The 72,089-nt window shown below is 40.6% G+C and overlaps 1 protein-coding gene across 1 annotated transcript; it reads right to left on the bottom strand.

Moving 5' to 3' along the window:
• Positions 1 to 2,532: 2,532 nt before the first annotated feature.
• On the bottom strand, positions 2,533 to 54,624 carry CDYL2 (chromodomain Y like 2). Its single transcript, XM_065733125.1, has 7 exons — positions 54,340 to 54,624; positions 25,708 to 26,302; positions 18,258 to 18,475; positions 10,645 to 10,817; positions 5,906 to 6,116; positions 5,034 to 5,177; positions 2,533 to 3,307 (listed from the first exon to the last, which is right to left on the bottom strand). The coding sequence occupies exons 1-7, from the start codon at positions 54,361 to 54,363 to the stop codon at positions 3,149 to 3,151; spliced, it is 1,524 nt and encodes a 507-aa protein (XP_065589197.1). The 5' UTR covers positions 54,364 to 54,624; the 3' UTR covers positions 2,533 to 3,148.
• Between the last annotated feature and the right edge of the window lie 17,465 nt (positions 54,625 to 72,089).

A 72,089-nucleotide genomic window follows, 5' to 3' on the forward strand; every position in this document is an offset into this window, starting at 1 on the left:
AACCCGTATTATCCTTTTCACAAGAAAAACTTAAGGCCCTGTACTCTGATTTGCCAACTTTCTTACAGCAATTAGTTGGGGAAGTCCTTAGTACTACATAAACGATTATGTAGCTTTAAAGATTTCTTGTACCTAATGGTAAGGCTTATTCACAAATGCAATACATTTATAAATTACATTTAAAACTTTAAAGGCTGGCAAAATAATAATAATAAAAAAAATCAAAACAAAACAAACCCCAAACAAAATCATTTGTTTATCCCTAACATTAAAGAGCTTTTTTTTTTCTAATTAAAAACTATTGGCACAAAACCTTTATATTATAGATTAAAAGAACAGTTAATAGTAGTGAAAAAGATTGCCTAAAACGCATACCCTAACCTACCACAGAAATATAAAAGTTTATATTCTGAAAATATATATACTGTATTAAAGTTTGTAAGCTTATTCATTTAAACAGAAATGTACTGAAATAGTAAACTGAGCAACACTTATCTACAGCAAAAATATACATGCAGGACAACACAAAATAAATTGCTTACCTTTAATATCTACAAATGCAAAACTGTAGATTTTTAAAGATTGTACAAAACAATTTACACGAGAATAAAATAACATACTTAACAACAAATTGCATTTATAATCTTAAATACTGTGAATATTAGGAAAGGTACCCAGACCAATATGTACAGTACATCGAAATATCCGGATACCTCGCAAGGACAGAGAAAATCGATTCTGATCTTTAAATACTGGAAAAGAAGCTTTTGACATTATTATTCTTTTCTTGAAGGGAAAATAGATTTTGTGAAAACTAGACTGTAACTGTATAGATATGAATAATTAAAAATGCTATGTTAACTATGGTTAGCACTTGCTTTAATGGAAAAATAATTATAGAAAATGTATTTCAACTATTCCTTTGTCGTAAAAAAGGTAAGCTACAGGTATTTGAAAAATCAGATGAAATGATGCAGTTTGAAGGTCTAACAGCTTATCATTCTTCTTCCTTTGAAAATCTCATATAGAAAGCACACCTTCACATTGCTGAGCAATTTCTCTATACTTATCTACAAAAACCAAGCACAGTATCGAAATAAACTTCCTAATATCTTATTAACACGTGGTTAGGAGTTATGGCTCTCTGGACGGGAGTAAAGGAAATAAAGGAAATTGAGGAATCGTGGTATTTTCATTGCTTGCAAAAGCTTTATTATTGTTTTATAATTCTGTAGTCATCCTGATTGTGCAAACACTTGTGCGTGCCAGTGGTTCTCACTTGGGTAGCCCCTCTCGCTCGGCGCGGTGCGCGTGGCTCCGTGCACGCGTTGTGCATCAGGAGGTGCAGGTTTTGAGAGGGCTTTTTGGAAACATGAAAGCAGGCTGATTAGAAGGCAGGTCTTGTCTTTTTAATGAAGTATTTCCATGAGAACATCTGCCTTCAGGGTAATGATTTCCTTAAAATTCAGTGGTACAATTAGGCCATAGAAACAGTGCCTCAAATTATTTGCGGAATGAGAAATGTTATAAAAATGTGTTGAAGGGTTATTGTAATCACCTGTTAGATAACTTTGCAAAGGCTTTGTTGAAACTCTTTGTGGAAAGGCTGCAAGGGAGGAAACCTCCCAGCCTTGTTTGCAGAGGTTTAAACCATGAGCTCAAGGATGGAGAGCAAGTGCACAAACTGCAAAATGAAAAAATGTGCAAAGCTTCTGCTTCAAGAGGCGATAATTTGGGCATGCTAAAATGGCAGCTGGAGTCACAGAGCATGCTTGAGTCATTTCCATATTAATTGCCTTACTAATAAGAAAGAAACGAGATCGATCCAGTGTTCAGAAGTCAGTCAGTGTCACTGAAAAGTACTAGGATCACATTCTAAATGAGCAGGTTGGATTTTTGTTGCTTCGTGAGGACTGCTTTATGGATAGCCGTACATTCTTGGGGCCAGGTGGCGGGGTGGCCAGATGTGGAGGGCCGGGAAACGCAACCCGAAACTTCTCCCTCCGCTTAGTTCAATGCCTAGCACCTTGTATAAACTGCTGGCCCACACCCAAAGGCCTCCAGAGCAGAAATTATCTCACACCTGAGGAATCAGGCAACTAGTCTAAGGCTCATAAGGGTTTGATTCCAGACTTCAGACCGAAAAGGGATGTTTAAACCTGAAGAACAGTAAGGTGCCATGGAGCGGCACCGCTCACCCTGTCACTCACATCCGGCCAACAGGACTGTCGTAAACTTAAATAAAGCTTCTCGTTGGCAAGCCCTGCAGTGCTCCCCCAGAAGGCAGGAAGTGAAGAGGGGCTTAGGGGAGATCTCACTAGTTCAGAATCCACTTTTTTTTTTCCCTCAACCGTGGCAAATGAATTGATTTCATACATTTTTTGTACAATTTTACATGTACAGGAGGATTCACGTGGCTGTTTCTTTTAGTGCCCACAGCATATTGTGTGTTTTCTATATATTCTTTTTCTACGTGCATTGCTGCTAAAAGTGTGTTTGTGTTCCCATGTGATGCCATTAATTCAGTCAAGGGAAGTATGAAAATAAGATCTGTGATCAATAAACAGCTGAATATGAACACAAAATAAATAAGTTAAATAAATTCAACAAAGAAAAAAATCCTAGTAGTTTTGGTAAAACTAACTTTACATATTATACATATAAATTACCAGATTTTTCCATTACACTGTTAGAAAAAAAAATAACAATAAAATATTTCAAAAGTATGGTGTTGGGGTCTACGAAATATTGCGCTGACCCGGTTCTTAGATTGAGCCCTCTGTGTCACACGTGTTGCAAGGGCAAGAATAAGTTAAGGACAGACAAAATAAATCCTTACAGATGGTGGTGCCTTACTGGGCCTCAGTGGTGCTTCTCAGCACATGGAATGTACGTTTTTGTCTGGATGAGCATGTGAAAGATGCAGCCCTCTGTAGGGAATATGTGCACTGAAGAAGCCTGCCTACGTCTCGGTGACACGAAATCAAACCAGCTACAAGCAGCGTGTAGCTCACAAGGAAATCGACACAACCATATGCAGTAGGATACACTGTCACAAACTCCTCAATGACGCATTGCCTCTGCTTTCAAACACAGGTAATGTTTGACTCTGTTCACAACTGGAGCGCTTGCTGCTTAAGTTCGGCCATCAGACTTCATAAATCTTGTCTTGCAAGTAGCTGAATAATGAATCCAGTCCTTTGGAAGAACTCCACAGCTGTTTTAACATCTGACACTCTTTCTCATTCACATCTTCAAGTCCGGATTTCAGGAAGCTCCTCATGAGGCATTTGGATTCTTCCAATACCTAAAGCCAAAACATCACTCAGTATTTACGACGAATCTGACGAAGGCATTTCGGATAATGGTGTAAACAGCATTTTTTACTACGGACACCATTGTACAATCTAAACAATAATAGTAACTCATTTGGGCACAGAAATCAGAGCTGATTTCCAGCCCTACCTCCACTTGCAAATAGTGTCTCTAAGAATTAAAGACTTCTGAGGTTTATGCATTAATACCAACGTTTTTAGCGAGGGATTCTGAAGTACCTTAGTTTATTGAAGGTCTGCCATGAAGTGATACTAGAAGGAGTGGAATACTTTCCTTTGGAAATGGGACCCCATGAAATTAAGACATTTTCTGTAAAACAATCTTTAAGGTTATGGAGGCTGGAAAACCAAACATGGATGTCCAACTTAAGCAGCTGGTCCACATGTGGAATTTCATTATCAGAAGAGAAATGAATAGAAATGGGCCTCTACTGCACATACTTTAAAGATTGCTTTCTTCAGTGCTTATACAAGTAAAATACTTAATAACAGAAGGGTGTTAAGTGAAAAAGCACTCCCTGACTGTGTTCTGGAGGTAAATTTGCTTAGCATAATGTAAGGAGTCATGTGAAGTAGTATTTCTATAATTCATGTAAATGGCACTAATTGCAAATAGTGGGGCCTGCACATATTTTCTCTGTGAACAAGTATCCACAGCGAGTTCGGATGAGCTCATCACGTTCACTATTTTTTTTTTTACTTCAGCCTGATTTGCATTGGGGTTCTCAGAGAATAGTTTGACAGTTCTTTGACAATTCTTTGACCGTTTTAACTCTCATGCTTGTCTGCAGGTTCACTCCAGCCATTCCAGCAGGACTCAGGAGTGGATTTCATTGGCAGTTGGTAATGGTGAAGGAAGGAAGATTTCACAGTAAGGCCTAGAGGTTTTCTCAACTCATAATGCATGTTACAGCTGCTTGATCAAATAAGCTTATGCTGCATTTCCAGAGTTTCATTCTGAATGTCTTTGGTGAGATCTAATCTACGTTTCATTTAATTAAAAATCTCCCTTGTCTCTACCTTCTCTTTCATATGTTTATATCATTTATATGGAGCAGAGGGATATTGAAACAGTTTAAGGCACAGGAAGTACAAAAAGACACTAGCAATCTGCACTTGAGTTAGTATAATTTTGCTGCAGCCTGTATCACCTTGTCATGATACTCTGTGACCAGACTGAGGTCAAACCCCTCTGTGTCTGAATCTCCTTCACAGTAGTTGTTAGCTGGCACCATGCTGCCCTCCTGGTGCACTGTAGATAGGACATTTTGCAGAATCAGGAGCTATGCAGGTGCAGAAAAGAAGGCAGAGTCAGCTGAAACAGTAGGCCAGGACAACGCAAAAGGCAAATTTATTTTCTTACTGGCACTGCAGAGATTTCCTAGTATAAGTGCACAGCTTCAGACTGTTCTGCCTTCATTAAAGAAACCTTTGCTGAAATTCCTTTTCAAAATCTGTGGCAGAATGGTTCCACTCATTGACTGAATGTGGAGATGGGAAAGTGAAACAACCCTCCTTGCTCTGGAAAATGGGAAACTCCAGGAGTTTGCTGTTACCTATCCAGGTTTTCTGTTGCTAGCCCTGTTTTGAAGGCAAGGCTGTGCAAGCTGAGGACCTATTTTCTCATGTGATGAGCCTCAGGAGCACACCTGACCTCTGCAAAGTGCCATTCAGTCACAAAGCAGTGTGATCCCTTACCACTGCACTGCAGGATGCCATTTCCTTCACTCGGAGCATCACTTCTTGGCTAAATGTTGTCGGCCAAAATACTTGTGACACCAGTCCTCTACTGCAGGCTTCTTGTGCTGTCAGCTTTCTTCCACAGAACAACATCTCATTTGCCTGTGAAACCAAAAGATTACTTGAGATCATAATAGGTCATAATTCTCCTGATCTTTTTTTTCTCCATACTTGCCTGCTATTTTCAAAATTAAATTTACAAATGGTCTACTGTATCTTTCCATATTGCAAAATACTTAAAAAGGAGTTTTGGTAGCTATTTAAGGATTGTGCAGGTGGCCAGAGCACAGCATGGGTTTCACTTGAGAGAAATGTGCTGGCATGCGTGATGAGTCTGTATTGCTGATTTTACAAGAGCAACTGTCAATAATGCAGTGTTAGTGTGCCAAGAGTATGAAATACATTGTGGAGCAAATTCTGCTTTGTTATCCTGGTAAAAACCAAGCAACTTGACTGGGATTACTGTGGATTACCTTTAGAAAAGTAGAGAACAGCATCTAGCTGTGTTACTGCACAGTCTTAACACAAAATACAACACAGACAAGAACTCTACAGCATCATTCTGCTAAAGCATTTCTTCCCTTTTCTACCATGATCTTGAAAATCTTTGCTTTTCCAACCTCTGTAAGTCTATCCTGAATATAGCAGGTGGAATTTACTGAATTCAGAGAAATGAGAGATTGGTAGGAATTAGATCAACTTTCAGTGGATTACGTTTCCATTTATGACAGTTTAGAGAAACAGTAGTTTTGTGGTTTACATTTTAAAGAGAGAAAGAAGAGCATGAATTTAACAAAGGTTCTTCAGCAATTTGAAGTGGAAAACCTTACCAGTGCAACACCCAGAATTTGTGGGAATGTGTATGATGAACAGCCAGCTGGAGTGAGTCGGATTGTTGCATATGGTGTCTGAAACCATGCCTTCTCACTTGCCCAAACGATATCACATAGTGGTAAAATTGAAGCTCCTAACCCAAGAGCAGGGCCGTTGATAGCAACCACAATTGGCTTCTTAAATTGAATAAAAGCTTTTACAAAATCCCTAAAATAAAAAATAAAAGAAAGACCTTGAATACAGAAGCAACCCTTAGAAAAAATCCCAAGCTTAAAAGTATTTAATCCGAAAACAAATCAGAACCACAGGTGAACTCAATAAATGCCATGGCCCAGTTTTATGAGGTGAGAATTGAAAGATATTTTCTATTTTACACATACAATTTTTCTCTCCTATTTAATTATTTAATCTTTAATAGTTCCTAGGATATTAAAAAATTTTGCATGTGTTGTATGTGAACTGAATAATTGGAATGCACCGATTATTATACTTTTTGCAGAATGGTTTGGTTAGGTTTAGTTTTACTTGTGGTCCAGTAACTCACTTGTTGGTACACATGGTGCTTCTCAGATGGTTCCAGAATGGCTAGTGTGGATTCTGATGATCTGGTTTGGCTAACTGGATGTACAAAATATAGTGTGAAAGACGGGAGGCTCATGGGTGTATTGTTGGGTACTTATGCTTTCAAAAAGTTCTCTTAAGGTCTTATGTGAAAGGTTTCTGCAAGTCCCATCAGTGGGCTGGGAGACAGCGACTGCTCGTGGCATACCAGCAAGAAGAACAAGATCCACAAAGGGGAATCAGAGAGAAATAGAGATGTTTGGGCAGGATAAGAATTAGGCTGGTGATCTGTTGGGTTTTTTGTTGCAAATGACTTAGGCAAAGATGTAACAAATAGCTACCCTTTGCCTGCCTCCAACGGAAAGCATGGAGCAATGGGAAGTTATGGGGAAGTAGATGTGATTTGATTCAACTGGGTGAATGAACTGGAACACATTAAATTCAGTTCACTGAGGAGATATTTTAAATAAGTCACCTTCCAAGAACTGTGTGAAGACATCTGTTGAATGGAATAGCCCACACACTACTTAGGAAAAAGCATGAGTATAACTGTGGGCAAAATATGGACTCCAGCAGCTCAGTGTACAGCAGGTTTATGAAGGCAAATCAGATGCTCAAATACTTCAGAAAAGAGACATATATAAATGATGTTCAAAACAAGAGAGGTGATTCTGTTCCAGCCCTGGGTATTTATTAGATCCATAGTGCACTGACTGATTTTAGGAAAGAACATGATTTCATTTTGTCAAATGTGCCTTTCAATGAGTAGCAAATCTCTCACTGAGGTCATGAAGACCTAGACTTGTACATCTGAGAACAGGAGGTGTGCCTGCAGGTTAGAGTGCTGATTTAGCAAACAGTAAAAAACATGCTGAAGATAAGTATTTTGTCAGACTGAAGTGCAAGGACATTGGCTGTATTTTAAATGGAAACAATGAGTCTGAAGTCACTCAGTACTGTGGTGTTCAGAGAACAAGTTCAGTTTTCCAGGCTGTCTAGCAAGGAGTTGATTTTTGACTATGAGAAAACAGAAAGGAATGGGAGTAAAACAGAAGATCAGAAGCAAGACAAATGAAGTGAAATAAGGAACACTGTATTTATGTGTTCAAAACAATTCACGAGGATGGCAGAGTGAAGGAGAGTTGCGGTCCATTTTTGTTTGCAGAAACAATGCTGTTCCTTTGTCTCATCATTTCTTGTTTACAGGCTTGTTTGTGCTTGGGTAACAGCCACTGCACCTGATTAATTCCAGAATTTTGCGAACCTTCGTAGTAAACTTTGCAAATAGGACTGAGTACAACTGGGAAAAAGGGATGTGATGGTAGGCAAAAATAAGAAACAGTGTGGATAAGTAAGGGCAGTCGATCTCAGGACCAGATGGAAGCAGAAGAAAGCTTGTGCAAGAAAAGCAGGAAGCATGTGGGATAAGACAGACTTGAAAGTGAATATGGAAGAGCAGTTAGTAGAGTGGAGAGGAAATGGTAGTTGATGGGTAGGAGAAACAAAGCAGAATGCATTCATGAAGGGAAAAGAATGAAGAAATGTGAAATCTTCACATAAGTGAGCAAGGAAGGAAGGGCAGGACACAGGAAGAAAATGTAACAGAACATTGAGAAGACATTGAGCCATTGTCATACAAGGGGAGGCTGAGAAACAGTACGGCACAATGGGAGGGCATGGGGTGGAAGGCTAAAATATTGGCAGGGGGAACAAATGCCTGAATTTGATCTGCAGTGTCCAATACTCCACTTATCTGTGCTCCCTGTTTAGTATGCTGCATGCTTCAGTGAATTTTCTGTCCCCAGAACGTGCCGTGTTCCCACATCTCCAAAGCACACATTCATACATGTTGTTGCAGGGCTGGAAGATCCTTCTTTCAATTCAAGGCAGTCTTTGAAAAGAACTAAAGTTGTAATTCTTGTTTGACAGCAGAAGGTAGGTTTGAAGGCAGGAATAAGTATCATGTACAGAAGGTTTCTGCTTTTTCTAGAGAAGATCTGGAAAGCAAACCATCAAGCATGCTCTGGGATACACTGGTGTGGTTGCAGTGCTGCACTTAGAACTTACAGGAACATCAAAGGCTGTAAAGAAGTTGGGCAAGTAAAGTCACTCTTCCTTTTCTTCTGACTGCACGCAGAATTTTATGTATCAGGTCACACAGTGATGCTTGACTGGTGGTGCAACAAGGGAGGCTGCTGCTGGAAATGCCTTCCTGCAAGTCTTGTGGGTGCAGGGCTCCCTGGCCACACATGCATGCTGCAGTGCAGTCCATCTGTCGGTCTGTCTTGCCCCTAGTGCAGGTGTGCAGTGCCTGGCTGGTGCATTACACAGAGAAGCTGCAGTCCTGACATCATGAGCTGAAAGCTCAAAGGTGGAGGATGAGGACAGGGCCCAAATAAATCACTCGTGAGATGAGATCTAGTGGGTATTTAAACTTTAGTTTTAACCTGTGATCGGTACGTGAGATCTGTAGTTTAGCAAGTGGAAACACGTGGTAATGAAGATTTTAACTTGATTTTGCTAGAAGTGTACTGGTCTAATTCAACATAGAGCAGTGGAGCCGGAGATGCATTAATGTGTTTGAGGACATCCTAACCACTGAGAAAGCAAAGTGTACATTTTTATCCTCTGATTATGGTATATTTTCCATGAGTTCAGTCCTTTGTTCATAGAAAGCACAGAGAGTGCTGAATGGAAAAAGCAGTGCATTGTTTCCAGAGGTACAATAAAAACCTGTTTCCAGTGGGCCTGAAGCTGCCATTCTTGATGAGAAGAGCATTGTACAAATAGTTCCAGAGCATTTGGTGAGCCCAAGGGTGGAAAAAAAGTCTTGTAGTTTGGATTATAGTCATTAAAATGTAGAACTGGTAGTATGCCCGTATATCAAATGTGTGCAGATAAGTGTATAGGTATATAACAATACCTATCTACATAATATTTACATAAATAATATTAAATGTGTATATTTTCAGGGAGTGTGTGTCTGTGTTATCAAACAAGAAGAGCAATTTTCTTCCCTCACGTTGCTTTTTTTTTCTTCCTCTTTTGCTTCTGCATTTTCAAAAATCCCTCACATTTAAGAAAATCCCTTCAAAGAGATTTTTCTTATCACTGAGTGATATTCAGGCATAGCTAGAGTCTTAAAAGCAGGGCGTGATTTCTTATATTTTAAGAAGTACGTTTTAATTCTTTCAAACTTTTTGCTACTGTGTGAATTTCAGAAGCATTAAATGGAGAATCCAAACCGATCTGCATTGGTTGTAACCAAGACAGTTGGCAGTTAACACATGTCATGTAACAAATGTACTTAATCTTCTGTTATACGTCCAAAATACAGGGCCGTTGTAAAACAAGCTCTTCAGAATTCCTTCATAGAACTGATAGAATCTGGTGCTTAAAATCATAAAGCTCTCAGAATAACAGTATTTCCAGGGAGTGAAAAACAGAAGCACCAACCCCTCGGCTGGTATAGACCGGTGGAATGCCATTGATTTCAGTGGAGTAATGTTGATTTATTCTGGAGGATCTGCCAAAAATGTATACAGTACACCTTGTGGATAATGTAAATAGTTGGTGATGTATTGTGCAGATTGATTTGTAGACTGCATGTCACACACTCTGAATTTCTATTGAGGTAATGTGATATGTATATAAGTCACATTTTAGTTATGAAAATAAAACTACATTTGCATATATATTAAGTAATTTAAGAAAAAGAATGGAGACCCTTCTAATAAGGTTCTGAAATACAGTGGAAGACTGTTGTTTCAACAGAATGTCACTAAGCCATGGATTCCCATTTGTACTGAAATTCATTAAAATGATGAACAATAAACAAGTAAAATATCTGCCTTTCAGGAACCACTTAACAAAATGAAACAATAGTGAATTTGGAAAAACAACAACAAAGTTGTATTTGAATTTGGAGGATTAATTTCAAGTATTAAATACAGAGAAGTGGAATAAAATAAATCCCTATAGATAGTTAGCACTGGAATAAATGTGCTTTCTTTTGTAATAAGGAAAGGTCCAAGGTTTTCACTAAACAAATTTGCAGGACTATAATTAGAATGCAATCAACACTTAAATAAACAACATTTTTGGACCCGATAAATATCTTTATAATCACACACTGCATTTCATAATTTAGAGATCATAGGTAAGCTTGGGTCACCTTATAGCTTCTGCAATCCTAGTGCTTTCCTTTCTTCTGTCATTGGATAACCTGCCAATTAAATATGAGTAATCTAGGCCACTACAGAATACACTTCCCACTGCGCTGAGAAGTAAGAGTTTACTGTCATCAGCTGATGCATTGCACAATGCTCTCCGAACTTCCTTCATGATCTGTGGATAAAGAAAAGTAAACAATTCGACATGCATGCCGTTGCAATACCATTTCCCTAGTTTTACAAACCTTACTGATTTTGAGAGATTAAATTTTGGGCACTAGTAATGCTTACATCAATTATATATATATGTATATATTTGTATAATTTTAATAGAATGATAACACTAAGAGTTTACAAAATATTTTATCTTTGGAAGTCCTTTGTAGATGCTTACTAATTCAAAGAGATTTTTGAATTTGGCTATTCTCTGCTTGTCCTATGGGAAATTCTAGCTAACTTATGGTATTTGATTGCAATTTCATCATTTCAAATACCACTTTTTTGTTTTCATAATTTCATTTCAATAGTTTATATTCAGTGAACATCACTGTAACATGATTACCACAACAACAGTCTATAAACCTCAACCAATAGTTAGGTAAATAAGATCTGTAAAACCCCATACTTTTAGTTTTTCACCTGCTTTGTTTTTTATGGCATGAATCAGAGCAAGGTAGGACAAGAGGACATCGTATACATTGACGTGACAAATATATTATTCATTTTTGTGTGGTCAATGATACTGTTACAGTCTACAAACGTTAAAGCAAAAGAGACTCTAGGGAGAGAGACATTTTTACACTCTGATTTAGAGCTGGATCGAGCTATTAATCGCATCATAAATCAAACTAATCAAACTCTGTACAGAATTGAGCTGCTGGTATGATAAGGAAATAGCCCTTCATCTGAGTACAACTGTTTTCCTAATGATTTTTAAAAGGAAATATTATTTCATAAAGGTCTGGTGGGTAACTTCTTGTCACAGTGCAGTACAGTTTGGAAGCTGTAATCAATTTAAGCAACCTGAGCATCCCCTCTTCAGTGATTTGCTCTTAACACTCGAGTAGGGCCATCGTTTCACCTGGTGATGCTTCCTGTCCTTACCCGTACTCATGTGTTAAAGTACTTCCTTTACACAGAGCCCAGCTGAGTCAGTCTTTTCTCATTTGTGCTGAAAGTTCTGCTCAGGGTAAATTTTGGTAAAAGACAGCAAAATGTGGCTGGGGGACCAAATATGGTTTCTATATGAGAGAGAAAAATAAGGCTGTTTGCTTGTGTTTATTTCTGTTCACTGATTTCTGTTGCCAAAAAGCTCTTAGATTTCTGAAGTGCTTTCTTCAAAATATGTCCCTAAATCCAGAAGAGGAAGTTCAGGGGAGACACTCCTGATCCTCTCTACCACATAGCGATGTGGGGATTGGCTTCTTCTCTCAGGTAACTACAATAGAATGAGAAGGAATGGCCTGAAGCTGCTCCAGAAGCTCAGGTTGGATATTAGGAAACATTTATTCTCAGAAAGAGCAGTGATGAGTGGCACAGACTGCACGGGGATGCAGGGGAGTCATCGTCCCTGGTGCTATTCACTGTATGTGGGGATGTGGCTCTGAGGGATGTGGGCAGTGGGCAGGTGGGCTGCTGGTTGGACTAGGTGATGTTAATGGTCTTTTCCAACCTTAATGACTCCATGATTTTACAATTCTATAACTAGGTAAGCTTCTTCAGGGACTCCTGTGGCTTCTGAGAACAAGTTTGAGTTTCTGTGGTCAAACCATGGAGAGCAATTCTGCCTGGCTGTTTTCTATCTGTCTGCATAAAACCCTCTAGCTGTTACTGGCTGCTGAGTCTGGCATGTGGGAGAGCTGGTGGTGGACTTCTGCTTGCTTTGGTTTATAGATGTACTTCAGAACTTCTGTATCAAGTATGTGACAGCACAGGGAACTGAAACAATTCAATGCGTGGATTTGGAAGTGCATTTGAAATTCTTGTGCAGGTACAAAAATGCCAGCAGCAGTGTTACGAGCACTGCTTATTCACAGAATCTCAGAGGCTAGCTGAGCCCTCACGTGATAGAAATACAGGCAAAACTACACAGTTTGTAAAGGGCAAATGAAGGGGAAAAAAAAGTAACAACAAAAAACTTCTGTCCAAAATTGAAAAAGAAACTTCAGAAGGTGGTAAATGTTAGATATAAAAAAAAAACAACACGCATGTTTTTCTAGTTTCATGTGAATGCAAGATTACCCTCTTTAAATGTCCTCAAAATCTGCTCTTTCTTAGGGAAGATGTATAAATAATATCAGAGAATAACAGTCAAACATTTTCATATACAATTAGGAGTTTTGCTTTAAATATGATGCCATGAAATGGGACTCCATTCAGCACGTTTCTCTTCTGTTCCCCTTCTCCCAGTGACATTTGCTTATGTAGCATCTCTTTGATGTTATTACGGCTATCCTTCAAGCACATCATTACCATGGCAAACCTGTCTCTTTTTGATCTTACTCCTCATTGATTTGGATGGCAAAAGCCATCTAAAAGTTCACCTGTCAACATTAGGAGCAGAGGTTATACAACTTGTAGGAAGAACCAATATTCTGCTATAGCTGTTTTTTTCAGTGTTTTGGAGAATTATATTAGTGGTCTGTTATTAGGAACTGATTTCTGGGATATAGTGAAAAATGGGAAAGTTTAGATGTTATCCTGGGTAATGTTGTTGAGCAGGAATGGAAATTTATTTCCACTGCTCTACTAGTTTCTAGCAAAAGAAAAAAGCTTGAGAAAACAGAAAAAAAACCAAAACCGAATGTAGCAGTGTTTTAGATCTCCAAAAGGGTGGGTTTTTTTGGCAAATGTCTGTAAACTTGTTAACTTCTTTATTAAAAGGTATTCAGAAGCTCACAGAAATATAGCAACTCCCTTGTTCCTTTGCCTGTGCGGTCCAAAGTTCACTTGGTTATGTTGTCACTCAGCCTATTTACATCCACCCTGCTGTCTACTGTGGCTCCAAATGCCTTCAGCATTGCTATTCAGTAGTGTATGCATGGATATTTCCCTACAGGTATTTATATGATTATAGCAAAGCTATTAACAATAAAATAAGACAAAATAGATAGTTGTTTTTTGGGGTTACAGAACTGTGTACTGAACTGCATTATTCAATATATAATTTTGGTTCAGAACCCGCTGTCTGTTTAAGTATGAATTTCCACATAATGCAGTAAGGAATTCAGTTTACACATACAGAGGCACTGTGTGGCTTTGGTCACATTTATCAGATCTCATATGCTTTTTGCCATGGTTCTTAAACCTTCCTTCTTTTTGGTATAATTACAGCATTTGTCTCATTTACTTTTACTTTAAGTAACAGACAGGATCTGAAAATACTATTTGCAGGGCTACACAGTGGTATTCTCAAGTATTAAAGTCATTAATATAAACATGATTATTAATAATTACATTATTTATATTTATGATCAGGGTAAAATAATTATAATTATTTATATTATTCAAAAGATTCTTCTTTACATTACATCAATACATGAATAGTTCTTAATATGAATCATAAATTATTCTAAAGCTACTTTTAATTAGCTTTTTTTAAATGGTCTTTTAGGTGATTTTCAGTTATGGGGGCAGTATTTTTATTTGCATTTATTTTAGTAAGGTTTCTGAAGAGGCGTTTAGAAAACAATATGGGCCAAAATCTATCAAGTTCTGAACTCAGACCAGCCCTAACGCTTCACTTACTGTTTTATTGGAACCCAAGTATACAATAAAATTATCACTTCCTTAAAAGTTGCTTGTTTTTTCTAATCCCGTCAAGAAAACAAGTTGATTAGTTCTTTAATAGGACCTTGTACTGCAAAATAAACATGATGCTTAAAGATATCATTAAACTCCCCAAAGCTTATTTCAGTGCCTTTTGCAGGACAGAGGAAGTTTTAAAAGGTGTTTGGTGCCCTTTCCATTCCATATTGCTTACATCTGGGGAAATGAGGAAGCTGGGAACTTAGCACCTTCATTACACAAAGTATCTTGAACAGAAGTCTCTTGTTCGTACAGATAGGAATGCAAGCTTAAGAGGTTAACTTCTCTGAATCTCTTGGGATTTACTACTGATTTCTTTCAAGGTAAATATTTTGTAAATATTGTAGTAAAGCAAAATTTGAAAGCCATTCAGTTGTCCTGGAGCCACCACCTTTGTGCCTTTTTACACATAGACGCCTTTTGTTACTTACAGGCTCTTTATGCAAACAGATCCGAGTCTGTTCTGTTTGACAAAGGGCTATGAACCTGCAAGGCCAGCGTGGGGCGTAAGGACCGGCCAATGAAATCATCTCTCTGTGTAGGAGAGGACAAAAATGCAGAGAACAGCCACATTTTTCCTTTTTTTCCTTAGGTTGTATATAAGGAGAAGTGAAGGCAAGCCAGCGCTCCAAAATGCACCTGGTAGAACTTTCAGCCCTTTAAATGTGATGGCTGGAAACTTGAAACCTGACTGTTCTGTGTGAAGTGTGCTTGCAGTACTTACATCAGGCTTGGAATTGCTGCTAGGATATGTTTCGCTGTGGAGTGTTAACTCCAAATTAAAAGTATAAGGTAAAAAAATAGCGGGTGGATCCGTTTAATGTTAAGTCTGAAACAGAACTTGGATCCTCACAATGCACTGTGTTACAGCATCAATGGAGAATGCACTTCTGAAGCAGCAAAAGACCTCTGAAAACGGTAATGATGGAATGTGTTGTGTATCTCTTCTAGAAATGAATGTTAAAAGTAGCAAGCCACTGCAAGAGAAAAGAAGCTATGCCATTTCGTGACACCGGCCTCAAAGTGTTAGTGTAAAATGTAAGGAAGGATTTCTGTAGTCCCTGAACATTTGGTAGATAGAGCTCAGTTCCTGCAGTGGCACTGAGCCAACTTCAGTCACTGCAAATACTGCTGGAAGAGCATCGGCACGTTTTGTGCTGCAGTCACCTGCACGCAGCCCACAATTGTGCTGTGGTGTCCAAAACGTGCAATGAGCATGCAGGCAGCCTTTTCTAAGCTGTGTTTGATTCTGTCGTGTGAATAAGTGCCATAAGTGCAAGCCATAAATTCATCATGTAGGAGAAGGTCTGATTTTGAGTCAGCTTTGACATGCAGAACACTGTGCCACAATCCTAAATTTGTTATTTTAATTAAATTGGCATAAGTGCTAGAGGCCAGGGAATGAGCAGAACTACTAGATTTCATCGGAAGATTAAAATAAAACACAATGGGGAGCAGGGGTGTTTGAGAGTGAGAGTAATTTTGTATGAGGTTAATTTTACAATGACTGTGGGCAGAGCACACCTTTTTTTTCCAGCCATGGATGGCTGAGAACTGCCAGCCCATGGTGTTAACCACACCAAGGAAACCTGCTCTCAGTTAATTAACCATTTTGGATTTGGAAACATAATGCACTGAATGTCTGATCAAACTTCAATTGTTTCTCTTGGCAAAATGAAACACTTCCTTACATCTTGTGGGGGTTTCGTGTTTGTGCCTTTTTTTATTATTCAGGGTTCACAAAAGGTATCAAAACTGAAATCGTTGTCAGCTTCCTTGAACTACTGTCAGTTTGTCTTAACTGTGGCTGTGGGCTGCAGTCTGTAGGACAGGGCACTCAACAGATCCCTCCCATCAGTGCCTTGATTTTTTGCTTCAATTGCCAGTGTCGGAGGTGCTGGATTTCATGGTGTGAGTGCTCATGGGCTGCTCTCTGGAGAGAGGCCAAAGGAGCAGTCTGAGACTGTTTGCCAGCAAGCGGCCGTCAGAGGGGAACAACTTCCAGTTGCTCTCAGCCTGGATGGGTTTTAAACAGACAATCTAAATGTGGAGAGCTCATTAGCTTGATTAATTCCTGACCATCCAGCTTCTGGTCAGTAATGTGGCTTTCTGAAATGTATTTTCTCTTTTCCAAATGAACTTCCATGAAGATTCTAGAAATAGTCAAATGTGGTGACGCAAGAAGACGGCTATTACGTGCTAATCATTTATCCTCATACAGAGGTAGGCTGCTGGCATACTGCATGCTGTCAAAAGATGAAACAGATTGGTTTGGCAGACCTGAAGAGCTTGAGTTCATTCACTGGTTAGTGCATCTGAACACTGCTGATGTGGAACAGCACAGCCAGCAATGTGAAGTTATGTCTGTTCAGCCTGAGCAGAGCAAGACCTTGATTTCGTGCCTTTTCTCAGGCCCTAGGGCTCTTAGCTTAAATTACCTGCAGTGTTAATTAGTGGCAATTAATAAAGGGATGGAATGATGGATTTGATGCAATCATCTAGTGTGTTTTAAGGAACTAGTATTAAAAGCAGATGTTTAGTGTTTTGGGTTAATTACAGATAGGCTTTTTAAACATCGAATAGTTCAAAAACTAGGAGTGATAAATGTACGTACCAACAGTTTAAACTATTTAGTATAATTCTATGTATTAATGCCCATGTGTTTGTGTCTGTTTGGGAAGGTGGAGTCAAATACAGGGCCCATTGTGCCTGCCAGTGGTTTTATCTGAAGCTCACTGTAAGTAAATGCATTTAAAATTTACTGTTTCTTACTGAAGAAAATAATTCCTAACAGTTCCTAAGTCTGTGTTTGCTTCAAATGGTGTTCACACTGATAGCCTTAATGTGAAGATGCTGCACTGGGGTGTCTGGTGGTCAGAAAAGGGCAGCTCAGGGAGGAGTTCTGCAGAGGAGCTCTGCAGAATGCTTGGACAGCCAAACTGGTGGTGGGAGGGAGGTCCTGTGGCTTCTCCTTGGATGTATGGCAACTCTTTTCCATCAGGCCATTACTGCCTGCATGGAACAGAGATCGAGTATGTTGACTGCTCTCCAAGACATGCGTCCTGGTGCAGGCATTTCTTTACACTCTTTTTGTTCTGATACAAAAAGTGCATACCAAGACATCACTGCCCACTGAGCAGGGATCATGAGGAATGAGGGGAATAGCTCCTCAGCCCTTCCTGTGACTTTTGTATGTACTTGAGTAGTACAAGCTACAAGTACATGTCTGACCCTAAGTGTGTCATGTTGTAAAACTAGGGAATTAATTAGTACCGTTTATATACTGAACATTTTTATGCAATTCAGTTGGGAATAGAGCCCTTAATTTGCAAAGATTTCATAAATAGAGATTCATAAAATGATTTAGAAAATAAGAAATTAGGGAATCAAGGTATATTTTTACAATTGCTGTCTCAGGATATAGCCTCAAATACCTCCATATGCATCAACTGGAGCACTATTTAAATTAAAATGATAGAGACTAGATTGCACTAAGATGGCATATATGAATAACTTCAGCATGGGAACAACTGCTTCATATGACTCCATGCTGGAAATGCAGACTGTCTCTCCTTTCTTTGGCTCTACTTTTCAGTTTCAGGCATGTTAATTCAAAAATAATTTCCACTGCATTCTTTTTAATAGAAATCCCAAGCATGGAAAAGTTAGATATACCTGAACTCCATACTTTCTTTTCTAAGATAATCAATTAGGATAAAAGTACTTAAAATATAGTTCAGGTGCAGTGATTCCAAGATAACCCACACATTAGGATGGCTTTCTTTGGCTTTTATGGCTATATGCTTACCTCTGGGGTCAGTGCATTGTTATCTGAAGTCTGACTCGACAGCAAAATATGTGTGAAACCATCTTCTTTCCGCACCACAATGTCCCTGAACCGGCAGTTACTTTCATTTTGACGCACGCTGTATCTGAGTCTCTTATCGAAGACATAATCTTTCTCCCCATCTAGTTTCCTTTTCACAGTGCTGTGTAGATTCAAGCTTCCATTGGCCAGAGAAGAACCTTTCAGATGGAAATAATCAAAACATAATTACGCCTGTACCTTCAAACTCATACTTTTCATTAGCTTAAACATAACGTGGCATTTTACCCTGGCCTCTATGTGACAAATATGGTAAATCAGAAGTACGCCTTGTCTCGTCAAATGTGGGCTCGAGCCATTCTTATTCCATAGAGCTTTACATTCCAACTTCTCTTCCTTTCTTTTTTTTTTTTTTGACCAGAGAAGCTCTAGCTCAAGTGAATTATAGCATGTAGGACTGGTGCTCTATATGGCATTCAGTTCTGCTTTGAAGATGAAAGCAGTTATATCACGGCCCTTCCTATCACTTTGGGATGATCACTGAATTTTGTACAAAATTCTAATTCAGCCTTGGAGAAAACTCGACAAGTTTTGTCCATATCCCATCTTTCAAAGTTACATTTTCTTCCTTTCTTGGTGGCCAAAAAGTCACTGTGAAATGGTAATTTTGACACAAGTTGTACCTCACCTGGCATTCTTTTCCCCACCCATTTGGTTAGCATTAGAAGTTGCAGTTAGCCATCACTGCTGTGATCTCAGGCTTCTTATTACATTTCACAATGGCAGTAAGCTGACTTTCAGCTAACAGATATGATGTTTATACTGGACTTTGTACACTGAAAGGATTAATGCTAATGCTGGGAAGGTATCCAGCATCAGGGAAAAAATGGAACCATGAAAAGAAAGAAAAAGCTCCTCCTTCAACACAAATGAGAGCAATAGCAGTTTATTCTGTCAAAGCAGTTTATTCTGTCTTACACTTTGTGTGACCTATATAGTATTATCTCGCTCATCTTTACAGTTCTGTTGTTATAAGCAATATATTGGAATGCTAAGAATATCCTTACAAGATGTTTATGCAAGATTCCTTTTCTAATTACAGATGTTTCACACTATTGCTATTAAAAGGAAAGCAGGGACAGGTTGTTAAGGAACCTGGATTAAAGCCACTCTGTTCATCGAGCTAGTTTCTTAATATTTTTGTTTGTTTGTTTGAGTATGTAGACATAAACCCTCAGTACTTCCCACTTAGGAAAGTCTGTGAGAGAACTGAGTGCCAACACCTTTGCTGGCTCCCTGCTCGCCTCTTGCCAATGCTGACCCATTCCAGATTCTGGGATGAAACAGCTGAGGATTTTTAAAGGTGAGATGACAGGAGTTTAAATTTACAACTTAAATTGCCACTCTCCAATTAAAAATGCTCTGCTGGGGTAGAATTGAACAGTAAATTAATATCAGATTACTCTCTAAAGCAAAACCAGTTACCTTCATTTGATATTGGCTTTGTTTCAACTTGGTGATTGCCCAGGTGACTGGACATTTGCAGTGGACTGTGGCATCACTCATAGTATGTGAAATGCCCATATATACACTGCAGTTATATACACTGTGATTATATTTATGCTAAAAATACATAGAGTGCTATTAGTATTCAACTGCTACATCATTTGGCCTCTTCACATACTGAGCATGCACGTGTGCACACATTCATCTACATGTAGAAATGCACCTTTGTTAAAAAGTCTGCTACTTCTGACTTCACGAATCTCTTCATACCTATGTGAAGAGATCCCATCCAAAATATTGCCCAATTATTTTAAATAGGGGATTTAAATGGTAAAGAAGTTAAAGAAGTCAGAGGCACGAGTGAACACAAAATGGACGATGTGTCAGAATAACTGTAGTGATAGTCTACCTTGTGTTGAAGGTTAAGCCACACCTATTTCAAGTACAGATGCTAATGAATGGTACAAGATTAATTCACACAGATGACCCAGCTCAACCAAAAACCTCAAAGAATATTTTCTTTCATATTTTTATGTTCTTCTTTGCTTGAGTAATGTATTCCGTTTGTAAATTAAATATATGATGTGAGAAATTATACATTTTATCATAGCATTTTAACTGTCTGAATGCCAGCTGACAAAAATGTAACCAGGGTAACATAAGATCTAAATTAAATATGAGAGAAACATAAATGGAGAAGTGTCATTTTCAAGGATGGATGATTAATAGAACAACATACAGCAAGTAAATGTCTCAGTGGATACAGTGCATCCCTGTAATCTTGCTTAATCTGATAAACTGCACAAAATGATCAGCAAAATCAGACAAAAATCAAGTGAAATCAGGCCCACTTAGAAGGTCTGTTGCATGGATGTGATGGAGCTTCTGAAGGCTTGCTCCAAGGCATCCAACTGTCTCTGTGAGAGGTTTAATAGTTAGCACCTGCTGAATGCACACAAAAGTAAAGAGTACCTTCACATGCCAAGATGAAAAATGACAGTGACAAAGGAAAAAAGAGGCCGTCACCGAGTAATCCGTCATGCATGTGAAATTAATTAAAGGTATCACAAATTAACTAAGGAAGCTTCAGATACTTCTAAATGTGGTTTACCAGCTTAGGAGGGACTGTATGATGCTCAGTCTAAGTACAAACAGAAAGCAGAAAATAATCCTTCCTTTAGTGGGAGTTTAATTATTTCCCTGTTTCTAACCGCTGGTGTGACTTGGGAAGGTATCTAAACACTTATTTAGAGGAAATTTCAATATCTTTTAAGGGAAAGTAAGATATTCCCAGACCACTGGTGCCATTTCCAAGAATGGCAATAACGGATGCTATTTAAGGAGACATCCCAGGCTTGGCCATTTTCTGCAGTCCTTTCCCCTGGTATCATCCCTACATGTCATACAGGAATATGCCAAGATTCATCCTTCCTGTTTCCTCCGGTATTTGCTCGTGGACCTTTTCATGGATTTCTCTAATCCCTTTTTGAGCCTGTTGATGCTGTCTGTCTCCACAGCCTCCTGTGGTCTGAGTTTGAGAAGTTTAGTAACCACTGCAGAGAGAAGAATTCTCTTTCATCTGTGCTTTTATCTGTTGATCCTCCAGTTTCAGTAAGTGGCCCCTAGTTCTGCTGTTGAGGGATTTAGGAAATGACAGTTCTGCATTTATTTTACTGGACGCCTTGATGATTTTGTAAACTTTGATCACATCCCATCTCAGCCTGCCACTCCCCACACTGAAAACTCTTTTAGTCCTGTAATCCACTTCACCACTTCAGTCGCCTGTCCCCGTGCCTTGCCTAGCGTTCCACTGCCATCAAAGGAGAGAAAATGTAGTGATATTACTGTTGTTGCTGTTGGTACTAGAAGGAGCCTGAAGGCTCTGGACTGAGTGTGGGCCTCTGTTGTACTAGGGACTGCAGAAGACAGATTCGAAATGTATAATCTGAGAAGATAAAGTAGGCAAAGAGTACAAAAGGAGAGAGCTGGTTCACCTTGTAGACCCAAGAGTACTAAAACTGGTGCCAGAGAAGGGATGGGAATAATGATGCCATGGGCTGTACTGCTCCTATTATTAGCAGCATTTATGTTAAATGAAAAGGAGCTGTATGCTTCATTTTTTTGTAGGTGAAATGTTACAAGTCCCTTTATGCTCACTGGTAGAAGAGCTTGGTATTACTCAGTCAGCCCAACAGCTTCTCTGTCCCTTTCCTGTCTTTCTTGTGGGTAACAGTTAATACTGTACATACTTAAAAACTGTTCTGGTGATAATTTACTAATAATGTCAGACTTCTCCAGCTAAGGGAGCATCTGTAAGATATCTAAAAGCAAAGAGTTTTTATCCAAACTGAGAAAGCAAGCATATTTGGCTGTCTCTTACTGCCAGTACTTCTCCAGAATAAATAAAACTGAACAAGCTAAAAAAAACAAGAGGGAGCAATAACTAAGTTCATAGAGAATATTTAAATGAGGGGCACCATGAGACTACAAAAAATTTGTAATGGAGAAAAACAGTGGTTAGTGATACATGACAAGCAAAAATTCTTCAGCAGATGGTACAGAAATAGAGCAATGTAGAAAGGGAAAGAGAAAATTAAAAGGGGATGTTTCTTGATGCTGTCAAGAAACCTGACAAAACAATCACTCGCAATTACAATGTATGGAGAGAAACAGCAGTGTGATAGCAGAAGACAACAAATGTCATCAGAAAGAATGCTTTTGTGAGCTCCTGGGAGCATCAGTGGATGTTCTCCTGCAGGAGGTTTCAGCATTTTCCAATTTGCAGAGCCTTAAGTAACTGCCAATAAAGATGACACTGCTCTCCTTATGGAGGGAAGTCTGGATGTTAGGAGAGAGGTTTTGATATAAAAGGTCTCTCTCAACTCCAACGTGTGAGAGTGCCTGCTCTCTGCGGTGCTGTATACAGAATTCTGTGCATACATCTGTACACATGTGCTCGTCTCTCTGGGGTAAAATGCTTGTTTGTGACAGTTTTATCTATGGCTGAGCAGCAAACAATTACACATACCCACGTGGATGGATATACATACCAAAAACTTAATTTCTAGAACAACTAAAAATTTCTCAATACATTTTCAGTGCGTTCATACACTTAGCCGTGAGAGGAGGCTGACGTTCATTTGGGCTTCACATAGGCAAGCTGAAAACAGACACAGATGTCTGCTTGGTAGGATGCTGCCCGGGGCTGCCCAGGAGCTGCAGATTCCAGGAGCCAAACCCAGGCCCTCCCGGCTCCGGCTCCGCACTGCACATAGCACCGCGAGCCCCGCGAGCGCTGGTGGGACACGCTGGGCTTTTCACTTCAGACTGTGGCAGACAGCCCGAAACCTCTGGCACAGCTGGCTGCCTCCGAGCTCGAGGTGGGAGCCCCGCCAAGCAGACGGCCACAGAACTGCAGGTCTCGGGGGACAGAGCGTGGGGACCTTGGCTCGGATCTGGTGAAAGTTTTGAAACCCAAGATGTCTGGAAGAAAACTTCTGTTATTCAACAAATGGGCTTTTTTTTTCTCTGACTTTCTTCATTTGTAATTTGTAAAACTTCAGTCTAGTTTTAGTGTGGCGCCTGCCCTGCTTAAAATGAGGCAGTGATACTCACTGGGCATGTGGCAGTCATACCAGCATCTGCTGGGAGTGTGAGTACTGGGGGAGGTCAGTAAATAGTGGTGAGTGCTGAAGAGTACTGCCAGATTCTGTGACTTGAGATTTCAAATGATGCAAAATCCCGTATCAGAAAACATGACTTCTCAAGCTTGTAGGGCAGCATTAAGAAAATAGGCTGATATTTTTCTTTAGAGCCTTTTTCACTAGTTGCTGCTTGCTCTGCCTTTGGTAGTCTCATCTCTCCTCTTTTTAATTTTCCCCACTAGGCATGTGCTGGGGATCACAGAGCAAGGCTGGAGGGATTTCCGACTGTGGTGTTCCTTCTGGGTATGGTTTAGAGGACAGGGTTGGGAGTCACAGATCTCCTGCCTTCCAGGGAGGACAGCAATGCAAGAGCTGCGTACATCAGCACGGCCAAACATGGGGGCACACCACTCCTACTTTCCATGGGGACAGCCAACAGCTCGTCTGACCTTAGAGTTCTTCAGTCCTTTGTCAAGAACAAGAAATCTACATATGGGGATCAGTGCATTGTAAAGATGCATTTTGTAACAGAACTTCCTCATAATAACGTAAAACATCTGTGGTTAGATACTAAGTCTTTTTAGAGAAGCACAAAACTTTTTAAGCAGGCTCACGTGAGCTCAAACTGAAGTGACAATCTGAAGCATTGCTGGCATCATCTGGCCTACTTATGCATTTATAGCTGACTGTATATGCCAGTGTATATTTCAGGAGATAGCTGATGTCTGCACTGCAAGACCCCAGCACTTCTAAGATGTAACTAGTAAGACTGGGCAAGGCAGCTCTGCTTCCCAAAGCAAGAAGTGTTTTCTAGGTTGCTGCTAGAGTGAAAAATGGGAAGCTGGGTGACATAATTTATGTTGACTTTTGAAAAGTTTTTGGCAGGGCGATTCACAAGAAGCTGTTAAGGAAATGAGCGCTATCATGGGCTATGGAAAGTGGCTAATAAAAATAAATAATTGGAACAAATGGTTACTTTTCATCATGTCAAATGATTAGTAGTGGCTGCCCCAAGGACCTGCAGAAGGATTAATTTATTTAATGTACGTATTAATGAACTGAGAAGTATGAGAGGAAATTTTGAAGAGAATACCAAATAAGTGGAGTAAATACTATGAAAGATTTTGAAGAGCTTCAGTGAGTCATAACAAAAAGGTGAATTGGCAGCAGTAAAGCAGATTAAATTCATAATGAAAGGAATCATACATATAGCTGTGCTCTAAATTAACTGCAACTGGAAAGGAAAAATAACTAAGAGCAACTGTGTATCACTCAATGAAAACCTTTATGCAGTGTGTAAGAGTAGAAAAAAGTAATACTCAAAAGATTGTTTTGCCACTCTATCAGTAAGCAGTAGGAAATCATTTGGAACAGCTCCTGCTGTTTTTAAAAGGTATTCAAAAAACCACACACCAAAAGCAAAGGTCAAAAAATAAGCCCATAAAAGCAACAAAATAAAGAAATACAACCAAACAGTCAAAAAGTTGATCTAACAAGATGTCGTGTAGAAGTTTGGGCTACAGAGCATCATTGATGCTGTGAGTTTGATAGGCTGAAGATAGGACATACCTAGATAATGAGAAGCTATACAGCCTCATTGAACTGCAGTACTTCACAAAGAACACAGATTGACATTCGCTAGTAGTTTATTACTTGAGGATTAAGCCAGGCTGTAACTACGGGGATTAGAAATAAACTTTTCCTATAGTCTGTATCTTCCACTAAAGAATGTAATGCAAGTTCTGATATTTCTAGTCAGTGCCAAAGATGAGGGTCTGGAAAAGCTAAGTATTCTTCAGTACTGAAGAGCATTAATCCTGAAGAACTTGAATGTAACTCAGACACACTTATCAGGATATGTTAGTGACAGTGGTATTAATTATGTTCTGAAATGATTCTGATCTTTGTAGACCGTTGGTTCTGTGCACATACAACTGATAAGTGACTTGGCACTTGATAATATAGACAAACATAGTTCCAGTGTTATGCATACCTCAGCTATCATTGCTACTACATGCCTCGTCATCATGTCCCCACAAGAACTTTACACTGCAGTGCCATGCAATAAACCACACACTGCTTTGCCTCACTCCGTGGAAATGAGGAGGAGAGAAGCCAGCTGAGAAAAATGCCACGAGGAATTGGTAAAGAATGTGAAACTTATGCTCTTCTCACCATATCTCTGGTGTAGCATGACAATCATTATTCCAGGAGTGGATTTTGCAGTTTCTGCAATTAACCCCCCCCCAAAACAAAGGACTGTAGTCGTGGAAATCACTTACCAATTCCGTTCACAACAGGTGATTCATTATTAACTTCCAACACGCTGGGCAAATTTTGTTCTCCTTCATGATCATTTATATCCACGTTTTGCTGTTGTGAGCCATTCCCAAAATGTCTGGAATCCTTTTCGTGACTGCCATCTCCATTCTGCAGACCATTCTGTGGCTTTTTCAGTGGCATGATCTGTAAACCGCTGGGAGTAGTTCGGTAAGTTACAGTTTTAGCAGCCCTGTCATTAGCAGATGCTGGCTTTGCTGCATATCCTCGTTTCTGTTTTTGAAGAGAAGGATTAATTCTCTTCCTTTTGTGTGCTGACCCTTTTGCCTTCCCAGATTCAGAAGGTCTATGAGATATTTTCTCAAGAGATGACCCTCGGCTTTCCCGTAAAAATTTTGTAGTACTGGTCTGTTTCCCATGTCTTGAACGTTTTTCTCTGGTAACATGTAGTCCATTGAACTCGTCAATAAATTCCTCACAATGTAGGAGATGATGTTCAGGTTCCCAAGTATCTTCATTGCTTCCATAACCTTTCCATCTGATGAGATATTCCCATTTGCCCTTCTTGTTCTTTCTTTTGTCTACAATCCTCTCCACCTGAAAGAAAAAAACAAAGAAGTATCATATTAGACAGAAAAACACTTTGGTTGTGAGAAATGCATTCTCCATTTGCGGTTACGAAGGCCTCCTTGACATTGTGAAGCAGCTTTAGTATTCATGAGATTCAGGCCCTGCAATACAATGCCTAAAATCTGAAATGACTCTGACACTGAAAGCCTACCCAAGCTGGCCAAAATGCAGCAGCCTATTTTACTGATTAAAACTTATCTTAATTTCATAGGATGCAGTCCAACACTATATTCCCACTGGATCCTATATAGAGCATGCTGACTGTTGATGAGAGTCTAATTGGTGTGTGTATAAACCACTTGACATAGCATTTAGGAATTGGAGTTACATGTCTCTGTTTGACGAGGAATTCTTATAAGCAGACCTGGCAATACATGAGAGGAACGCATAGCCCCAGCGGTATTTTGACAGCAAAGCCATTCTCCCTTCTAGACATGTTAAGAAAAGATGTAAAATGCCCTATCGTGTCTGATCTGGGAACCCGCAATAGCCAAAGTGAAAAAAACAAAAACAAGGGAGAGCCTGAAAATCAGTGATGAAGGCATGATTTCTTTGAAAATTGGTTTATAGTATGAGTCTACTTTTTTGGCTACCTCTTATTTGAAAGAGCTAGCCAAGGCTTCTTCTACCATACTGTTACTTCCTGATCAATCTCCCGAATCCACACATGGATTATGTACCTATCAGAGCCTTGTTCATCTCTTGAAACCATCCTGAGCAGAGAGCTGATTAGACAAAATTACCTGCTTTTACATTCCTGCACAAAAGGGATATGGGACTACACTGGTCTGCCATCTGAGCACACATTAATGGTGTCACATTGTGGAAAAGGGACCATACAGCTGAAGGAATCTTTCTGCTGTCTCAGCTCTGGCAACATCTCAAGTAGAGGGAGAGTGCATATGGAAACCCAAGCACGGTTAGTGATCTGTGCTGACTTGTGAAAGAAACTGGAAGAGATTCATTTACTTCAGAGAAGAGGGGAAACGTAACAAAATTGGGGTATGATTAGAAAACCTTTTGTAGTCTCTCCCAGGTTTTGTTGTCTGATGAGATTTTTTTTACTTTTTGAAAATGTGGCTTATGGGGGATAAGGATGCCACCAGTGTTAAAAAGTCATTATTGTTAAATAGAAGCACTGTTGTTAACTTAGAAAAAATAAGCACATGGATAGCTACTGCAATATTTTTCATCACCTGTCAAAGAAAAAATCATCTCATATAAAGAACAACAGTGGAATCTGTATGGAGAATTTAACCTTGAAGAAGGGCAATCACAGTGGTGTATGTAATTGTTCACTTAGCTCCCCTGTTGTAGCAAACCAACAGAATAATCCTGTCTGTTCACTGGCTGGAACTGTACATTCATAGAAATCACGGTGGGTTCCCCAAAGGAGCCTAAATGTAATCAGCAACTAAACATTACACTTCTATCTCAGTTCATTTTCATGGGAGCAGCACTAACATATCTATGCTTGAGTCAGAGCGGACAGCTTTCCTCCATCTCCAGGGCACTCAGCTGCAGCACCTGAACAGCTCATCCCTGTGCTCTGCTTTGTCAAGTATCTGCACAGAGCCTCTTCAGAAGCAAAGCAAGGAGTCATCTTTGCTCTGAATTTAGCACGGACCCCTTCAGGATTGCTCAGTGTGGCAAAACAATTAACCGAAGGCAAGTCTGAGATGATTTGTTTGAAAAGAAGAAGAGTACTCAGAAAGAAATGAACTGGCACTTTTCTGTTCTCGTTCTGGGACTTTCAGTTGTCAAAGTGATAGACTTAGGATCTTGTTGGCTTTATAGTGAGCAGCTGTCCAAATGCCCTGCCTTTAAAATACTTCTTGTCCTCCTGTCTAACTGGTGAGACCCTGCATCAAACTGCGGAGCTCCTCGGTGGCCAGTGGTCGTCTGTGGATTTGTTACTTTAATTACTGCAGCTCAGTATAACAAGGAGCAAAACACACACATGTACATAAATATATCCTGGGGAAAAAATTAAATTGCTGCAAAACTCAGTAGACCACAGCTATTGCTGCTGCAGAGAATTCGGCTTAGCACTCCTCGATCTGCAAGAGCTGCGCAATGCAGGAACTCCCCTCCACTTTTATTGGGGAGCTTGCACTTGGGAACAAACTGCATCAGGTTAATCCTAACTCAGAGCAACTCCGGACTCTGCATTCCCCCACTTGCTCAACAAAGGAAGAACCTCAGGAAGGTTGCACAGATAACTTGCCATTTTCAGAAATGCATATAAAAACAGCTCTTGAAGCTCACCTCTCTTCCCTCGTGGACATATGGTTAAGTTATTCACACTCTTTACTCATTTTCACATAGTTGCACTAGTACAACGAGGGAAAGGGAAGGGGGGAGCTTCCTTGGAAAATGCTTTTTCCTTTGGAAAGCACTGAACTATTTTGGTGATGAGGCATTATGAATTTAAATTAAGAGGATGAAAGGAGGAAAAACATGAGTAGTCTTTGTTTCTGGAAACAAAATACTGGCAATGGAGAATGTGATTAACCAGTTCAATACAACACATCATGAGGGGAGAGGTATTTATGAAATTGGGTCAAATTTAATAAATGGTTTCAGAAGAATTATCCAGTAAGCAAATATATTTGGGAAAGACTTTTCTGACTTCATCAGAACAGAGGTATGAGGCTTTCACTTCAAACTTAACTCATCAAAACTAAAATCAAAAGGTTAAAGAGGTGCCAAGTGAAATACATACAGAATGTTTTGTTTCTGATCAACCACACATCTGTAAGGAGTTCGGTTCTCCCCAGCAAAAACACTCTGGTCCAGAATTTGGTTTTGTCCAGCCACCATAAACACTGGCTTGACTAATGGTGCACACTCAGTCTGAGCAGGTATTTGTCTTGTCCTCACCATGGTCTTAGTGCTTGTTAATAGATGCACTTGAGGGTGGCATCAAGCGTACCTGACCTCTCACCATGGTCTCTTTTTTTTTCTCAGGGCTTTAAGTTCTCCATCAATTTTTATCACTGTAAGAGTGCCACTGTGTTCTTTCGCTGCATGCAGTGAAGTGCTTCAGTGTAAGCATAAATATCAGTTTGTTACCCACACCTGGTGCAGTCTGCCCCATTTTCCTTACAGTCATGGTCAACAGTAATAATAAACATAACTGAAAAAATTAAAGATGTGTATTTATTTTAACAGATTATATATAAACTAATAACTTTTCTGCAATGGCTTCAGGTTACACAAGTTCATATGAGTTTTCTTAATGAGAAATAATTCTGTGACAGCTAGTGATTAATAGAAATAATTTCATTCCCTTCCTAGAACAAACGATGCTCAGTCTTGGGAATATGCAGAAAACACCCATGGCTTCACTGTCTGATTTTCCATTTTCCCCTCAGTTCTATCTTTAATGAGAACTCAATAAAGTCTTCCTAAAAGTGACCTTGGTAGTTACAGTTGGCCAAATCTCTAAATTCAATATATTTGGGTTGGAAAACCAAGTAGTTACATCTAATAAAACTGAATTGAGTGCAGACAAAGTGTAATGGAAGGGCATCAAAGTTAAGAGAGTGCTAGAACTCACATCTACCATTACTTGCCTGGAATCTCCATCTCTGTCTCTACTAATTCTGGAGACTGAATATTGGGGTGCTGATATGTTACTATAAGAGTATGTTTAAAGAGAACAAATAGAACAAGACCATAGAGTCTGTGTAAGTGCACTTGCAACATACTCTTTAGCTTCCAAGTAAACATAGCAGCATGCACAATGGGAGAAACGAAGACAAACTCGTGAATGAACTCCTTTTGTTTAAAAAATGGGCATTCTAAACTTAATGTGAAATTAAAAATCTCTCAATTGATTACAGTGCAAATATGAGGAATTTCATGAACTTTATGATATAATCTAGTGATCAAGAGCTTGTGCATGCTGAGTGTAATATACAGTCTCCTCCTTCACAAAAGGCTCAGGGTCAAACTCAGCCACTGAACCGCACAGCGTTATTGTCAACTTAAAGGAAAATGTAGGCCAAGTTAAAAAGGTAATTCCTCCTGAAGTATTTCTGTAGATAGAAGTGTAAAATCAGAGCACACTATAATCATCTCACAGTTCACAGGAGCTCTACAGAGCATCCATGAAGAGTCTTTAAGCTCACAGAAAATACCTTCCAGGAGATCAGCAACTTCCAGGAAGGTTTAGAAGACCACATCTTCTTAGTCATTTCCAAAACAATTGCATGTCACTCCTTTGTGCATATCTATATGACCAGTTCAAACTGCAATCGGTGGTGCTCAGATGGTCTCTTTTAGTGCACAGTACAGAGCAGCAGACTGGTTTCAAGACACACTAGAAAAACTGCTTTTCATTACTCTAAATTACAGCACTCATACTGTTTTATATGTTGTTTTTTTTTCTTCGGAGGTCTTTGTCCCATGTTGTGCCTCAGGCTGTTGGAAGGCATGTAGATGGGTATTTGAAGAAGTTGCCAAGAAAGGCAGTAAGACTTCTGAGAGAAATAAATGCCATCGGATTCAACATGTTTGTTTTCTAAATATTCATCACCCTACTTCCTTTTTCTTATCTCCTCTTCAAAAAATAATCTATCCATTAGTTCTGAATCTCTTGCTTGCTTGTGTATGTGACATGTGTTTCTCTTGTAGTTTTATTTATTTTCTCAAAACTTGCTAATCAGAGCATTTGTTCCAGATGTCTGAATAATATGGGAACGTATCTCCTGAAAGGGTCAGTCAGGAAAATAACGGTGGAATTAATGTTTTCACTGAAAAAAGCCCATGAGCCTCAGGTTAAACATGGTTGGAAACCACACATCCTGCAACACAGACACATGCAGACTTAAGATGGACCAAGTACACGGCTGCTCAAAGAACCTGCAGCTCCTGCCTGCAGCTCTGCATCTTGGATCTTCCTGCTCCGAGATCTGAGATCTTCCTGCTGTGGGATTTGATGTTTCAGGCTTGTGGAGAAGAGCAGAATTGCACTGCAAGGTGTGTTTTACAGCAATTAGAAATTACTACTAAAAGTGCTGTTTTCACTTTCCTAAGACTTTAAATATCCATTCGAATATTATAAAGAATTGGAAGCATATGCCTACCTGTGTGCTTATGTAAGCAACATGGCTTTGTGCAAGAGTAGAAGCTCATCTTTAGTACCAGTTTAGATCCCATAAAGCCCTGGCTGACAGCATGCAGAGGAACAACCAACCACAGCTTCCATGCAAACCCATATCCTTGTGACTTTACACCATTTTTTCTTCAAAGTCCTGCATTTCTCTGAAATTCAGTCTCACTGAAACAGAAATTCTGGTCTCTTGGTTATTCATTTCCCGTCAGTTCTACATTGTTTCTTTTGGAAACTGCCCTGGTGCCATATCTCAGCTCCAAACAAGGTCTGTGTTTTCCCATTTCATGTCATTGTTAACTCTTCCTAACTCTTCTAGCAAAACCCCTTGTCATGCCCTTGTCTTCTTGTTTCATTCCTTGCAGCCTTCTCCTGTTTAGAATTTATAGTCCACATACCCAGTCTGTAAAAGCCATTCTCATCTCCCACTGTACCTTTAAGGCTACCACCTAAATCACTGTCTTTATTAGGATACTTAGGTACATGTGCAAACAGTACCTGTTGTGGAAGTGCCAGAATCATGGTGGGTTTTTGAGCAGATAGGAATGGTAATACACACAAGAATGGAGATTTTGGTATGGACCAATACTACCCCTTGGGAAAGGACTAGAAAATTAAAAACTGATGTGGGGACCCGGGAGGGCCTCCCTGGTCAACATGTGTAGTCCCCGTCTTTGTAGACAATTACATCACATAAACCTTCTCATGTTGGATACGTTAACAATGCAGAACATATTTCTGCCCTGGGCTTGTTGTTGATAGGCTGTGTAGCAAACAGCTGGTACTTCTTAAGTGTAATCATTTTGTAAAATATACTGAAAGATTCCATTTGAAAATCAAATCAGTTTTCTAAGGTACAAGAGGATCCTAAAACATAGAGATGCTCTTCAGCAGTAGGCTGTGGTAATCTTGACAATGCTCTTTATGTATCAGAGGAGCAGTACTATTCCTTTGGAGCCCAACTGTGCATCCGTGCCATCAAAATAATTGTTGATGCAAAGTGCCCGTTAGGTCTGCTCCTCGGTAAATGGTTTAAATCCCTTTCACTTACAAATGTTAATCAACACATGCAACATGTGGAAATTCGAAGACCATTGCATTTTCTCTTTATTTTAAAGCATAATGATGCACTGCATTTATCAAATCACTGCTTTCTTTTCTACAATAAATCGGTTCCTGATTTGTTTTCAGGGTTCATGTTTCTTACGGAAAGGAAAGCAAGAAGTATGGCATAGCAAATGTCCTCTGTGTTCAAAATTAAAGTCAGTTACGATCTAATGCCCTCTGCAAATGTGATAGTGCAGTTGCTTTCAAAAGGAACCTGTTAGAGTCCTATTTAGAACATTTCAATTTGATAAGGAATGCTTTCATTTCTGTGGTAAAGTGCAGCTGGTGACTTCTACTATAGTGCTAAATTTGCTTTGTATGTTACAGCACACACTTTAAATGCAGAAATACCAGTTTTTTTCTTGGGGTGTAGACCAACAAAGGGAAAAGTAATGTTGTTCCTATTTACTATTATTGAGATGTTAAAATAGAGTTAGTGTACTCTAACTGAGATGTGGATGAATTTTACTTTAAGCAGGACCATTCCTGTAAGAACATCGATCTGCAGCAAGCACATATGACTAAAAGATGAATGAGAAATCTAAGTGCACAAGACAAAATATTTTGCTAGGTCCACAAAGAGCTGGCTGTTTTGTGCACGTGTATGGCTCTCAGCTATGCTTATGTCATCAGCTGTTTCTCTGCTGAACTCAATGGGATTCACCAATTTTCTCACACCCGGGAGTTTGTGTGCGGGAAGGGTGTGCCCGACTGAAAAGAAGAATTCAGCACAAGCACAGCCTAGTGGGGCCTGATTCTGCCTATGCTTATTTACAGGGTGTCAGCACAACTATTCCCGGTTTATTTAAATGCAATAAAATCAAAGCAGGACTCCTTGGGACTTAAACCATGAGAGTTTTTATTTTTGTCTGAAAGCAGTTTCTGGGTACAGGACTCGAACGCACTCTAAGCAGTGTTATGTGAACACAGAACTGTTCCTTCAGGAGAACTGGCTGCAATGCATTAAAATACGTGGGTTTTTAAACAGATATGGAAACGTGTGAGCAGATGCTAAAAGTAAGAAATTCAAGAATTGTCCATTTATGTAAAAGCTGCACCTGAATCGGTTTGATAAGTTAGTGCTGTTTTCTCTTAGGTTCATTTGCAGTTTGTTCTCCTGTTACCTTGTTCAGTCCCAGCTTATTTTCACGTTCTCTTGTACCATTTGCTCAGTCTTTTTCTGTACCATATGGCCTCCATTCAAATTCATCTCAAGGCCTGGTCTTCAGTTCAGCATGTTTACATGCATCCCAAACCTCAGCCAGAAGTGAAGATTCCACACACAAAAAAATACAAAGGTTCAGCTATAGTACCGTATAAATAAATATTTGAACTGCTCTGCTGTACTATCACTCAGTGACTCATTGCTTTATAAATACTGCTGGTAAGGCTGTCATAAAAGAAACCACATGTTCTTGTGTGGTAGGTAGAAAAATATTTTCTTATCCCTTTTACAGAAGAGTGGTAGACATGAGCCCAAAGTGGTGCTCAGTTCTGGAGGAGCTGCTGGTCTCGTAGGGGTTTCCATAGGTGCTGAGGACATGATTTCCATTCTAGTAGGGGCTTCAGGTGCTCAGGCCTCACCAACTCCATGCAGTGTGACTTCTGAGAGTTGTTCAAATTGCAAAGCTTTGATGATGCAGAAGATGAGGGACAAGGAGAGAGTGCAGAGTATGGTGGGGCAGGGGGCTTAGGAGGTAACACTGGGCAGTCCAGGTAGCTGTTATACAAAACCTGCTCCTTTCTAAAGCTGCACTGCAGAACTGAAGTCTGTGGTGGTCTTGAAAGAGGACAAAATAACAGCTTAGCAGGTATTTCCAAGGAACTTGCCCCGTACTGCAATGATATATTGGGAAAAAGGAAAGCTGTTTGTTGGAAGACATGTTGAATGGACAATGAAGAGTAGGTAGTAACTCCAAAGTAAAAGCAGGTTCTTTTGGGGTGAGCTGTGCAAAGTGGCAGCATGTGTTCTCTAGCTAGTGTAATACAGGGATATTCAATACGTATTTGCCACAGCAGCAAGCACAAAAGAATTCCCAACCTACAGGCCTGAATATGAGCAAGGATGGTATTTGTGACTGAGCCAGGAGGGAGAGGACAATGAAGAGTGCTGTCCAAGTGCATTAATGGCTGGACAGGGGTGAGGAGATGCCAGATAAATCACATCTCCATTTCGTGCTTTCTATCCAAATTAGAATAGGAGGCAACTGACTTGGAGCATCCATATAGCAAAGGTAGTGACAGCCAAATTTGGCAATACCACGCAGGGATGGGCTTTAGAGGGAAAAGGCTAAAAATAGGAAACTGTACAATATAGAAGGTCGAGGGGAGATTCTTTGAGTAAAAAGCTGCAGTAATGAGAGAAGCAAAGTCATGAAACACAAAGGTTTCTTTCAGAGTTCAGTAGAGTTCTTTATTTTCTTGGTTATACAAATGAAGCTGATGTGATGGTAGAATACAGAACTGAACCCAAAAGAAAGGTAGAGCAGAAGGAGGAATAAAGAAACATGCTTCGGGTGACTATAATGGCATGACAGGAGCACAGAATTTCACAATATCCAGGATACCATTGCAACTTCATAGAAGAATGGCACATACTGTTTCAAAAAATATCCGTGAAAGAGAATTTGTCAAAAAAAGAAGAATATTACACCATTATCCCCCAGAAACAGTATTCAAATGGGGGCCAGCAGACCAAACTGTAGCCTCGATTATTGCATTGATTTTCAATGCAGATATAATTTGTGTTTTAGATTTGGGTTTTGTCCACTGTGAAAGCAACTTGCTACAAGTGCTCCTGTCTCAGGGACAGTAGTTACAAAAGCTGTTAGCATTCATCAAACCGGTGCATTTAAACACATCTCAGTGTGGCTAGTTAGAAACCTGCCATCAGAAAGTGGGGATGGTGCTCTGCATGGGAGACGTAAAGGACTAAAAGCCTACTCACTGATTTAATGTAGCAGTGTGAAGGGCAGCAGCACATCTGTGCTTGTGCAGTGCCTGTGCCTGCAGTGGGTCAGAGTGGCTGCACCTCGTGGGCTACATGCAACATGCCACCTCAAAACCCCTCTGGCAAAGGCAAAGTAGCATTAATTGGTGAGACCCTCATTAATCCTGGTAGGGTACAGCCAAGCAGTGGCTGTACCTCCAGCCACGGGTTGAGACAGAATGCAATCCATTACCCAGTCCAGTGAGATCCCACGTAACCACACTGGGGTTTCTCTGGCAGTGGTACAGATCCTGCTCAGAGTGCCTGTGGGATCACTGTGGGGGTTTCTGAGGAGGGGCAAGCCACCTCTCTGAGCTGACTGTTGCCATCTCTTTCTGTTGATAGATCACACTGATGTGTACTGAGCATCAGGGGCAGACTGGAACTCTGATGGAGCTGAGGAACCATTTAGAAATGTCTGTGCTTGAAGCACTATTGAATATGTAAGTAGTGAATACATTACTGAGGAAATTTTCCATCCATTTGTTAGTCAGATTCCTAACTTGGAGGTTGTCTTAATACCTCAGCTGCTCCTGGGTGCATTTCCAGCAATGGTGAGGGAAAGAGCTTTGTTCCCCTGTGCCTCTGTAGAATGGAGCACTATATTTTTATAAATGTGGGGTTTCCTAGATTTATTCCCCACATTTGTCTCACTAGGATTAGGCCAGTGTATGTTCTCTCTGTGGCACTATGCCAGCCAAAAACCAAAGCTGTGAAGGCTGCAGCTGTCTGCTTACTATTGAGAGTTAGTGCTGGGACCAACACACACTGGTGCTCCAAAACCCATACTGTTTTGCAGATAGTTTATGAACAGAAGCCTTAAATTCACAATCTTAAATTCACCTCTGAGTTACACTTAATATTAGGATTCCACTTGCAAATGGTTTATGAAATTACAAATGGCTAAGAAGTTGTTAGAAACTCTCATGATTCTTGCATCTAATTGATCTTCTAATGAATAGTCTTTGGGTGTTCCCACAGTCATCTCTAACACAAACTACGTGTAGTCCAGTACTGGAACAGGTGCCCAGAGAAACTATGGAATATCCATCCTTGGAGATGCTCAGGACTTGCCTGAACAAGGATCCTGAGTGACCTAATTAAGCTGGTGCTGCTTTGAGCAAAGGGTTGAATCAGATGAGTTCCACAAGTCTGTTCGAATCTAAATTATTTTCTGATTCTGCAATATATAATTTCACCCAAAATATTTACTCATCGTTTACTAATTTATTAATTCATTTCCACTTGGAAAAGCAGATGCATTTGGAAAATTGAGTTCTGTTCAATCTGTGGAAGTGGGTGTATGATGTGCTTCTATTAGGGTGAGTTTAGATTTAGCAGGCTGCTGGAAGGGAGATTCCTGTAAGCAGCACTGAACCTCCTCCCTTCCTTTACCTTGTATCATCAGGGATCGCTGACTTGCAGGTCACACAAGAGCAATTTGCTCTGAGATGGACTGGAGGGAGATGGCTTGGAGGACCAAGGCCAGCTGATCACCAGGTTAAATGGACATTTTCAATACCAAGATAAATTGTGAAGGAATTGTCCCCATTTAAAGTACTTTCACTGTTTGAGCACTCACTGCTTATGGTACGAGCAGAGCAAGCCAATGTGTGGTAAACTGGGGTGTGAACAAGCAACACCCCATGAGAGCAGCTGTATTTCTGCTCTTCATCCAACACGAAGGAAATAAAGACAACAAGAGAGATTAGTTACCATGTATTTACCATAAAGACAGGAGAAATCGTGCTGATGAAAACGTAATTCTCATACTTAACCCAGAATCTTCTGCAGAGATGGCAAAAGAATTCAGAACAGGACGCTTAGGTGCAGCTTGAAAACCCAGGCTTGTGTTTCAAGTCCTCCTGGCCACCTCAACACTACTTCCTTATTTTTTATCTGAAAAGGACCTGCTGTTGAAAATGGCAAAGGAGCTTTGTAATAACTTCCATGAAAAGAATTTCAAAGAAATGAAAAATAAAATGAAGTGGAAGTAGACCTGTTTGGAATCCTAGTAAGTAATGTAAAAATGGGGAAAAAGATTGCTTAACTGACACTGCATTTCTGCATTTAGTGTTTGTGTTAAACCAGGAAGTTCCTAGCATACCTGGGAGGAGTGAGAGATTCATAATGTGGACAATCTTGTTTTTTTTTTTTCCTTGGGAAAGAATATGCCTAGATTTGATGGCTCTGGAATTATGTAAGGAATTAAGGAATTTCTCATCATGCCAACCTTTCCTTTCCTCCAAACAGCAGTTGTGTACAAAGGTGTGCATACAAAAAGTAATGTAGAAATAAACAATAATGCTCACGATGGAGGAGTACTCTTTGACAAGAATACTGACAAACACTGGGGAAAGCATTACTTTTATCATGCTTGCCAGTGGTAACCTAACAAAAGAATGCAGACCTCGTCTTTTTGGAGTATGTTTAGGGACATTAACTGAGCTTGATGAACAGTACCTAAACTTGTCTTTTAGATAAGAAAGAAAAAGTATTTTATGTAGCTGATTTGAATGTTCTAAGAAGCTGTGCACATGGTTAATGTGTTTGGTTTGACTCCAAGGAAACAAGAAACTTTTGGTGGTCATGGAAAAAAGATTTAAACAAACGGATAGTTTATCTTTAAATAATCAGAGAACTTCTCAAGGGAGTAGTGTGGATATAGTAATCTGCCGGATTACTACTCTGAAATATTATTTTCATGACTACAAAGCATGATACAAATCTGTCCTACTACGTGGATACTGATGATCATTACTATTATTTAACAGCATGGCAGCTGGAGCCTGGAGCTGTGAGCACTTCCCTTCAAAATGCAGTGTGCCATAAAGTTGAATTTGTTCTTGAAATTAAATGGTCAGAAGGCTGATCAGAAAATCTCACATGGAGTGTCTGTCAGATCAGTGCTAATGGGTTCTAGTGTGCTCTGAACCCAATGATGTTCGTTCTGCAGTACGAAAATTTGGAGTTATTCTGGAAAAGACCTTGCCCTGGGCTGCTGAATGTCACATGCACAGTGCAGTACAGGACAAATACAAAACATACACTGCTGTATGCTACAAAATCTTCACCATTTCTGCTTTGCTGATTCTATGAATGTTTGCAATTACAGTGAAGATTTTAAAAGGCAATTTCACACCCATGAATTACTTCTGAAGTAATTAAACCTGAGATATTTTACAACACACACAAGGGTACATGCTAGCTAGAGGACAACTGTGGAAAAACTGAATGGAATATCCTTCCATTTCTCTCTGAAGTGCTTCTGAAGGTGACAGTGGGAGAACGAAGCATATGAGTCACCTGTACATCTACTACGTTTTCCTGGAAATACTTCTTACTCACATAGGCACACTTAAGTGTTTAGTAACTTCCCCTGGTGGCTGTATAATATCAAATAATTTTTATTCAAGATAACAGTCAAAAGGACTGAAAATCTCTTGACTTTCAACTGTTCGGTGATGTACTTTCTTGTTCTTTTTTTTCTTTAAACTCTTCTAAATACTATGTGTATTAACAATGGAGAGCCCTGTCCAAGTTAATCAATAGGCCACTTCAGTTTTGCCTGAGGAATGTATACATAATTGCCTATTTTCCTCCATTGGCTTCACTTTTTTTTACAGTAGATATTTACAAAGCAGAGATTTATTAGGTTTCTACTTCTCTTCTACTCCAAAGTTGGTATTTTAGGACCTAGGTTCCTTCCCCTGTCAAATATCTATCTGGTTCCAGGCTTCGTAGTCAGCAGTGTGCCATCTAACTACGTAGGTAATTGTTGGCACTGCTCGATGAATGGCGTCCTGTGATAGTGTACATGTTTCACGCACAGTGTGAAATTTATAATCCTAAAGAATGAGATGCTGAATTAATTAGTGATAGTGTAAAGTAGTGAAGTTACTGCCACGTGGGAGTGATTCGTACTTTATCATATAGTCACAGAAGTGAACTTATCCTTGAGCAGTCGTCATCATGCCTTCCTTAAAACTATGCCTTTAGCCACTGTTTAAAACAAAAAGTCCGTAATGTTCTGTTCATCAGATGTCCCAGTAATAATGGTGAAAGACACCCCACGTTTGAGCTTGAGCTTTCCAGCATTTTAAGCCAGCCAGCATTTCTAGCATAAGCGTACTGTGCAGTACAGGCTAAACTTCAAGCCGTTACAATATGACTTTCCAGAGCCAATGGCATATGATACCACAACGTTTTTTTCTATGTTGCGAATGCTGTCATTTTTTGATAAACAATTGGGCAGTGGCTATAAAACTTCCGGGGATGTAGTGCCGTGATAACGTCTTGAAAAACAGTAGAGCACAGATCTAGAATAAGTTTTATATGCCACAACATAGCAGAAATACCGATACCACTGGAGTGACATTGTTCATTTAAGAGGAACTGTGTTTCTTTGCAGTGATGGCCCAGACTTGATTATTTGTCTGTCATGACATTAGTTACAGCCTCACAGATGCATAGATCTGAAGGCCAGAAGGGACGACTATATCCATCCAGCCTGTCTTGGGCTACACGGGAATGTTTTCAACCCAGCAGTTCTGTTTCAGGTCCCAAATTCTGGTTTAGATAAACCACATCTATTAGAAGATCATCACATCTTAATTTGAAGAGATTCACAGAAAATGCACTTTACTGTTGGTAAATCTTCCTAAGTGCTATAAATAAAACGCTAGAACCTTAATGTTAAAAAGTGTGTCTCGTTTCTAATTTATGTGGGGTAAATTCCCAGCCACTAGCGCCTTTTATATCTCTGTTAGCTAATTTAATTCTCCAAACCTTAAATCCTGCAAAGTAGTTTGCAGCTATCTGCACAGATGGTCTCCATATTTCTTTAAGTTTTGTAAAATTTTGGTGCTAATGTGATGGCTCTGTCTAAAATTCTGTAGCTGCTTTCAGAAGCCATATTGTAAAACTTCCTCACAGACGCTAGGCTTCAGTACCTGTGTTTGAAGTTCAAATTCACATATTTCATATAATTTTGAGGGAGAAAATTTTTAGGATGCACAGGACTACAACGACTGCACTCAGCAGGCCAGTACAAGTCATTTGTGTTCTTTGTTTCATCGCTAGAATAAGAGTGTACCTCTTAAAGATGGGACCATTGTGACTAAAGACAAAGGCAAAGTTAACTAAAAGGATACGTGGTGATCCAGGCTGTGTCCCTGTTTTATTCCTGCTATACTACTTATTGTCTTAAATCTGTACCCATGTGTTCAGTCATATGGACGTGAACAGCTTCCCCCTGTGCTCTGCTGGATTATTGCATACAGCTAAATAATTGCCCACATCTGTCTACAAACTGCTGTACATCCGCATAAATCTGTACCCCTTCCTTCTGAAACAGGACAGGAATATATTCTCATCTGTTTGAGGAAAGCTCAAGTGGTGGATGTTCATCTGAATTTATTGGGTCATAACACCATGTAGGGCAAAACCCTACAAAGAACTCACGTATGAAAATCATACGTGCTGTAAAAATTTAGGAATTGGCCTTCAATAATGAAATCTTCAGTGTTTGATATTTCAAAAACACATGCTATGAATGCAAAGATGCTAATTAAAGCAATTAAGACACATTAGGAGTACACAGACAGCAGGCACATAAAGCACTAATCAAATGTAAGGGAAGAGTTTAAATACTCTGAATTTGCTGGGTTTTATATTATTTTTTTTTAACCACAGTTGAGTACATTAGTCTTGAAAGTAGAAAGGACTGTTATCCTTTGGATACACATTCCTGAAAATAAGAAAGGAGTTGGTCTTGCTGACCTGAGAGATCATTCTTTAGGCACAAGTGATTCACCATAAAACTTGTAGGAAATGAAAAAGTAACAGCATTTTCTTCTCAACTTCAAACTTACTAAATAGTTCAGTGAGACTGTTGTGGAATGTAAAAGAACTGCTGTCACTTCAGAGCAGACAGAACTAAAATTTACATGATTTCCTCAATCGAAATTCATGACTAGTGAATCAATTTCTACTAAAATAACCCAGTTCTGTATTTCAGAGATCAGGGAACTCCGTGGGGTAAATTCAGTCAGTAGTTTGCATTATTGGTACATGAGCTCACTGGTCCAGGGCAGCTGAGTATGAATGAGGTTTTCTTTCGGTGACTAAAATGTCCGTGTTCTTATAATAGTGCTCAGCAACACAAGAGGAGGAGACAGGGTGGGATGGCAAGTGGACAGAGCAGGGCTAAGCACAGGGGAAGAAGGGCCTTTGAGCTTTTAGAGTAGAACAAGTGGTTTGGGATTAGAAATCATCTTGAAATTGCTGTACCTACTGCCTAAATCATGTGTCCTGGCTGGGGAAAAGTGACTGCCTTATCCATATGCCACATGGGAGATCCACTTCTTTCTTGAACAACACACACACACGAAAAAACGAACAGCACAGATCAGATCAATCATAAAGACACAGCAACCCCTGTGTGTTCAAGAGTGTCTTCATTTTCCTGAAAGAGCACCATCACCTCTTAGTCTATAACTGTTCCGGAAAGATGTGAATATTTTTATTTCAGGGTCACGCTCAGAGCTACATTCTGTTTTTAGATACCTGAAAACCTTTTCAAAATGCTTCATAAGAAAAAAAAGCAGAAAGGAAACATGGCTTTATCAAACAGTATTTTTAATGCACCTGTAAATGATGTGTTTCCCTAACACTATTACCTAGCATATCAGACTGTTCCCTAATCATCAGTGTCAAAATCTATAAGCAATATCCTGGTAGAAGTCACAAAGTTTTACACCACCAATAGATTGTGGTGTGCTATTTGAACAGTGCTACGCTCGTAGCAATGCAAAACTGAATCTCTCCAGCACTGCAATGAGCAAGGTCAACTTGGTCAGCTGAAGTTCTGTTTTTTAAATTACTTTTATAAAAATACTTAGCCTGAGGACTTTTAATTTTCTTGGTCTATCTACCATAGTTATCAGCTTTTGGTTTTAAAGCATACTGGAATAATTTTTGGAAAGTCTTTTTTTTTTCCTCATTTTGAGTGTTACAAGCTAGACATTTCACGAATACATAATTTACAATTCATGTCCATTACCAAAGATGTCCTGTAGCCAGAAAACAGGTACGATAATACTTTCCTTTTAAAATGATGCCAGTTCATCACTGTGAGTCATTTTTAGGTTTCTATGGTGAATGTTTTTTCTGCAGAGGAGGCCTTGGAGTTGCTGGCTCACTGAGTCTTTCCTCTAGTGCATTTTCAGTCTTAATCACTCTGGGAGTTAGGTGTTACCAATCCTTTCCAGAAACAACTTTGAAGTTTAGGCTCCAAAGGTGAAAACTTTGCTCATTTTAAGATAAAGTCAGATCCAGATAACCATTTCCCTTGATGTGAAGGTTTATATTATGTGGCTGGTTGTGAAGAAGAATTGGTAGCCATGACCGTAGAATTAATGACTTCTTTCCATCCTGTTATCCCAAGTGCAAGATAAACGGTAGTGCAATCAAGTTTTTCCTTTGAAGGTCAGTGTCTATTCTGCACATGAAATGAATCCTCGCCGTTTGTGTTTTACAAGAACAGTATTAACATTCATGAACATTTCATCTTTAGCCATGTGATGAGCTTGCTTAACAAAAATGCCCACTCCTTATCTTCTGTGGGTACTTCTTTCACAGAACAAATCATTCTGTTTCTACATGAGTAGCTACCTTCTGTACGTCTGTGAACACGATGACCTGGGGCAGTGGAAGCCATTTGCAGTACAATGTCATTGAAGCTCTGTTCAGAGAAGTCTGACCAACTTGATGCTGAAAACAGCTGCTAAAGCAGACTAACTCCTAGGGTAGGGTTGCTAATGTTGCTGACATTGAGGCAGCAGAGAGCTGGTGTGGTTTTTTGGAGCTCAGCTGTGCATAAGGCTCTAAGGTCAGGCTAGGAGCACTGCTTTGAAAGACTGAGGACTCCAAAGAAACTCTCAGTCCTATATAGGATTTAATAAGCTCATTAAAATAACACCCAGTCCTAAATGAGCCACAGCTTTACTTCTTCTCTGTTGTGGCTCTGGAAACTCACAGAGTGTGATTCCCTAGCACAATAGCAGCGAGAAGCCACAGATCAAAAGCAGCTGCCACCATGTCTGAAAAGGGGAACGCTCTCCTAACCGTTTGCAGTTTCTGTCCCAGAAGTGCTGCAGCTACCAGCTTACCCTATTTCAAGATGTCCCTGTTTGAGTCAGAGGCTCACGTAAACTTCTCAGAAATGGAGCTAAAGATTAGTCACTTCAAATACTAAACATCCAGTATATCCCCTTGCTGCCTGTAAGTGTATGCATCTAAATGCACATCCTTTGTGCTTCTCAGTAATACACCACACACTTGGTGTGTAACTTTACACTTTACAAGATCAGCTGCAGCTCACTATTACCAGAGATGCTTGTGCTCTTGGACTGATGATCTCTGGGTGGTAACAGGAGCAACAGCAGCTGGATGTGAAAGATGTAAAGTTCTGTCAGAGCTGCTCTGAACTACATTAAAACCTAGAATTAATATGGGAGTCTAGAAATTGTACAGAAAGGTTATGTTAAGTTAGAAACCATATTGATCACCTAAGGAATTCTGTCTTGTGTCCGAGGGATAAAACAGCACTCAAGAACGTTCTCCTTCGTTTGTGTACTGTGAGCATAATCTTGAGGCAGACTGCAGAAAATCAAAGGGCGCATATGCTAAGATACAAGAGCAATGGAGACTGCATATCCAAAGTAAAAGGGTTACTTGCACATTTTAATTTATCTGCAAACAGAACGTCTTTTCCTGTATACTAACTAAACTGCAAGAACAGCAGTTAATAGCAGAGGAGAAAAACTGCATCGCTCATGGCAAAAAATGAAGGTCCGGTTCACGTTAAAGAAGACCTGTCTTTGGTCTTCTAAGCACAGCAGGTTGTCAGTGGTATTTGATATGAGCAAATGAAGCACAAAAAAATAACAGCAGTGCAGTTGCAGAACTATTTGAATCACAGCCCACAGCAGCCTGTCAGTAAGCAGTAACCATGCACATACTTCAACGTTTGAGACCACTTCCAAGAGTGAGAAGTGCACTACCACCAGCACTCACTGGAAATGCTGTAAGTCACGTCGTGTCAGAAAGCCAAAGCGTGTGATGGTCAAACAATGCAGGAAAAAGAACCAGCATCTCTTGTATGACTCGTGACCAAGCTAGGGGACGCCTATTCAGTTGGTAGAAGCAAGTTCTTGGAAGAAGTCTTCCATCAGTTCTGCTAGCAACTCTTTGAAGCTTTCTGAAACTGTAAGAACAGCAGTCCAGTACTATAAGCCACAACACACAGTCCACAGGTTGAGCCACGAGGTCCTCCAGTGCGTTCTTTCAGGGTAATGAAAGATTGATGACAGAATAATCATGCAAAGATTGCAATGTTTTAAAAAACAAACAAAAAAAGGGTGTCTTCCATGGAGCTTGGAATCCTTGTTATCTTGATAAATGTCATGCACCATACTGTTTGCATAGACTTTAGTCAGCAGGGAGAGATGACAGAGCTACCTTAGCACTCCTGCTTTAATCCCTCATCCAATGCAAATGCATGCCAGTGCACAGAGAGGCAGCAGAAATCATCCACCATGATGGAAGGCAGTGGGAAAGGCAGCAGCAGGAGCGGACAGGTCATTGCTGCAGTGCTGGAAAGGGGCATAAAAGATGGCCAGGGAAGTTACCCTTTGTGTTTTGAAAGGAAACATGAAGGCTTCTGTGGGTGTAAAGTAAAAGGTGCCTGTAGCAGACCTGCTAAGTCACAGCTTGAAGCAGTGATTGAGCATCTGCTGGGAAGGCAGGGCCAACCTGGGGGAGCTCAGCTGCATGTGACTGGAAGGGCTGGAGCCAGAACCCACCCCTTCCCAGCTCTCATTTAAGGGTTGGCACTGGAGGTAAGGGTATCTTGCAGGAGATTCCTACCTACCTGAGGCCTTCTGAGGGTAAGCTGATATTTTATTTTTTTTAATTTTTTTTTAATTCTATCCCCCCCTTTGTTTCTGTGTCCATGGTGGCTGCGTATGATCATATCTTTGCTTGCTGCAGCCTAGGGCTTTGCTACTCCACTGTCATTGCTGTGCTTTCCATTGTGTTATGGCATCACAGTGCCATTTACCCTGTATGTATAAAGCTACATCATCAAACCCAGCTTTCTCTGGGGTACTCCCCAGTCACCTTTTCTGACTGTTACAGTACAATGGCTTTCATATTTTTGCATAGAAGATAATTATCAGCCAGTGGTGAAGTTTAATTACATGAGAGTTGCTTTTTGACTTTTCACATTTTAGGACTGTGGAAAAACAGGTCTGCGTACCCAAATTCTGTTAAAAACAGGTTTGGGTACCCGAATTCTGTTACAGGCTAGTCTGCAGTTACTGCAGCCAAATGGTGGTGTCCCTTATCAGTTGTGAGCACCATTATTTATTCCTTCAAGGACTTCAGGTTATTCCCCTGGACTCACGTGGGAACACTGTAGTACCTAAGCATAACTCTAGTACTTAATTTGTGATCCAGAATATCTGTTTTCTTTCCTATATGGATTTTAATGAGTCACGTTCCTATTTAATTTAAAGCCATACTATTATATCATTCTGTTAATGAATCTAGAAGGTGGCTGCTTCCTCTGCTTATTTAGAGGCATAGTCAACAACTTCTCAGCCAAAGGCATCTTTCTTGTGGTGTATCTTCTAAATCTGTGCATTCATTGCTGTACTGGACTCGATCATTCCTTCCTTAGAGTAATCACCAAAAAACTTTGTGATCAACACATCTGAATTTCAAGTGTCTCAAAACTCATTACTGTGCACCTTGTTTCCATGTGAACTGCATTGAGTAGAAATTCCCCAGCACCTTTCCTGCGCTATAACACCTGATAACCTATTCCAAAAAGGTTTCTGAAAGACAAATCATTGGGCGTATGAACGTGATAATGTCATTTTATATTTTGTCACAGTCCCTTCTCTAAAAAGGAAAAAAACTTTAAAAATATTATTAGTACAAATTTCACCTGCCTAAGATTTCAAGGGAAGTCCATTAGCATAGTCAAGCTGATGTTACTGAAGAGTCTTTTAAAGAAAAACAATATAATGTCAAATTCTATTTTGTAATTCCTTTCTTATTACGAAGAACAATAAGACACATAAGCAATGCTCTCTCCTTTCTCGTTAGCTTGACATCTGTGAACAGCTTAAAATACTGCTGCTCACTGCAGTGAGTGCAAAGTGATGACAAAAAAAGAAGGTTATATTCTTTGAGACATACAAAAATTAACAAGTTGAGCTAGTTCATCAGTTAGAAATTGGACTGTTTCTTTTAGCAATCACCATTGCTGGAAAAACAAACAAACCCAGAACAAACACACCACAGGAGCAACTTCATGTGTCTGTCAGAAGTTAGTGACTTCTAATGTATATTCACACAAGCCCTAAAAGATTGGTAAATGTGTATTAACAATCCTGTATAGCACTGAGGAAGCCTTTGAAGGCCATCCAGAAAGTTTAGATGCTGAACTGCTCTTCATACAGAAATGAAAGCCATTTTTATTAACTACAAGCATTTCATTACATTAATATAACTTTCTCATAATACTGCCTTAAGACATTGCCTTGTCCCATGCATTTACTCCAATGTTTTCTAGTATATCCTTCCCCCTTTTACCCTAGCTATTAGACAGAACTATGGCAGCAAGCCAGAGCTTTGCTTTTATTACATGTGTTTGTTTCGATGTTACTTCATCATCTCCTCCATTCTTCTGGGCTTTTGTTTGCTGCTTCTACCTGTTGCATCTTGTTGGAATTCTGAATGGAGAGGTCCCTGAAGCAGAAGCTGACTTCTATTGCGTTGGACAGTGACCCACTGTTCCAATGTGTCCTTCAGTTTGCAAGGATACTAATTAGCAATGATTAGCAATTAGAATACCAGAATACAACTTGTAAGACATGCATGTTTGTGATCTCTACAGACTGCATCAACGTCTTAATCAATACTTCTGTTTGTTTAACAACTGTGGTATGTACAGAGCTAAGAACTACCATATGAGGTCAGACTGAAAGTCCATCTAGCTCAACATCTAGTATATTCTAATAGAAATCAGTTTTGATGCTTAGGAAAATAAAACCTATAGAGCAAGTGCTGCCCTTGCTTTTCCCTCCTGACCTCAAATAATGATGTACTGAAAGGGATCTATCCTCCTAGATGCTGTTTTCCCGTTCTTTGAAACCATTTGTAGCTTTGACTTCTACAACATTTTAAGACAACGAATTAAGATTTATGTGCTGTGAAGATGTAGTTCTTTGTCTCAGCCATTTGCCTCATCATTTCATTTGTTGTATACTTTTTCTTGCACAATGGGAAACAGCACTGGTCACTGAATTAACTAATCATCCTCCATTTGTTTTTCCTGTAGCATTCATATCTTCCACAGTCACTTCTGCTAGCAAGAAAATCACCAAAAGGTAATTCTGAATGAAAGTCATTCCACCCTTTGCGACCTCCTGCCTGCTTATCTTGAAAGTGGATGCAATGCTGCAGATGTGAAAGTGCAGTGGCATTCTCCAGTGATCATCTGCTTCATACTCGATTGCTTTTCTAGTAATACCTCAAATTCTCTTTGAGGTTTACCTTCTGCTAAGCAGTACTCTCGTCCCATGGATCAGACTCCTGTTAAGAGTTGAAACACCTCTTCTGGTTTAGTTTCACCTGTAGAGACTGTTCTGTGATGCAAACGAGGGTGTGGAAAATGGAGATCATGGAGAGATTCACTTCAAAAGCATGCATGTGATCCAAACTAAAATACTGACATAGCTGCATCCAAAAACCTTCCACAGCGATCCAAAGCTATCTCCTGATCAGGATGGCTTCTTCAGGGCTCATAGTTATGTGTGTATAGTCAGGGTTACTTTTCCTTTCATCGTTAGCTTGCAGTTATAAGCACTGAATTTCAGCTGCTGTCATCCAGCTCCTCACTGTCAACCTTTCCCTTGACAGTGCTAATAATAATTTATAGATTTTCAGCAACACATGTGGTTATTTTCAAATAATTGATGAGTCTGTTGTAAAACATTGGTCCCAGTACTGAGGTTTGGAAGCTCTATAGTAACCACCTATTGCTGCTTCCTCTCTGTGAACATGGCTGGCCAAGAGATGACCAACCCTTCTGGGCCATAGCTTTATTTCATTATCAGAAGCTCCTATGAGTCTTTTTCAAGAGATTTTTTTTTTTAATCCATTCACAGCAGCCATTGCCATTCCCATCCCCATTCATCCGTTCATTGACTCTGAGAGTTCTGTGAGATCTGACTTTCCCTCTAAAAAGTTATGTTGACTGTTCTCCAAATCGTGACACGTTCTCATGTATCTGCTGCTTCCAAGTGGTTTTTATAGTGCTACTACTTTTCTTACAGCAGAGCTCACAGACTGAGTGGTCTGTAGTCCCGTGTTCCTTCTTAATCCATCAGGTGCTGAGCATGTCAGTGAACGCATTTTTACGAGATGATTTCAAATAATACCCTCAAATCTGAATTAGTGAATCCCCTTGTGGAAAAAAACAAACTCAGTCCCTTTTTTTGCCCTTCTGAAGGAATGGGCTGTGCTCTTTGCGGGTGGTTAAGAGAAAGGTAGCGATGCCCAAGTGGGGCAACTGATCTTTTTCAAAGGATGTGTCCTTCTGACAGATGTTTCAATCCTTGTTTTGACTCAGTGCTTTGTTGTAGTCTATTAAGCATGCTGATGTTGCTTACGATACTATGGGAATCGAATTTCTTTGATAAGCCAAAAGGAATATAACAATTTTTCCTACACAAGTCCATCATACCAAATTACTGAGGAAGTTTTGCGACCTAACAGATTTCCAACAATATTTTAATTGTGCCTGATAACGAGACAGTACTGAAATCTATGTTCTCTGTGCAATAGAAGAAGACAGGTTTAAGTGTGTTTTCCTTCAGTTTTGCTATGCTGCCAGTCTGAAATTCTGATAATAAACGAAGAGTGTGATGTTACTGAACAGGACAAAAAAACCTGTTTTCCTTTGGTCAAAAACAGACCTTTTTTTATTTATTTGTACAGATGTAAATTGAGCCTATACTGAAAATATGTGTTAAATTCTTTGATACGTTCTGTTGTTCTAATAACTTAGACACTATGAAGGATTAAATAGGTTTTGGTTTATTTTTTTTGAACCAATGATAAGATGCCCAAAGTGTCATAAAATGTGCTGCAGAAATTTTCTGGAAAATATATGGGTAAGGAGGAACAACAAAAAGGGATTGCACTGCTGAAAATGTACAGAGCCAAGAAACTGCAATACTGCTAACAGTCAAATGAATGGACAAAGAAATGCCATTTACAGCATAGCTGGCCATCACAATTACTCCATTGATTAAAAAAAAAAAAGCCAATTTATTTCAATATTAGATCACATTTAAATTTCACCATTATTTAAACTAGCCTCTCTAAATATTGCAATCTTCAGAAACAATAACTAAACTATGACTTTATTGCCAGATATTAATTTTGAACCGAAGACCACGGCCAAAGTAAGGCACTGCATTTGTCATTCAGAAAGCAATACCAGAATTGGTTGTTTTTAATCTGTTAGGTATAAACACCGGAACTGACAAATGAAGGGAAGGATGTTTAGTGCAAGGGCTTTGGTGGGAGGAAAGCATTCACCTCCCACATTCAGGCCTTCAAGCACCATGCAGAGAGTATCTTCAGCAGCCTTTCCAAGCAGGAGTATGCTTGTGACATGCATCTTGAGTCAAAACTGTATCCAGATAAAGCACTTTGTAACAATCAAGATCATAACAAATCTAGAACATGCATAAGCAATTAACTGGTTTTTAGTATTCCAAAATACTGCTGAGCAGCCTGCAATGTAATGAGGAAGTTGGAGGAGTAGCAACAGTGACGTTGTAGGTAAACAAGACAGTCATAATGTGCATTGTAATATTTTATATGCAGCTGATGCTGGAATTTCTTAGTAAGGTAATGAATACTGCTGGAATTATCCAGTTATGCTTTTGAAATTCACTCGGTACCTTTAATTTAGAGAACTGTGACCACGCAGAAGGCACCTCAGACTAAACTCTTCTCAATTGGTGTTATTTCTCAGCTTAATCTATCATCCGGATGATTGCCCAGTCTGTGGTTAAAGAATACTGTCTGCAATGCAAATCGCATCCAATTTGGTCAGTCCTGAAAGCCTTCATCGGGCATTAAGGTTTATATGGGTGGCAAATAACGTAGCTTACAGGTTACCTTATTTTGGCTAGTTGTTTTCTAAGATCTGATTGTGATAATAATTCAACGATAACATATAGTAAATAGCTGATGCTTCAAAATACTTGTCAGTGAAGCTTTTCTGCAACCAAATGCTTAGCTGGTAGGAATAAACCCAGTATTAATCAAGTAAGCACTGCATCCATGGCTTTCAGTTCCACAGCAGCTTAATGCTGTTCAGCATCCCCCAGATCCCATGTCAAGCCACTGTTTTCTGCTTGTGAAATCTGCCTTGCTTCTTCAGCATGGAATTACGTCAATGAAGAGGGTTGATTTAAGTTGGGAAATAATAGTGTTTTCTTGCAAGTCACCTCTGCCATGGAAGATACATGTCTGAAACACTTAAAAAAATACTTTTTGGCTTTCCGATAAAGTTCACTCAACACATTTAAGTATGTATCTCCTCAGAAAAGTAACTCCACTCAAAGAGAAGCAAGATGGAAAACAGTGCTCAAAAGCCTGCATTTGTATGCAAAAATGATATATAAAAAAGATTATTTTCAAAGCTTTACATCTGCAAACCAAACCTCACGTCCAAAAGTTCAGTGGTACTCTCTCTGAATTGCATGTCTCCACATGCATTAAGATTTCAGCAGGCCAAATGGTGCCATTATTATCTTCAAGTTCTGACTTTGCTGGTACTTGAGTGCAGTTAAAGCTGAGAGATGTTGCAACTCATCCAGAAATATATTATCTTTCTAGTGGATCACATAACCTAAAATAAATGACAGCTCATTCTTACACAGCTGCATAAACAGAGTATGATTTAATTGATACCTGTCACTAAGGTGGACAAGCCTCCTATCAATGGGATTGTATCACTTCATTAAGAAGATGCTGTTTTTTAAAATGTCATTTTCCCAAACTGAGAAACACTTCAATGCCAAAACTGCTCGGTTTAAAAAGTGCTTTTATTACAGTGATCCAGAAATACATACATATGGCAGTCCCCTTCAAACTGAGCAATAATCCTTAGATCACGCATTTAGTGTTGTAATATAACCTGACACAATGTTAAAGTAAGACTTGAAATTTCAACATTGCTGTCCCCGGGTGTTTAACAGTGTATATTATCTATAAAACCCCAAAATTTTAAGTAAGAAGTATCTAAGTCAGCTAAGAACAGAGCAGGAAAAAAAATGGATGAACCAATAGGATGAATATGCAGGGAGGCCTGCATGGAGTCATTTTTAAAATAAAACTGCCATCTGCAAACTTGCTGCCCACAGACATACAAACTCGTTGACTTCCTTGATGTTTCTTCTGACCTCAGTCATTAAGAGCTTCATAGTGGAGATGCAAAATTTAGCTGGATCGACAATTTAAGTCCTACGTACCTTCCCCCCTACATGCTGGACATATAGATGAAGATTTTACACCACAGTCAGCTGCAGATGTCATATTCCAAATACCTCAAACAAGAGAAGAATAGCCAGACTTCCACTTACCTGTTATGATGGATACAATTCTCCCATATTCCACAGTGATAAGCAAAAGTAGTTCACAACAAAGAAGGGAAGTGATTCACAGGCTCTGAACCACAACACTAACATTCATCTGTATGGGTGCCTGTAAAGTGACTGGATGTTACAGAGATGGCAGCTTGGCTTGGTAAGCCTGCCTTCCCAGAGCACCTCCATGCCGGGTTACTATTTGAGCAGCGTCACTCCTTTGCCAAGCAGTAGTGCTCAGTGCACAGCCCACATCCAACCACCAAATGCCGTTGTCTTATAATAACACAAAAATCACAAAAAGGAGCAGAATTTTTAAGTAATGAGTAGGAGCTGAACCAGCACAGCTACTATTAACCCAAGAGGCACTGGCTTCATTTCTTTCCAGAACTAATCAAAACATCTAAGGAAAACATCGACAAGAGCGGGCAAAGGTCCTCCAAGCATCCCAGAAGTTACAAATACAAAATGTTATCACTGAGTTTTTTGGGTCAAAGTCGTTCTTCACAGAATTCCCACTGGCTCCACCAGAGTCACAACAGTGATACAGCTGATACACAATAGCCTTAAAATTACAAAGTAATGCGACAGATACCGCAAAATGGTGGGGAAAAGGTCAGTGATACCATTCAAATCATCGCGTGTTCCTGATCATTAAACGCCAGTTAGTAGAGTGTAAGTGCTTTTTACTTCAAAGGTCTGCGTCCCACTCAGTAAAATCCAGTCCTGATAGCGCGGTGCCATCCCGTAACTACAACCTTTGTCGGGGAGTTTGAAAGAGCATGACAAAGTAAAAGAGAAACGTCCACGTGGAACCTGCCAGATCCTCCTGCTCTCACGCTAAAGAATCTACACCGGATCACCAAACAGAGTCCAACTGCCTCCGCCACAGCAGCGGATCCACGCCCAAACACACACATCTGATGCACACAGCGCGGTCCCATATCACCGCCACGCAGACCCAACTCTCTTGTGCCCCAGCCCAAAGCTGCGAGCTCCAGACAAGAACCACGCAAACAGCCGCTTCACCAGGAAACGCTTCACCAGGAAAAAAGCCTGGCGAGGTTCTCCACGCCAAGAACTGCTGTCGGACATCCAGGATTTCTGTTTGTCTTTGGTGGCAGAGTTCCACCTCGGCTCCATTGACTGGAGCCGTGTGCGCGAAACACTTGGGTCCAGTCTTTCTCATTTTTCATTTCTCTTTGCCCCCTTCTTCTTCCCCGGCGCGACGCGAACGTCCACAGTCGCTCTCAGTTCGGGCACCACAACCGAGTGCCCGAGGTCCGACTGGGGCTGGGGTCGGCTCCTCTGCCTCTCCCCCCCGCGACCCCGCAGCTCGGGCGGCGGAGCGCTGAGCCTCGCCGTGCCGCGGGGGGCCGGGGCCGGCTCGACGCCTCTCTCTCGCTCCCTCCCACCCTCGGTCCCTCCCTCCCCACCTCACACCCGGCCGGAGCGGGGCCGCCGCCGCCGCCAAACTTCGGAGCCGTACGCGGGGCCGCTCCGCACGGCCCGGCCCTCCGCCGCCCCCGCAGCACCCCGGGCGCGAGGTGAAGCAACCTGGCGCCGGCTCCTGCACTTTGCACAGCGGGCTCAGAGCCGCCTCCATCCCTGCGTCCGCCGGCAGCGAGCTACGGCGCATTTTTTTTCGCACTAATCTGCACATTCAGCGCGTCCAGAGCGCCCGTGACTTTACCTGGACTTTCTCCACTCTCCGGGCTCATCACACCGCGATCACCTCCCCATCCTACCGCTAACTCTCGCTCTCCTTCACTCCTTCCTCCTTCTCCCTCGCAAGGCCTGCTGAGATCGAGCCCGATGGAAAGTCGAGAAAGAGAAAGAGAGGCAGAGGGAAGGGAGGGAGCAGCTCCATCCCTCCCTGCCCCCCCCACCCCCCCCCCGGCGCACACGCCAGCCCTTTCCCCCCACCCCAGCCCTTCCCTCGGCGATTTCCTCCGCTCTTCGGAACTACGAGGGCTCCGGGAGCGGCTCCCGGCGCTGCCCTCCGCGGCGTCCCGGCCGCCCCCCCCCGCCGCCCCGCGGCCCCCGCTACCTCGTAAAGGTCCCCCGAAGCCATGCTGGGTTGCGGGACCGGGCTCCTCCGCGCGCCGTCTCTCTCTCTCCACCTCTCCCGCTCGCTCTCTCTGTTGAGTAAACTGTGTTTTGCAGAATGACAGGCTTCGGGGCTGGCTGTGCGCAGAATCAGAGGCGAGGAGAGGCAGAGAGGCAGGCGGTGGGGCTGGCGTAACCGGCAGCAGCTCGGGCGCACAGCGCCGAGAGCCGCGTCTCCCCCGCGGCGGCGGCGGCGGCGGCGAGGCCGGCGCTCCCCCCCCCCGCTCCTCCTCCTCCTCCTCCTCCTCCTCGCCGCCCGCCGCCACCTCCTAGCCCGCGGGCACCGGGACGTCTCTCTCCCCTACACCCTCCGGCACGGAAAGTCCCGGGGCCGTACAGAGGGCGGCCTCCTCTTTTTCTTTCTCTCTCTTTCCCCCCCCCCCCCCCTTTGCACTCCCCCCCTCCCCGCCGCCTCGCTTCTCGCACTTCAAACTCTTTCTGCGGCCGGAATAAATAAATAAATAAATAAATAACGCATAAATAAAAGGGGCGGGGGACGAGGCCGACGCCGGGCGGGTTGGGCCCGCGGAGGGCCGCGCCGCCCGCCCAAGGTCACGGCGCGCGTTGCGCGGGGCCGCCTGCTCCTCTCCGCCGGCCTCGGGCGGCCCTGGCGGGCACCTTGCCGCCCCACCCACCCCATGGCCATCGCCGAGGAAATGGAGGTGGCGGGGCTGCTCCCGAGAGCCCCTCGTGCGACGCAGCCTGAGGAGGATGGAGAGCTCGTGGCCCTCCTCATCTTCCTCATCCCCCACCAGCACCCACCCTTCGCGGTGTGAGGAGAAGCCTCTCCTGCTCCCTTGCAGCCATTTTGCAAATTAGCCGGCCCTCTCCAGGAAATGGAAGCTGCTGACCTTCCATAACTTGGTCTTCGTGATGAGCAGCCAGCTCGTGTTGTGGTGTAGTGTGACTTCAGTGGCTGCCACCGTTCTAGAGCCTTTTGGGCCCGTTCCTCAGAGCTGCCATCCCAATGTAGAGCACCAGCAGAGCTGCCCGCACAGCTCCATCGTGGCCCTTGGTGTCCTCTTGGCCCACAAGGCCTCCACAAGCAAGTGGTGCTGCATGGAGGTGGTCTGCCATGCCTCTGGGATGGGGGAAGACCAGAAGCTCCCAGCCTCCCACCAGCAGCATGGCTGTTGCCACCATTGAGATCCAGTGTCTTTTCAGACTTTCCTAGTTACAGAGGAATTTCCTCACTAACTTGGCCATAAATTAGGACAAATTCACTTGGACAAATTTGCTTGTTACAAGCAGAAGTTCTGCTTTCCACCAAACACAGTGGAGTTTTGAGAAGATGGAAGCTGGCATGCAGGATGCCATGGCTGCTGCACTCCGTGAAGGAAAGGGCTCCATTTCTGTGGAGGTTTCTCAAGAAGCTTCGTGGCTGTATGCTGTGAAGGAGTTCTTCCTCCAGGTAAAGTGTGAGTGTCCTCTCAGTGTTAGCTTTCTTGCCATGAAAGAGTGCAGTTAGGCTTTGCTCGGATCAGCTCTTCACATTGTGACTTCACAGTGATCCTCCTCTTGTAATTAGCGGCTCTTAGACTCCGTGTTTTCCCCTTGCACCTAACGGTCATTGCTTTGGGAGCAATGCTGAACATTATGCTCTCTACTTCTGCTGTGGTTGTGGCTTTTGTTCGTCTTCATTTTATTGGCATTTTTCATCTTTTGAGTTCAGCCCTTTGTGTAGCACTGCACTCCACGTTAATGTGATGCTTGGCACAGTCTGCGCTATCATCTGAGTGGTGGATTGGAGCCGGTTATTGAGTATAATGCAGTAAGCCTGAGTATGGTTAATAAATATTGCTAGTATGGAGCACTGAATTATTTGTGAAACTTCCTTTGTGTGTCCAAATTCCAGCAAGTTGCAAGTGGGGTAAGGCCAAAGTCTCTTCCAACTGAGAGGGTCCTGGTTTGAAGTATTGGCTATTGGATATTTTGAATGTTGTCACTTTTTATCGTGAAAGTAGGAAATAACACGTGCATGTACAGATCTTGATTGACCCAATCTCCTCTACTGTGAATATTACCTCTGATGATTATGAACTTGCCAGCTAACCAGTTTACTATTGACTTACAGTTCAATAAAGACTATCTTATAGGAGTTTGGAGCTTAAAGACATTTATGGTTCATGTGGTCTGCTGGATGGTGTGATAACATTGAATTCCTAAGGACGAGCAACCCTGCTTGCATAAAACAAAGCAGTTTTTTTTCTTAACTAAAGTAACTGGAGGGGTTTTTCTCTTATTGCCAATTTGCCAGCAGTATTTGGATTTTTGAGATTTTGTATTTAGAGAGAAAAATGTTGAATGGATTAAGAAATACTGTAAACTATGTGTGCCTTTAGCAATTTTAGCAATTAATGCAGCAGAAATTTCTTAATTCCCAAGAAATGCATTACTTAATAATCACACCCCATAGTTTCTCCTTGATAAATCCTTTACTTTGTCTTACAGTAAAACTGAGCTTTATTGTTTACAGTATCAAATCACCTCTTTAGAGTCCTCACCGAGCAGGATATTTCTTTGATAAGTAGACATCTTAATATAGTCTTCAAAATCTGTTTTATTCCACCTACTATTTTGCTGCTTTTTTCAGCAGTGAAGAATATGTCAGTCAAACCCAGTGCATCAAGTGTGCTCTTCAGTAACCTTTTTCTGATACTGTTGCTGATCTTTATAGTATCAACTCACTGAAAAGATGTCTTGAATTGGTTAAAAAATGTCCCATCCCAAGAACGCGTGTCTTCTCTTTCAAGACAAGTCAAACGATCAGACGTTTCTTTCTGAGCTTTGGTGTTATTCTGCTCTCAGACAACTAAAATGAGAAAACCAACCTTGCCCCACGTTGGAAGAACTATCCATGAGCTGAGCTGTATTTTCAAAGGTGTATTTACATTGTATGTGTTTAGATTACACGAACACTGTCAATATTGTTGCCCTAAGATTTACAACCCAAACAAATATTAGTTTGGAATTATTGAGAAGATGAATGCTTTAGTGCATACTTTGAAGAGGGGAAACATCTTTTTCCTGATTACTCATTCCTTGTTTTAGAGTCTCTTGGGATGCAGTGGTGTGTGAGTCAATAGTGAGGAGCAGAAAGAGGGCTTTTGCAATTGTCAACCACAGGAAAAGTTGATTGTGGTTTCAGCGTATTTCCCAGTCATTAAGTAGAAGACAAGATTTGAAGTTAAAATAAGGAACCAGCTGACTTTCATTTGTCCTGCAGGTCTGTAATGTGACTTGTCAGGCTCTGCAGCATCTCTCTGAGCCTTCTGGAAAAAATAGAAATGGTTTGGTTCCTTACCTACTTTTTGAAAAACATTTATATTGGGAGATTTTCTGTAAGCAAAGATTCGCCCATTTTAATGGTCTTTAAATATCAGCATCTTTAAACTGAAATTGCTGCAAAACCAGATTTTAGTACAAATTGCAAAATCTAAGCTGAATGTTTTTGATAAATACGTGATTATTCATTACTCTCATTGTCTCTCTGCCTTCTTCTATTTCCCATCCCAAGAGAGTAATGCAAGCAAAGGAGGCATTCCAAGTGCAATACGTCACATTTGAACACTTGCTTTGGTTTGTTGGATGCTCTGGTTTCCACTATTTCAATTACAGGAGTTCTCTCCCAGACTGGATAAAGTTAAAAATGAAAGTATTTTATTTCAGAAAGCTAAAATACCGTTGTCATAGCTGTGCCATTGATTTGTTATTGATTGCTTAGTCAGTCTGTCCAGTGCTATGCAAATAGTGTAGGTATTGTACAGTCGATAATACAGTTCCCCCAAGGAGTGTACAGTCTAATAGTGCATTTTGGCAGTAAGCTCCATGAGAAATCACTGCTAAGAACCACATTGTGTCTTCAAGAGGAAGCTAAATGGTGGGAGAGAAGAATTTGGTGCACAAAGGAATTTAGGGAATTCCTGTATTAGGTGGCAGGGAGGTGTTAGAATTAAATGAGAGAAAAGTGAAAACAAGGTGAGGATGAGAGTATGGAGAGAAGGATGAGGAACCAAAGGAGAAGAAAGCAAAGAGAAAGCTGTGTTGAAGCCTTGTCTGGGTGGGGGAGTGGGGGGGAAGAGGCTAAAGGGAATATCTTAGCAAGTGGAAGTAAAGCAGGGGGTAAAGTAACACAATGACCATCTCCATCCAAAGAAGGGAGGATGACCAGAATGTGAAAAAGTGTCAGTCAAGGTAAAAAATAAAAGAGAGTGTTCTCGTGAGTTCATGAAGGAAGATCTGACAGGAAATGATGAGCAGGAAGAGGAGATCCACTTGTGACGTCTCCGTTCTGGCTGGGTGAGGGATTTCCTAGAGTTTGGTACCACGATGGCTGTATGCTCACCTCTTCAGTCTGAGAGAGAGCTAACGTATCCCAGGGAGGCTGTCAGGAAATTTGTCAGAGAAATGAGGTCAAGTAGGAGTTGCCAAACTGGATGAGGAAGTCCCTACCGTAGAGCTAGTACCTAAAAATAAGCAAATAGCTGAACATGAAAATAGGAAGGCACTAGTGTGTGTGTGTGTGTGTATTTGATGATAGATTTACATATTTTGTGACAAGAAGAAGTAAACTTGGGAAAAGCCTGATACATTTTGCACTCCGCCATGCTGTTTTTGAAAGCAAGCAAATAGTTGTGATCCATTGATTTTGATGCTAAATTAATGTCTTCCTCCAAACCCTTCTTTGGAGCTTAGAACATACAATTACCTATCAAGAGGAAACATTTGAAACAGAATCTGAAATACCACAGTGTAATGAAACAAACAATAATATGAAGAAAACAAAGTGATGTTTGTTAATGTACAGAAATGCTCCAGTTAGAACCTTTCTAGTGTTGAATGTGTATTTAATAACAGGTGTTCCAAAAACCATCTTTGCTTCCCACAAATGAAGCAGATTCTGTTGTGTTAGTATACTAAGTACAACCAGTATCATATTGCCTCATTCTGGGAAGGGAAAAAATGAAACTTTGAGCAGGAATGTGTAGGGAAAAATGCATGCCAGCTAAAATATGCAGAAGACAATCTTTATTATGGTTAATGGTTCGTTAGGGAATCTGTATGGTGTAGTTGTGTATGCTTGTCATCGTCTACCTCGAGGTAGAATGCAAGGAAGTCCCATTGCTTAGCAGCTAGCTGCTTGTCATTTACTTTCAATGGGAAATACTTTGTGTTAGGTATGGTTTGTTCCTTGATTCTTTGAGCTGATGCATGTGATCTCTTGGATTTAACAGATTTCCATGCAGGTGTGAGGATGAACTCATCACATTAGCTTTAACAGATTGGCATTATGTGAGAACAAGAGATGGAGAAAAAGTTACCTTAAAAATTAAAGCATGGAGTGACACACACGTGACACAGGAGCAGGCTGCCCAGGGGGGTAGTGTAGTCCCCTCTGGAGATATTCAAGACCCAGCTGGACACCTACCTGTGTGACCTGGTGTAGGGAACCTGCTTTGGCAGGGGGGTTGGACTCGATGACCTCTAGAGGTCCCTTCCAACCCCTATGATTCTGTGATTCTGTGAGTGGTGTTTCATAGGAGGTGGAAGCAGAGGTAGTGTATTGGCATGTCAGGAAAAAAAGCAAGTACAGAAATTACTCTGCTAGAGGAGACTTCACTGTCAAAACAGTGTTTCCCTAAACCAGTACAAGCAGCATTCTGTTAAGAGCCGTCATTGAAAAGAGCAAGAGGAAAACCTGATAGTGAGTAAGACTTATCAGATACAGGTAGTTCAGAATTGGTTTCTAGTGTGAGTCAGCAAAGCTATGTTTTCTGTGAATTATTGTTACAGCCACATGATGGCTGTTGCAGAACATTCTTTACCAGAACATACACTTGTTCAGGAACATAAAAGATTTTGTAGGATCTCATTCAAAAAAAAAACAAATGGAAGTGTTTTTTTGATTTCTCTAATTTTTGCTGCCTTCCACAGCTGTTCCTATCTCCTTTTCTGGTTCCTCTTGCTATCCTGTTGTATCATTCACAATCTTATTTTATGGAAACACGTCTGGCAACAAGGATTGAAGCTAATCATTGTTTTGTCTTTTCTTCTGCTGAAAATTAAGATGGCTTTGTCTTTGCCTGAACACACTGGTTCTTTGCCAGTATCTCCCAGTGACATCAAAAATAACATCTTTCCATGTTCTGCTTCCTCTATTTGCAAATGCAGTTCTTCCACCTGTCATGTTGTCATAGGTAATAGGATGGTGCCAAAACATTCCTTTTAGAACAGAAAGATCTGCTACCTTTCTGACTAATGAAAAGCATGGGATCAACACATGGGAAAGTGTAGATGGTGTAGAAATAAATTTCATACAGAAACTCACTTTTGAAATTGACAGCTCAGCAGTTGAATTTTTGGCAGATTTAGTAGATCTTCAAATACATTATGTAGGAGCTAATTACAAGTATTATTTCCTTAGGGTTCATGAGGGTAGCACAATGGAAAGCAGTATCTCTGCATAGTTATAATGACCCTGAAACCATGCAAGGACAGGTAACATCTCAGAAAACTAAGACTCCCTCCTTACTAGATGAGGGGCAATATGGAGCCTGATTCATTGATAAGGCTTACATAATGTCAATTCTTATGAGGATAGAGAGCCTGAAGGCAGAGCTTTCCTCCAAGTCCTTTTTTTTTTTTTTTTCTGTGCTTAAAACAAAAAAATCATCATATACCAAGGTGTTTCAAAAATACATACAATCATTAGGGAATCACCATGGATATTAGAAGAGACCTCAGTGGATCTTCTAGTCCAACCAGAGCACATTTGCTCAGGACCATCTGCTCTTGTGTTTTGGGTGTCTCCAAGGATGGAAGTTTCACATCCTGTCTGAGCAACCTGTATACCTTCACAGTAAAAACACAAAACAAAACAAAAAAACAAACTTTTTTTGTTTATATTTACATGAATTTTTAAATCAGAATTCATAAGGCTATATTTAATCAGTTTATATTATATTTTAGAAGCACTTTGCCAAATAAGAAACATATTTGTATTTTGCCCATGATAATCTGAAGGCATGGTGGTTTTCCAGATTGTAGCAAGCTACATAGTCACAGAATCTGTGTCCAAACCTTCAGCCCTTCTGCCAGCAATTGATTAGTTTATCTGTGGCATTGTTTCTGATCACATTCTTTAAGGAGAAAATTCTTTTTGTAGGTAGACAATTCTTCAGCCCTGGGAGATTGTGTTGGATTTCACTCAATATAATGCATTGTAGTGGAACTGCTAAGTCACAGCTTGAAGCAGTGATTGAGCACCTGCTGGGAAGGCAGGGCCAACCCAGGGGAGCTCAGCTGCATGCAATGCACCTGAGTGACCAGAATGGGTGGAGCCAGGATCCACCCCTTCCCAGACCTCATTTAAGGGCTGGAAGTGGAGGCAGGGCTATGTTCCTGGTGGTCCCTATCTACCTGGGAGGCCCTCCAAGCGTAAGCAGATGTTTTCCTTTGTTTTTGTGTCCATGGTGGCTGCATTTGGTCATATCCTCGCTTGCTGCAGCCTAGGGCTTTGCTATTCTGCTATCATTGCTATGCTTTCCATGCATATACATTATGTGAGTATTGTAACGCAGCTCAAAATATTATTATGAACTAGTGTAGGATTAGTTACTCTTTGTTCTTTGTTTTAAACTTTCGAACTTTAAGATCTTGACAAGATGGGGAAGGCCCATTGTAGTCTGGAGAGAAGTAGTGTTAATTTTCTCTGTTGGGCGTTCAGAAATTCTTTCTAGTGTTATTAATGGTTCACTGGAATGGCCTGCCTAGGGAGGTGGTTGAGGCACCATCCCTAGCGCTGTTCAAGAAGCGTTTAGATGAGGTGCTAAAGGACTTAATTTAGTAGTTGGGTAGAGATAGTGATAGGAGGATGGTTGGACTAGATGATCTTATAGGTCCTTTCCAACCTTATGAACTTATCAACTTTTTAAAAATGCATGTATTTACAAGGGATTTGCATAGAAGCTAGAATATAAAGGAATATTTTTTTAATTTTCTTAAGATGTTTGATGTTTTGAGATAAAATATTTTATGATGGTTCATACTATGGTCTGCACTTTTAAAATGTGTAAATATATCATACATGTCAATTATTTCTTATTATAGACAAGCTACTGGAACTCTCCATTTACATATGAGGGCTGTTGCTGGGTTTCATAATGTCTCTGAGAAGAGAATTATACCCACTGTGAATGAATGTACAGCAAACTCTACATTACAGTACACAATTAAGAACGCTAATCCTTAGTACTGCTTTTTAGGGTGAGGGCTGAACTGGGCCTTGTGGGACCAAGTATTTACGTTGCATTTATTTGCAGGAAAGGTATGCTTCAAAAGCATACTTATGCTCTTTTTGACAAAGAACTTGCAAAGTGGTAATTTCTGGTTCTTAGACATTATTGTAATATTTGTATACTCATACTTATTGTAAAACATAAAACTTTTCAACTGTAGAAAAGTCAAGAATTTAACTTCAATGGTTGTAGCACCATAGTAACTATTAAAAATTTGAGCTCCATTTACAGTACTGATTTAGAAATAATAAACAGGGCTTTCTTGGACCAAGGTAGACTGTCTGCAGTGTAGTTTAAAAGAATGGAATGAAAAATACTAATTTTAAGGACTGATTCATTTACCAGTGTGAATGAGGAATAATACTTTAAAGCTGGGAAAGGGTAAAACTGAGAAGAGATGAGAATTAGGTCTATAGCTTTGTAGTGAAACCCAAATTTCCTCCACCTCTGGTTGGAACAAAACAAGTTGGAGCATATTAAAAGCCACAGCCTGAAAGTGGGCATTTCAGTGGATTTGAAGTAATGACTGTAGGATAGCACCCTACCCTGAAGTTCTGGGCTGGAGCCTTTAATTGGAGGTAAACCACATCTTGGTAGGAGCCAAGGAGGTGACTTGCTCACAGCTCACCTCTCATCGCTTAGTCTCACTGTGTGTTATGTTAGTTCTATAATAATGCATTAATTTTACTTCTTTCTCTATTTTCTTGACAACCTGTTAATTCTGCTTCAGAGTTTCCTGAAAGCAGAAGTTGTATTTTTGTTTCATTTTGGCATTCTGGTCAGTTTGAGTTGTAATTCTCATTGACTTACGTTGCCTTGTGTTCCCTCTATGATTAAACTGATAGACCAAAGCAAAGAAGATTATCTAAGCTTAAGGTACAGAAAAGCTGAGTTTAGTCTATTTTTTTGAGCCTGTATAATGTATTTTTTGTAAGTACACTGTATAGATAATTTTTCATTCAGGACATAGCACAGAATATTGATAGTAATATCATCAGGTAACAATCTTGTTTTGCTTTGTGCTACCTTGGGCAGCTTCTCTTTTTGTGTGCATTCATGAAACGGTCCATTCTTATTCTGTGTAATAACACGTACAATTTTCTGTTCTAGTTTTAATGATAAAGTAGTTTCAGAGTGTGTTAACTAAGTATCCCTTTGAAAAGGGCTCCCCAGTTCTTTACCACTGTTTTTGCTCATTTCTCATCTCTAATGCAGAAGTCTTTGACGTGTATTCTTCACTCTGTTAATCCTCTGAAGTGAATTTTAGTTCTGGTCCTTCAGAGAAGTCCAATGTCTTAAATGAGTGCCTGGATTCATTGAGCCTAGTGCATGTTTTAAGTTCACTTTTCTTAGAGACAGAATCTAGACAGAATCAGGCAGTGGGCCCATGTGAACCTCATGAGGTTCAGCAAATCCAGTTGCAGGGTCTTGCAGCTCAGTAAAGGCAACCCTTGCTATCAGTGCGTGCTGGGCTATATAAGGGTGGAACTGAGTCCTGTAGATAAGATCTTGGTGGTACTGGTGGATGGAAAGCTGAATGTGAGCCAACAGCGTGTCCTTGCAGCCCAGAAAGCCATCTGTATCCTGGGCTGAATCAAATGAAGTGCAGTCAGCAGGGTGAGGGAGGTGATCCTGACCCTCTGCTTTGCACTGTGAGACCTCATCTGGAGCACTGAGACCAGATGTGCAGTGCTCAGTACAGGAGCGACGTGGACCTGTTGGAGCACATCCAGAGGAGGACCACGACAGCACTCCAAGGAATGAAACACCTCCTGTGAGAGCTGGGGGTGTTCAACATGGAGACAAAGAGACTCTGGGGAGATCTGAGAGTGGCATGTTGGAACCTAAAGAAGGGGACAAACTCTTTTAGCGTGGTGAGAGGGCAGGTGACTATGCTGCACAGAGAGAATTTTCAGTCCTTCTGTTTGCCCAGCAGTACCATGTATCTGCATGGTGAGGGGTGTGGTGAGAGCAGATGTGCAGTTAAGATGGCGAAGGAACTGGGAGGCTTGTTTAACCCAGATATGCCAAAGTTGGATCTGACTGTAGTTAGATTTTCTTCTTGATCTCTAACTTCAATTCCAAGGATTTTTGCTCCTTGAAATTGCAACTGTTAACATCATGTCAGTACAGAGTTATATGAAACGAAAGTGTTCAAATTACTTTGTGTGGGTGGAGGTAATCTGTGCAGCCTTGAACTCCAAATAGTAATTAAAAAGGGTGGTAGCAGAATGTATCCTGGTCTGGAGCTTTGCTATCTATCTGCATTGCTGTATGTTCTTTCTTTGCACACCATTACTGGAGGAAGGCAGGAAGTGAACTTGTGAGACAGGCAGGAACTGCCTGTGGTTGTGATGATACTGTGTGCCACTTGCATGTGACTTTCAGCATGTAAACCATACCTGCAGCTGGGCATTATAATTTCTAAGCGGCTAGAGAGAGTTTTCTACATCTTCATGTTTGTTCGTGTGCCTTTACCTTTAGGTTTCAGGCTATTTCAAAGTCTGTCTCTTAAACCTTTCTGGAGTGTCAGCAATACAAGTCTGTCCCAGGGCAGTGCAACCTGAAGACATGATTGCTTGGTGGCTACTTAATGATTCTGTTATATACTTACCAACATTTGTAGCTTACAAAGTGGGAGAGCTGGCAAACGTGCCTGGACAGTGTTTCTTCCTCTGTGTTCTTGCTGCTGCTTTTCTTGCTGGGAATTAGTTTCTTTAAGGCTTTAACATGTTACTCCAAAGGGCAGTTTCTATGTCTCCTGAAGGCAGCACAGTCTACTTGAACTAAGGGCTGTCCTGGCTGCCCAACAGTGTGTGCCATACTGTGTGCCTTCCTCCCAAAAGTGAGCTGTTCTTACAGAAAGAGATTGATGAAATGGAGGGAGAGGAGTCCTGGTGTTAAGACCTCCCTGTGCTGTTCCCAGCAGCAGAAGTTGCTAATTCTCAGTGTCTCACTGGGTAGCTCGGACTGCTTGGATGCCTTATGGAGTTGAAGAGAGTTAGTGGGACTGGTGGTGCTGGAACAGTCCAGTGTCTAACAGGGTTCAAATGCCAAGAGCCAGAACTGATTCAGCTGTATGCATGTTTAAGGTGCTGCCCTACTTCAGACTTGGGTCACAGCTGTGCAATGCATCCAGCAGCAGTGGCCAGAACAGGGTGGTTGTGTTTTCATGCACGTGGCAGCTGCCCCGTGATGCCTCCCTTCCTTTCCATGGGTGCCACCCCCTTGATGCCCTGCCTCGCAGATCTGACCCACCCAGAGATGCCACCACAGCCAGCAGTGCACTGATATTGGTTGTGACTGCTGTGATGCACTTGGTGTAGGTGATGGGCAGGTTGTGCTGGGGACTGTACTTGATCTATTCATGTGATTGCTTCAGTGGCTCTGCTATCACAGGGTGGTGACAACAGCAGAGCTGCCCTTGTCCCTTCCTGACGCGGCCAGTTGTGCTCAGTCATTACCTCCTTGTTGACTTTACCCATGCAATCATTTGAAAGGCTGAAAAAGCAGATCTGAAGTCTTGAGTTTCAAGTCTGAATGAACTGTTAGCCATGTCACAGAACCGTCCACTTTTTCTAGCAGTTTCTGAAGGCTAACACTGGTGGCTATGAAAACAACTTATCTGTCGTCTGAAGGGGTGGTCTGCTTAGCCCAAAGGTTATGTGTATCAGCTGTCTGCTACTGAGAGATCTGTTAACATGTATCAGTCCTTATGCAAGTGTTACCTTTCTTGGATAGTTAAACTCCTCGTGAGGCAAATGTTGCCCCTGCTTTCCCAGGGCAGAAGTGTATCAGTTCAGGAGCTGACTGATTTTAGTTGCATTAGTAGGTGACAGCCCTTCAAAGCAGAATTTCTACTTGACATTTTAGAATTCATGTTTCCACAAAGCATAGTGAGGAAGATAAATCTCAAATGGAGAATCATAGAACAGATATACTAATCAATCTCCTAACAATCAATGTAGGAGTCTAGATTAAAAAATATTCATTTCTCTCAACAGTGTTCATGAATGAAAGCAGACGTGGAAGAAATTTCATCTATGAGCAGAAAATACTTTCCTCAGTAACAGTGTTGTATCAGAAAAGTTAACAAAAATAAGCTTTATTTCTTATCAGAGGACAGAGACTATGGGCATCAGGAATAAATACTACAGCAAAACTGAGCAGCAGCTGATAAAACTTTTGACTGGCCAAACTTTTAAGCCAAATAACTGGACAACTCTGATAGCATCTTCTCCTTTGCTTGGTCCTAAAGGCTTTTGTTATATACTTTATTCTCTTTTCAGTAGAGATTACTCTATTTATTTATTTAGTAAAGGTTAGTCCACTGCTTCCGATTTGGGGAGGAAAGAGAAGTGGGTGTATTCTATTAAGATGTACCAATCTTATTCTTCACCGTCAGGTGGAAGAGTATTTACAACTGAAGTCCCAGCCTAGATGGGATGCATTGCTCTTGTCCTACTGTGGTGTCTTCAGAGTGTATTTTATAAAGCTAGGCTGAACCACAGTGGTGACATGTTGCACTTGACAAAGCTAGATATCAAGGATTAATTTTGTAGTTCATGCATCTTTCTTTGTGTGTGCTCGTGATAGATGAATTGAGAAGAGAGCCCTGAATGCACTCTGAATACTTTATCATTCATAAATGCCCTTGATCAGTATTCACCTTTCAGGATGGCAAATGCACAGATTCCCTTGATCTCACTGTCTTTCTCCAATACTTCTCATAAATGGACTTATATGAGGAATGGTGAAGCAATGCTGGAGCTCCTCTCCCTTCTCCAGGGCATCAGCTGTGTTGACTGTGAGACAGGGATATGATGCTTCTCAGACCTATCATTCTGAAATTCTTTCACACAGAAAAATTCAGAGAAAAATTTATAGGGAAATAATTACTGAGTAGAACATGGACAACAACAAAAACCAAACCAGCACACATCATATTCACAAAACAGAAGGCAACACACTGATAAATAAGAGAGAAAAAAGATGTAGAGTTAAAATGCCCTCTCTCAGATTAGTATTGGTTTGTTTACCAGTGCTTTGTGTTACCTTTAGTTATTCACAGTTCTCTTGTTTCTAGGCTTTAAGTAATCTCACCTTTAAGGAACCTCTACTAGTTCTCAAGCTGATGTTCCTTCTGGGCTTTTTTTTTTTTTCCACCAAAATCACATTGACTCACCAAATGTGATTATACACTCTATTATTTTATTTTATTTTGCATTTTTCACATTTCTTTTTTTGTATCCAGGGTAGACTGTGGATGACAGAATTGTACCAATCATTGTGTGGTATGTTGTTTAAATAGGCTGTAACTTGTAAGGCCTATCCCCCTTTGAACTTGGCTAATAGGCTTTGGAGTGTTTCTGGAAAATTCAAACTGATTTCAGAGGCTTTTGATGGAACGTTTAAGAACTTTATATGTTTTCTGTTTTTATTCTTAGATCTAATGCTATAGTTATAATATATAATATAAAATACTATAGTTATACTATAATTTAATTTTCAGAAGCCCTGAGGAAATTAACAATCTAAACTTTGTGATAGTGTCCCTCTGTTCTGGGTGGTGGGGAGCTCTGAAACCAGGTGCATTTGCAGCAATTTTGCTATGTCCTTTCCTTCACTGAACTTGTTCGTGAATGATTGATGGTTGGTGTTTAGGAAGAGTGATGCAAGCAGCTCCAGATTGCATCCCAGCCAGTCGTGTCTCTCCTGCACACCTCAGGAGTTCCTAGTACATCCTGTGCCTCTGTTCCTGTGGTGCTGTGGGCCTGGCCACCATTGTACTCATGGGCAGTTAATGTCTGCTGTGCTCCTGAAGCTCATCAGGGGAGTAGATAACCTATTTTAGTACAAGGAACTAGGAAGAAACTTGGCTTCTTCAGCACAGGAGAAGAAAAGCTGAGAGATCATCTGGATATGCGAGAGAATAAATGCTCAGAAAACAGAGCAGCTGCTTTTAAGGTGGAGCTCAATACTTTTATGAAAAGGATTATATAATAGGATGCCTACAGACTGCATCTGATGACTCAGGGGAACCTTCCCAGCCCCATGTTCATAATTTTCCTTATCAATTGAAGCAAAGAAAAAAAAGGGGTAATGTCAGTCTCAAACAATTTGTAGCTCATTTTTTTTTTTTTAGCTTGGGGCATTCTGCCTTCTGTATTTTGAAGGCCTGTGGCAATCCATGGTAGGATGTCAAAATAGTTGTAAGAATCTTTTAAAGTGTAAGAGTGTAGACATTATGAATCTGAGACCTGCTAATCGTGGTAATGTTTAGTGTCTTTATAAAATGTTCTGAATCAGAGAAGGTAACTTGAGGGAGGTGGGAAAGCAAGCTCTCTTTCATCATGTATTGAAGAAAGGATTGGTATAATCCATTTAAGGGAAAATGAATGCTGCTAATGTGAATTATTTGTGACCCAAGACTGGTCTGTAGCAATTACGTGTGCAGTATGCAAGCGTTGTGGAGAGGCTTAGCTGCACAGTGAGTTGTAAGAGATGTTCCTCTTCATTAATTTGTTGCTAAAAAGCTTCGTGCGTTTTACAGAAGAATAATGTTACGTGTTCTTGGTTCAGACCATTGGATCAGTAACTAAATTCTCAATGCTTATTATACCAACGTCCTTTACAGACACCTGCAGCTTTTTGATGACTCTAGCTCTATAACAAGACTGCAAAAACTAGGAGTAGATATGTTAATCCAGCTGGTTGTTTGCAAGCTTTCCTTTCAGTATTTGGGATTTTTTTATGCACTGGGCTTACTAGAAACTCTCACTTTGGCCTAGATTAATCCCTACAAGCAGAATACAAATTGCTTTATACTTGTGGATTAAGAGTCAGTTAATGAGAACAGTTGGTATTACCTCTGCAGTGTGGCTGAATTTCTTATGAGCCCAAGGCCACTCTGAGATTGCAGTCCTCACCTGCAATCATAGGAGCAAAACCTATCTGAGAAATGACTAATCAGTGTACTTTCTTCCTGACCTAATCTCATTTCTCTTGAGTCAGCAAAAGCCACTGTGGGACTTCAGCTATTTCTGGGTCCCTGAAGGGAGGTGGGGATTGCAGAAAGCTTGCAGCATTGCCCTGCTGCTACTAGCAAATTTGTCAGTGTCAATATTTTCCAGACTTATGCTGAACATTAAAACTAGTAGTTGCAAGTAGGACATTTTTCATCATTTTTTTTCTTTTTTGCTAGAAAGAAGATGGCTTTTCAATTAAGTAGTATTATAGGGATGGGGCTGGAAGAACTTCAGTTGGTACACTTATTTCCTTTAAGTATGAAAACATACAAATGTTCTCAAATCTGATAATCAAAAACATGTTTTATACAGACCTCCTCTCCTGTCATTAATAAAATAATCTTTTGGTCTTTGATTAAAACTTTCCATGAAAGAAAAAAGTATCTCTTTCCAGCTGTCTCTTCTCTGTACTGTTTGGCTTTCCACAGGTGGAGATGGTCTGGCAGTGGTGCAAACCTCTTACAGTTGTGATAAGTAAGGTGAAAAGCACTTGCTGAGTGTCTATCCTTGCTCAGTGTTAGTTGATGCTTAAAGTCACATAAAAAGAATTTTAATGTTTCCATTGTGTAGTTTGGTATTGGTGCTTTCTGTAATGAAAAGGTTAGCTTTTCAGTGTGTTACATTTCTGTGTGGAGAATATCCCAGTTCTCATCTAAAATGTGCTGAAAGAACTCTGCTATGTCTTTTAACATCCATTACTAAATACTTGACTTCTCCAAAATGCAGGAGGATGCTGCATGCTACTAATGGCTGACTGACCTTTATGTTAACAGCACCTTGAAGTCAGTTTAGTGGCTTACCTCTGTAGTGAAATTAGTCAATTTAGTAGTTCCATTAATAAGTATTTAGATTTATAGTTCTGCTTCAAAACATAAGCAATATTATGAGTAAAAATTATATTCCACTGTATTTTGTCTCTTCATTTAAAAGCTGGCTTGTGATGTAGTTGTATTGCCGTTCTTTCTTTTTTTTCATCCCAAAAGTCACATCTTGAAATCAGTGGGGCCACATCATTGTAACAGAGAAGTATTTGACACTGCATTGTCTGAGAATCTCTTCTCTCCACACATTGTTCCTAGTGTAACTAGAAAACATATGTCCTGTCACTCTGTGCTGGAAATATCAAGTAAGATATAGAATGTCGACTGCAGTGTTCAGGGCACAGCCTGATGGCAAATGAGACCTCTTGGAGGAGTGCTGAACCTGATGGACAGCTGTCTGTTGCTTGGTTCAGCTTTCCAAATGGTGGTAAAACTCTGAGGCCAAGCATATGATTTTGGTTGTTTCCTGGTGTAAAATGTGACACCTTTCTTTATAAAGCAGTGGTGTTTCTCTCACCTTTTCTTCTTTAGAAGACTGCTGTTGGAGAATATGCAGAATACATTTTTTTTTCCCTGCTAGCAAATGAGACTCTCATTGAGTTTGTTATTTTCATGTGAGTAGTAATGGTATAGAAAACTTTAATTCATTCTGCAGCTACTTAAGCAAAACTCTTTCTATCAGGTCTTACTTCCATACAGCCGAGCTGAACTGGTCATGAGTCAGCAGTGCGTTTTGCATGACTCAGCCATTTATCTGATAATGAGTATTCTAGCATAACTGGTGCAATGAAGTAGAAAAGGCAGCACTCTGTTTCCCAGTGCAGCCGAAGTGTCAACCAGAAGTCATTACATCCTCTGCATTCATGAAATACTGAGGTGGGTCAGTTATGTGGATGTTTCCCTCTCAGATCTCATCACACTGGATCTTCTATTACAATCTGCCATGTTGTATCTCTAGCACTGCTTCCTGCAGCACTGCCAAACGGCTGAACCTGGTTTGCACACAAATATCAGTCTTGTGTTTGTGAGCATAGCCATCCATTTGTCTGCACCAGACAGGAGGACTTGTGCACCCAAATGGATTTCATGCTTGTCAGTTTAATCACTTATGTGTGGGGGTTCCAGCACTCCTAGCTTGAAGTGATTTGCCTATGAGGTGTTTGTATACTGCAGTATATTCCTGTGTGCTATGCACAGTCTGGATGTGGTACATAAGTTGAAAAATAATTTCATTAATAGTATGTTTGTTTTTGTCATTGGTTCAGCGAAGATGTAATTTGGTTTAGATGTATCCTAGTGCTTTCTATTCAGGGTCACTGCTCATTCCACAAGCTAAAGCAATGATTGTGATCCATGGTGTCTCTCGTTCCCTTTTCCCTTACTGTGATTATAATACTTGGCATCTAAGATCACAAGCACTTACTCTGGAAACTATAACACTGTCACAAGAAAGGCCCAACTGCATTAAATTGTTACAGAACTGAGTTTTTGTTTAAGTGCACAGCTTTTCATATCAAAGGTCAATACATGGTTAATATGTGGTGA

Source organism: Cyrtonyx montezumae, unplaced genomic scaffold, assembly GCF_038088225.1.
Source record: "Cyrtonyx montezumae isolate F1298 unplaced genomic scaffold, pur_monq_1.0 scaffold_17, whole genome shotgun sequence".
NCBI classification, from domain to species: domain Eukaryota; kingdom Metazoa; phylum Chordata; class Aves; order Galliformes; family Odontophoridae; genus Cyrtonyx; species Cyrtonyx montezumae.

Excerpts from the sequence above, each read along its gene's own strand:
- CDYL2 (XM_065733125.1), bottom strand. The coding sequence starts at position 54,363 with ATGGCTTCGGGGGACCTTTACGAG. Across the intron at positions 10,818-18,257 it reads ACAATGCACTGACCCCAGAG|ATCATGAAGGAAGTTCGGAG; the intron begins GTAAGCATATAG and ends CTTTATCCACAG. Across the intron at positions 5,178-5,905 it reads AAATTCTGGGTGTTGCACTG|GCAAATGAGATGTTGTTCTG; the intron begins GTAAGGTTTTCC and ends TTGGTTTCACAG.